Here is a 72,089-nt window from a genome sequence, read left to right on the forward strand (position 1 = left end):
ATTATCGTTTTCTTATCATTTTAGCTACTTGAATCTTATCACATTATCCTTCTTGTTTGTTAACCTATATCACGATCTAAACTACTCCGGACCGGGCTTTCGCAAAGAGTTGTTAGGATTGGATTCGGCCTACTTGTCTTCAAATCCTAAAAATACAAATCTTTACTTGATTTTTTGGTTAAATCCGATTTCACCGGAAAACAGCTATGTCTGTACTTTGATATGAAAAAAAACAGGTTCTTCCTAACTTCTGACTAATCAATGCTTGGCTAACTAATCAATGATTAATTCCCGACAAGAAAATCAAGCAGATTTAATGCTTAGCCATTATCATCTAGATTCAGTTAAACATTTGTACTTACTTGTAAATTACACCACAGTGACAAATAAAGAAAAATTGTTGAAGATGAATCCCACAATTACAAAGAACTTAATGAATTCTACTGATTTTTCCTCTATAACTTGTATAAAAAAGGGATTGTTGGCAATAATAATTTAAAATTGTAGAAAATCAAAATTGGTTAGTATTTGATATTTTAATTTATGTCTAGTTAGGATTTATAATTAAAATTAGTATAGAAATAAGTTTTTTTGTTTTGAGTTAAAATAAGTTTTTTAGTATTATAAATAGAAATGCTACTAGCTATTTTCATAACAAGAGATAATAAGAGATACAATATTTTCCTTCAGGGATCTTGTCCAAATATGAAACTCTTTTTGGACATGCTTTAATTTCGAACAGTACCAAAAGTTTGGGATCTGTTTGACTAACGTGATTTATATTGGATTGTGACAGCAATTACTTTAAATGATTCATGGATCTAACATAAGATTTGAAATTTAACCCCGTCATCATACAAAGTTTTGCTCTTTAGACCATGCATTTTTTCTGTAATGAAAAATTTATTCTTTGAAGAATATAATCTATCCCCCGCCCCCTCGCCCCTCCTTCTAATGCCCTTCTCCCATAAAACACAAAAAGAAGAAGAAAAATAAAATAAAATAAGGAAAAAGAGGTCCTTCTGTTGGAAATATTAACAATATCAATCAAAAAAAGAAACAAAAGGAGAATTAACTTATCGGATGAACGTTGCGTCATGGCAAATTACTGCTTTGAAAGCGATTTCGGACCGACTACGGTGCAAATCGTTTAGCTCGGTCGCTCCCCAAGGTTCCACATCACTTCTAAACACTTGCACTAGCGGTTGGAAGTTTGAAGTTTGCACAAACTGAATTGCCCAGAAATTGAGAGGAAAAGAAGAACTTTTAAGAAAAAGAAGAGATGATTTTTCTGTGTGTATTATGTTCACCAATGACACAATTTATATAGGAGATGATAAGAATTTTTATAAAGAGGAGACTTAATGGAGATTAATGAACATTAATAGAATTAATGGAACTAAAGGATCATTATTACATATGTTACAAAATTCATTTGGTAGAATTAATGGAATTAATGGATTGTTATTCCATATGTTACAGAATTCATTTGGAAGGAATGAATATGCTCATATTCTTGTAACGTATCTATATTCTTTGCATTACACAAAAGGATAAAAAGTGGGATTAATTCCATCACCTTCGATGTTTCTCAGGAGCAGAGGCGAAGCTATGATTTTAAATTTATGGTTCTGAATTCTAGAAAACGTAATTGGGCTTTAATAAGTATATATATATATATATTAAGTGAATTTTTAAACACAAATATAGAATTTGAACCGTAGTATTATTCTTAAGAGAGTTTTGAACTTCCAAAGACTGCATATCAGGGGGTCATTATGTTGATCTCCATCAAAAACTCTCTAACAAGAAAATTCCAGTAATCAGAGAAAATATCTTTCCACCGGAAATTAAGAATTTACAACCTTCATACGTTTCTGTATCTTAATTAGAGCAGCCCCTTGATTCAATACCGGAATGACATTTGTCTTTTTTTTGGTAACTTTTTGGCTCATGTTAACGCACTCAAAATCCCCATTCTGAATCAACTTGCAGTAATTCTCCTTGTCTAAACACTTATGCAACATTAAAGATTGCTCATATCTAGCAAAACTCAAATGCTGGACTACAAGAACTTTACTGCTATTCCGACATAATCTCAACCAGGAATAGGGTTAGTGCTTTGGTTACGGTCGGCCGAGTTCACTAACTTTAGTCCAAACCTCGTACTATTTACATTAAAAAAATTATTGAAGATGCACAAATCATTAATTTAGTACCCAATAATTTTAAAGGACCAAAATCTTGAATCTATAAATTTCAAATTCTAACTCCGTCTCTCAGTCTAACAATTAAGTATCAGCATTACCAAAGAAAAAACGAAAAACAGAAGTTGAAATGGTTGGAAAAGAGAGTTTGGACTGATTTTTTTTTTTTAAAATAAAAAACCAATATTGTCTTTGATTGAACCTATTCAATGCATACAAGAGGCCTCAAGGGCCTAAATTTAGTATACAAAATTGTCAAAAACCTCTTTACCTAATGTACACTATTGCACTGTACACTTCCAAGAACTGAGTATAAAAGAATTGCTAACTCTATAAGGCCATAAACCAATTTTGGTATATAGGGCTCTCAGCCTGTTATGTAACTTTTATCCATTGAGCGACGGCTCTTCCAATTGGCACAATCAGATCACTAAGGCTGACTTTCGTTCCTGGTATAGGGAATTTCAGTCATTCCAGCAAAGGAGCATGACCAGACATCTCTTTATTATGTAAAGTTTGGCCCTTTGCTCTCTATGGACTCCTCCGAGGCCTCTGCTTGAGATCAGCTTCGTCTTGGAACTTCGCATGTTGTTGCTGCTGCTGCTCATCTTCTTCATTATGTTTAACTTAACTAATCGCAACGAAAATCAAGAAATAAAATTAGGCTCTTTGAAGGAATTCTTGTGTACAAAAACAGAGGCTTTTGATTCTTTGAATTTTGATGTTGTTGTGCAGAGAATATGTTGAAGAGACTAAGTTTTTGAATGGGGAAATTGCAAGTCCAAGAAGAGGCTCTTATAGGCTGTTTAAAGTGTGGTCCTAACTTGTATTGGTCGAGTCAAGAACCAAATGTGGGTCCCACTATCCACACAGCAACACCAGAAATAAAGTAATATTAACATCCATATTATTTGTCCCCCACACCTTTAATTCTAAATAAGTAAATACATAATGAGAGAGTATTTTAAGTTTTTCTATTATTTGTATGTTACATCATGTCTGATCAATGTTTTAGACGACAAAATCAGAATCCGTCTAGAGTCGTGCTTGTTTGAGACATTTTCTTGAGACGATTATGATAGAAAATTGTTTACAGCTTGTTTGGAGGGTTGCTATGTGTCGTTTCATAAAGTATATTATATTGTATTGTATTGTATTACATGTACTATGATGAATATAATGTTTGATATCGTTTTTTCTCGTTTTATAATGCCACATAAGCAAAAATATGCCTCCAATAATACAAAGAAAAATGTAAGAGTTAATTATTTTTTAAAGAAGGTAAGATAGAAGATAAAATAGGATTATTAAATGATAAGTTAGGGTAAGTTGAAAAGAAAAAAAAAAGGATTATTAAATGATAAGTAAGGATAAGTTGAAAAGAAAAAAAATTATAACTACGGGATCACACCAAATTTGTGGTTACACAATGAAACTTTTCATCGTTATGTAATGACGGATTTTATAAAACGATTTCATAAAATTTAAGTAATAACCATAACAAATATTATATTCAAAGTAACAATACAATACAATAGGTGACAATCCTCCAAACAAATTTTATATGAGAACAATGCATTGAGAGGTAATTAAACATTCACTTTGCTACTTGGTGTTTTCTGACTTGAATTTTGTTATTTATATGTATTATACACCTAGATATTAGATTAAAATGTTTACAATTTTAAATTCGTAATTTACATATAATGTAATGTGCTAATAAAGTGTCCATTGGTCTCTATTTAAAAAAAAAAATATTTTAAAAATATATAAGGCTTACATCCAGGGAATATTTCAATAACGCCCTGTCCCAACCATCTTGTGTCCCTGCATTTTAAGACCCTTGTCGAGCAACGAATATGACCAAACGAAAAAAGAAAAAGATCCTAAGGAAATTGCAACTCTTTTACTTACATTGGTAGTGTTTAGAGGTGTAAATTGCCTGCATGTCGCGGTCCAGATAAAAATGTGACGGCATAATGAGTCGGCATAATAAATGAATTATAAGGCCTTCCACACGCCAGCGATGAGATGAAACCCGCCCTCATCAGGGGTTCCCGTGCCACCACAATGGCATGGGATCGAAAGAGTGACCGGAACTTGTCTCTGACCGAATAAGGTAGCATTAATGATGGTCACGAGTAGGGGTGTCAAATGGACGGGTTGAGTTGAAATTGGCCCAATTACAATGGGTTAAGGTAATAAATGGGTTGGTCTAACATTGGCCCAAAAGTTACTTGGGCTAACATTGGCCCAAAAGTTACTTGGGCCATGACCCAGCCAAGTTGATCCAGTTTTTTTTTTTTTTTTGAAGGGTTTATTTTCTAGAAAAACATTTTTTGCGAATAATATTTTCGAGAAAAACATTTTTAATGAAAAATATTTCTCTTCATATCAAACACACCACAAAATTATAAGATACATGATACAAGAAAAGTGTATACATAAAAAAAATAAAGTAAATTTTAAGCAATAAATCAAAATTTAAGTAAATCATAAAACAGGCTAGAATTGGACTAATATTGGACTAAGTTGGAGATCACTTTAAAATGGATTATGTTGTGTTGTGCTAAAATCAGCCTAATATAAATTATCTTGAGCCCAACACATAAAATTTTGAGCGAATTGGACGGGCCATCATCTTTTGAGCCATATTTGACCTGCCTAGTCACGAGTCTGTCTGAACAAGCTAAGATGGGTGTCAAAGTACTTTGGACTCGAGGGAGCAGAGCCAAAATGGCTAAGGAGATCGAGCAAAAAAGAGAAAGGGCCAGGCAACTGCTCGCTGTGTCAAAGAGACACCGCAAGGTATAGAATGGTGAAAGAAATTCTATCTTATATAAAAGGTTTCAAGTTTGAGATTCGACGGATTCAAAATTTTATGTTTATAGGTTCTAAATCATAAATTTTTTGCTTAGTGGATTCTAGATAAACTATTTAATCATATTAAGTAAATTTTCTAACACAAATAAAGGTTTGAGCAAAAAAAACTATTATTACTGAAAGTGATATATCTAACATATAACTTCAATTTATGCTTGAAGCGGAAAAATAAAAGGAAGATTCCACTTCCACATTGGATGATTGATGATAAGACGATAATATGTTGGCGTTAACTCATAACGTGATTTTCTTTCTTAATTTTTATTCTTTTTTCATGAAATATAAACTTAAAACAATAGTATTAATAATAATTAGTGGGATCCTCCTAAAGTCTGATTAAGCAGCAGAGGATTATTTAGTTGAATCCACTAAAGAACGCACACGTATGACGTAACCACAATTACAAAGTTTGATGACTCTAGTTGTCTCATCTTTCTTGCTTTCTGACTAATACAAACACTGACACTTGCATCTTTCTTTCCATAATGATGTGGATTATCATTAAAACTCTTAACACTGGTGGCCTAATTAAGCTCCATGATGTTGAACGACTCCAATATATATTGCTCTCTTTTTTTCAAAACACTTGACACACTTCAAGTCAACATGCACAATGTTGAAGTGTCAACTTTTTTCAATGTCAACTCTTTTCAAAGAATAAGTTGCGTATACATTATTGATTTTAAATGTAAAAGAAATAAAGAGGATATATCCAGACTTCTCTATAACGGTCATTCTTTACAATAACATTTCACTATAATAATCTTTTTTTTTTAAACAAATTTTCATGTTATGTGATGTTATATATTTACTATAACAACAATTTCGCTATAATACCAAAAAATATTTGTACGCACGACACTACTATAAAGAGGTTTGACTGCAGTTGAATGAATGCATGTCACACTACGTTTACTCGCACAAAATACAAAGCACATAAAGAAGCCGAGTGATTTGCATGAACAATAAAATAGGTGAAGTAATTAGTTTGGAATAATAATGGTAGTAATAAAAACCAGTTAATATGGATTAATGAATAAGAGAATCTGAAAGGTTCTCTCGTCGACCAAGACCATTATTATAAGAGCTAGGGGTGTACATGAACCGAATTGGTTCGGTTTTTTTAAACACCAAACCAAACTAATTACATCGGGTTTTTTAATTTATACACCAAACCAAACTAATAAAATTCGGGTTTTTTAACCACGGATTTTCTCGGGTTTTTCGGATTTTTTTTTTGGAATAGTCTTGATATAAAATATATAACTTTTACTTCAAATATTTCTTTAGTCCTAGTAAGATACAATTATATAATTAAGGTGTTTCATAAGAAAATAGCACAAAATGCGAGAAGAGTGATGACATTGTACTAAAATATTCAACAAAAGATAATAAAATTGGTTAAAATAAATATTGCTAATTAATAAGCCATAAAGAAAATGACCATAATCTAAAAATACTAAGTCATGCTAAAATAAGTACGGCTAATAAGTATTAATTACATGACAAGAAAAAAAACTTAAGTTATGTATTTTCACTCTCTAAACCAATTATACAAAACTAAAGAATAGATATCCAACATTATTTTCTTTCCTAGTAGTAAATTGAATTTCTTTTGTTAGTATTAGTGTTGAATTGGTTTTGGTGGACTTTATATGAGTTATTAACATCCATAAAATATAAAAGTTATTGACATTCAAAATTCTAAGTTCAAACTTGAATAATATGATAATAGATAAAAAAAAAAAAACTACCAAATAATTAAGAAATATTTATAAATTACATTACAAATAAATATTTTTATGTATAAAATATTTTAAAAATTGAATACATGTAATGTCGGGTTGGTTTGGTTCGGTTTGACTTTTTTTAGCTAAAACCAAACCAAACCAATTATGATCGGGTTTTTTTTTTCAACACCAAACCACTAATCGAGTTTTTTTCTCGATTTGACTCGGTTTATCGGTTTGGTGCGGTTTATCGGTTTACTTTGTACACCCCTAATAAGAGCACGTAAAAGAAGTGTCTCACAATGTTATTTGGGCCTACACTTACAATCAAGTGCAAAGCTCTATCTACATAGGTTTGATTAACCAGATGCAGAGGCGGATCTAGGATTTGAAAGTAGCGGGTGCCATAATTTTCTTCAACAGACATCTTGTTAGGAACGTGTATCTAGGTCGGGTCCATCTCTTTTTAGTTTATTCGGGTCAACTTAATAGGCTTTTTATTTATTTACAAATATGAAAATTACACCTCAAAAATTAAAAAATGAACATATTTAGCATCTTAAACAAGAAATCACACTCATTAACAACAGAAGTAAAATCAACATTTTCACCAAGGGACTTGCATCTCTTATGTATATTAAAAAATGAATTTGCACAAGTAAAAACAACATCTTCAATAAGGGAATTACATCAATCAAAATAAGAAAAATAATAGAAAAACTCTTCAATAGGTAAATACTCTCAATAAGTAAATGTAGAATTAGATAAACTACAAGTTCTCAAAAATAAATCATAAATTTCATGTTTTTTTCTAAGCAGTACTTACGAAATTTCCATCACAATTTAAGTAGTAAAGTGATTTAGATTGAATTTAACAATTATAGAATAGCATAAATTTTTATAATACACTCCCTCCGTCCATTTTTATTTGTCCATTATACTAAAAATATATGTCCACTTTTACTTGTAAGTTATATAGTTTGAAAAACCAAAACATAATTTATCATTTTATACCTATTGTAAACAATTCATTTCTCATTTTATTTATTGCTTATTAAGAGTGTCCCAAGTCAAATATAGACTAGTAAACATGGACGGAGAGAGTAATAAACAAAAGAAATTATAAATAAATAAAAAATTGAATTTTGATCTCAATCCAAAATTCCCATTGAAACCCAAGTTTTTCGAATTAAATACTCACAGATTTGAGATTAAGAGAAATGCTTAATTTAAGGGATTTTGAAGTTTCTATTTGTGTGTTCTCTCTAGAGATCACAGATAAAATAATAGAAAAGAGGAAAGGCAATATAAATAATAAAAAGATAACTAGAAAATTGGGAGGGCCGAAAATGGTACAAAGGAAGTAAAAAGCGCAAAGAAAAATGGGAGTCGGAAAATGTTCAAGATAGATTCAAACTTGTCTACCAGCCGTGGCACCTTTGTCTAATTTACTGGGGGTGGCAGGATCAAGACTTTAACCTAATTTAAGCAGATTACAACATAAGTATATAAAAAAATTATTTATCGAGGGGGTGCCATGCCACCCCCAACCTATAGGGTGGATCCGCCCCTGACCAGATATATACACCGAGAAGCTCTAGAAACTAACACAGACGTTCTAATATATCGTCTACATACACTAACACAAATATATATATATATATATATATATATATTGAATTGTGACACCAATTGCTTCAAATGATTTATAGCACTAAATGTTAATCTATGTTATAAAAGTTAACGCTGTCATTATGTAAAGAGCTTTAGATTATGTAACTTCTTCTTAATCATACTTCTCTTCATCTGTATATTCATATTTAAGTATGTTAATTTTAGTCAGTTAAAAAAATTCATAACATAGAAAGAGAAGAATAGATGGAAAGAAAAAAGAATAGATGACAAGGAGAAATAAGTCTCTTTTATGTGGTTTAAAATCTTAGAAATCAAAAGATCAACAAAGTTATGTAGAAAAAAGGACGCTCTGATACTATATATAAGTTTATGAACACTTAGATCACAAAAATAGATACATTTGATTTTGGGAATAGTACATGGATGTCTACTAAAGACAAACTATTTACACACCTATACCCCTTTACTTTGATGTCACCCAAAATAATTATCTGAAATGCTCCCATTCTCTTTTTCGGGCTAACGTCATGCTGATATCAGCGTGATATCACACGTCAGTTGACCCTTTTGTGTTTTGTGTTTTGTTTTTTTGTTTTATTTTGAGAAAGCTTCAGCCAGAGTACTTTTAACTTCCTTTCTTTATTATTTTTTTGTCTTGTTCTTTTTCTTTTTGTCTTTTTAATTTTCTTTTAAAAATTAAAATAAGACATAAAATAAATTTAGAAGTTAATTATATTTAGACTAATTAAATAACTAGAACTACAACAAGAAGTAATTAAGAAAAAAAATACAAAAAACACTAATTTATCTATTAAAACCCTAAATTGATTTAAAAATGCGTATGTATATATATATATATATATATATATATATATATATTGCAAATGAAAAAAATATTTCTAAAATATATTTTTATTTTTTTCTCTTTTTATTTTTTGGTATGTCAATATAAAGATAATTGTATAAATATATTTTTATTTTTTTCTATATCAATTATCAAAAAGCAAACTTATTCTAGCATAAAGTATACCAAATCAGTAGCAGTTGAAGTATACTGTTGCAATATACTATGATACCCACATGATATATATTATATACTAACGGGGTATCATAGAAGATTAGCTTATTCCTTCTAAAAGTACTATTCAGTCCTCTATAATATCCACATGGTATATCATAAAGCGATAGGGTATCATAGAGGAATGTCAGTTCATTAATTATATATATATAAAAAAAAAGGGACATTCAGTCCTCTATGATACCCACATGGTATATATCATATACCGACGAAGTCAGGAGCGGATCCACCCTCTGGGGTGGGGGTGGCATGCCACCCCCTAAATTAATAATTTTTTTGTGTACTTATGTTGTAATTTGCTTAAATTAGGTTAAATATTTGATCCCGCCACCCCAGTCGTAAATTAGACAAAGGTGCCATGGCTGGTAGACACAAGTTTGAATCTATCTTAAATATTTTTCGAATCTTGTTTTTCTTTGTGCTTTTTACTTCCTTTGTACTAGTAATTCCCTTTTCGGCTCTCCTAATTTTCTATTTATCTTTTTATTATTTATATTGTCTTTCCTCCTTTTTATTATTTTATTTGTGATCTCTAGCGAGAACACACAAATAAAAACTTCAAAATCCCTTAAATTAAGTGTTTCTCTTAATCTTAAATCCGTGTGTATTTAAATTGAAAAACTTGGGTCTCAATGGAATTTTGGATTGACATCAAAATTCAATTTTTTTTTTATAATTTCTTTTGTTTATTACTCCCTCCGTCCATGTTTACTTGTCTATATTTGATTTGAGACACTCTTAATAAGCAATAAATAAAATGAGAAATGAATTGGAGTACTTAATAATAAGGGTAAAATAGGTATAAAATGGTAAATTATGTCTTGATTTTTCAAACTATATAACTTACAAGTAAAAGTGGACATACATTTTTAGTATAATGGACAAATAAAATGGACGGAGGGAGTGTATTATAAAAATTTATGCTATTCTATAATTGTTAAATTCAATACTACTTAAATTGTGATCGAAATTTCATAAGCACTGCTTAGAAAAAATAAGAAATTTATGATTTATTTTTGAAAACTTGTTTATCTAATTCCAATTTACTTATGGGGTGTATTTACCTATTGAAGAATTTTTCTATTGTTTTTCTTATTTTGATTGGTATAATTCCCTTATTAAAGATGTTATTTTACTTGTGCAAATTTATTTTTTAATATACATAAGAGATGCAAGTCCCTTGGTGAAAATGTTGATTTTAATTATGTTGTTAATGGGTGTAATTCTTTGTTTAAGATGCTAATTATGTTCGTTTCTTGATTTTTGAGATGTAATTTCATATTTGCAAATAAAAAAAAAACCTATTAAGTTTAATCGAATAAATTAAAAAGAGATGGACCCGATCTCAATACACGTTCCTAACAAGATGTACATTGAAAAAATTGTGGCACTCGCCGCCTTCAAATCCTAGATCCGCCTCTGGACGAAGTATCATCGAAGATTGGATCATTCCTTCAAAAATACTACTTAGTCCTCTATGATACGCACATGGTATATCATATATATACTGACTGGATATCATAGAGTACTAGTACTTCATTTCTTCAAGTAACACACTCAGTCCTCTATGATACCGGCTTGGTATATATATTATATATTGGCAGGGTATTATAGATGATAGATTTATTCCAGCATTACTCAGTCCTTTATGATGTCCACACAATATATATCATATACTGACAGGGTATCATAGAAGACTAAGTAGTAATGCTCTTTTGGAGTGATCATCAGCTAGCCGTGCCTATGCTTTGTTATGAGAAAAAAAAAAGGTTCTTCCTAACTTCTACTAACTAATCAATGCTTGGCTAACTAATCAATGATTAATTCTCGAATAGAAAATCAAGCAGATTTAATGCTCAGCCATTATCATCTAGATTTCAAGTAAAGATTTTTGTATCTTATTTGTAAATCACACCAACAGTGACAAAGAAAGATGAATTATTTGAAGATGAATCTCACAATAGAAAAGAACATACTGGATTCTACTGATCTTCTTTTCTCTAGTAACTTGTATAAAATAAATCTGGGCCAAATATATGATCTTTCTCGCTATTAAATATTTACTATTTTCCACTGAAAAATATTCAGTGTTATTCTCACTGAATGTCGGGAAAAACATAAATAGTAGTGTTTTCACAGAAAAAATAGGAAATTTTCCAGCATTTCATTGGGAACCTGTTTCCCCCGTGAGGTTTCCCGGTGAGTTGGTTCGGTGGGAATAAAGCGGGAAAGCCATCTTTTATAACACAAATTTCCCATCGAATGTCTATTTCTAGTACGGTGTCTGGACATGCTTTAATCTTCAACAGTACCAAAAGTTTGGGATTAGTTTGGCTAACTTGATTTATATTGGATTGTGACAACAATTAGTTCAAATGACTCGTGGGTCTACATAAGATTTGAAAGTTAACATTGTCATCATAAAAAGTTTTGCTCTTTAGACCATGCATTTTTTCTGTAATCAAAACTTTATTCTTTAAAGAACATAATTAATCCCCCCTCCCCGCCCCTTTAACGCCTTTCTCCCATAAAACAGAAGAAGAAAAATAAAACAGCACAACAGTAACACGAGGTTTCAATCTATGTTTCTTAGGGGCATGGTTCTCAATTAAATTTACTGATGAGCAACAGGAGTGCCAATTATCATTGCTACATGGTACTAAAATTGTCATCTTAAAATTTTATTCTCCTTGAAAATCAATCTCTTCATGCATTCAAAATTAGCAGTAATATTATTCTTAACAGAGTTTTGGAACTTCAAAAGACTCTGCATATCAAGGGACATTATGTTGAATGAGGCGGATGCAGTCTTATAAAATCAGGTTCATCTCAATCCAATACTTTCGATATGGAGTATAAATTTATTCATAAAAATTCACTAAGATTATAGTAACAATTAGTAAGTGATCTGAACCATAACTTTTAAAATATAACAGGTTCAATGCTAATAACTTCTAAAGTTGAACATATAGAATTTAAATCTTGAATTCGCTATGTCCTCCGTATCATAGATTGTCTAAGACGAACTTGAAAGGAGGAGGTGCAAAATTCCAATAATTAGAGAAGACACCTTTCCACCGGAAATTAAAAAATCACATCCTGCACAAGTGTTGGAACTCAATTTGAACCTCTTGATTCAATACCCCGATGATATTGTTAATTTTGTTGAATCAGCTTCCAAAAAATCTCCTTGTCTAAACAATTGTGTAGCATTAAAGATTGATCACATCTAGCAAGACTCAAAAGTTGGACTGAAAAACTTGACTGCTGGTTTGGTACCCTCTCAAAAATTAAGTATCAGCATTATGAAAGACCAAAAATTAAACGGAAGTTAAAGTTGGGAAAAGAGTTTGGAAAAACTTAATCAAAACCAATATTTTCTTTGATTGAACCTAGTCAATGTATATAAAAGGCCTCCAGGGCCCAAATTTGAGTATACAAATTTCAAAAAACTTCTTTACCTAATATACACTTCTGCTCTGTACACTTCCAAGAAGTGAGGATAAAAACGAAGAATAAAAAAGATAGGGACAATTGATAACCCAATATATAAAGGCCATAAGCCAATTATGTTAAAGGGCTCTTAGCCTGTTATCGCTAAAGTAATTTTTATCTGTTGAGTGATGGCTCTTCCACTCGGCATTGTTGGATCACTAAGGCTGACTTTCATCCCTGCTCGAAATTTGGTGTAGGGAATTTCAGTCATTCCAACAAAGAAGCATGACGACACATCTCCTGATTATGTAAAACTTTGCCCTTTGCTCTCTAAGGACTCCTCCGAGCCCTCTGCTTGAGATCAACTTCCTCTTTGAACTTCTCATGTTGTTGCTGCTGCTCATCATCTTCATTATGTTTAGCTTAATTAATCGCGACGAAAATCAAGAAACAAAAATAGGCTCTTTGAAGGAATTCTTGTATACAAAAGAAGAGTGATGGTTGTGTTCTAGATTCTTGATTCTTTGAATTTTGATGTTGTTGTGAAGAGTATGTATTGAAGAGACAAGTTTCTGAATGGGGAAAGTGCAAGTCCAAGAAGAGGCTCTTATAGGCTGTTTAAAGTGTGGTCCTAACTTGTACTGGTCGAGTCAAGAACCAAATACCGGTCCCACTTTCTAATGGCAACTCCCCCTTACCCCTCTGCCCCACCCCCCCCCCCCCTCTCCCCCCCGCCCCCAAAAAAAAACGGGTAATACGAACAACCATATTCTTTGTCCTCTCTATCTTCAACCTAATAAGTACGTATTGGGAGAGTATTTTTCTATTAATATGTATGTAACATCATGATTGATATAAATATATATTGAGAGAATATTTTTTCTATTATTTTGTATGTTACATCTTGTCTGATCAATGTTTTGGAAGACAAAATCAGAATCTGTTTAGACTAGTGCAAGCTTGAATATTTTTGTCGAGACGGTTATGTGAGAAAATTGTTTATGAACAATGCATTAATTTGCTGACTTTAATTTTATATATTTATGTGTATTGTTATACACCTAGATATTTAGATTAAATTTGTACAATTTTAAATTCGTAATTTACATGTAGTGTAATGTAATTCTCATAAACTGTCCACTGGTATTTATTTTTAAATATACTATTAATAAAATAAAGATTACATCCACGAATTTTTCAATAATGCTTTGTCCCAATGATAAGCCATCTTGTATCCCTACATTTTAAAACCCCTATCGAGCAACGATTATTACCAAACAAAAAAAGAAAAAGATATTAAGCAAATTGTGACTGTTTTTGTTTACATTGTAGTGTTTAGAGGTGTAAAATTGCTTGCATGTAGCAACAACCAAATTGCACGACGAAGTTACAGCGGAAGAAATATCTAAATCAAAATTTCCCACACTATTTGAACCAAGAGAAGACAATAACCACTAGCACAAATGGAAATTCGGGAAGCAACTATACCAGCAATAAAATAGCAAAGCAAGCAAAAATAAATTGAATGCAAAAGACACTAAATTTACGTGGTAAAACCCCTTCAAGGTGAAGAGAAAACATCCACGGGACCTTTGGCCCACAAAAGCTCTACTATAATCAACAAGAGTTACAACAATGTTCTCCAAATGGATACAACATCAATGCCAAACACGGAGAAACAATACATAAAAGATAGAACCAAAACTAGTGAAGAAAGGAGAGAAATCACCCCCCAAAACGAGCTACTGTTCGTACTCAAAAACTGGAGCTATAGATCACAAAATTCAATCTCGACCGCTGAAATCGAAGAACCAGATGTTGAGAACCCCAGTTCAAATTTGAGAAGGATCGAGCGGTTAACGAATCGAGAAACACTGTTTGAAGAGAACTGCTATAGCAGAAAATTTCTGGACGAAAATCTGCACTTCCCTCTTACTTTTTCTCTCTATATGGTCACTATGAATTCACTCTTGTGTTTTTAAATACGACCTAAGTTAATCCTATATATAGTGGATTTTAGGACAAAAGTGGGTTGGTCCAAATTGGATTGGGTTTTATTAATTCAAATCCGCATAGAAAGGGAAAACCCAAAAACTCAACAATTCTCCCCCTCCTGACTATGTGGGGGAGACCGCCATCCCGGCAATCATGTAACACTCTTCAAACTTTCCTCTTGGCAAAGATTGAGTCAAAGCCATTATCATCGGTGTGAATCTTTTCAAGTTCAAGCAACTTAGAATCCAACACATCTCTAATCCAATGGTATCTCATGTCAATATGTTTCAACCTACCATGAAATGTAGATTTCTTGCCAAGATGAATAGCATTTTGACTGTCGCAATAAAGCACATACCACTCTTGAGGAAAGTCAAGTTTCTCCATAAATCTCTTTATCCAGAGCAACTCTTTACAAGTTTCAACGATAGCAATAAGCTCAGCTTTTGTAGTTGATAGAACAATACATTTTTGCAACCTAGATTGCCAAGACATAGCTCCCTCTGCATAAGTAATCAAGTAGCCCGAAGTAGATTTGCGAGTATCAATATCACCAGCCATATCTGAATCAGTGTAACCACAAAGAATAGGCTTCCCTGTCCTAAAGAACAAACTTAGACTAGAAGTGCCACAAAAATATCTCATAACCAACTCACTTCACAACATTCCAATGCTTTCTTCCTGGATTAGAAAGAAAACGGCTAACAATACCAACAACATGAGAAATATCTGGTCTTGTACAAATCATCGCTTACATCAGACTGCCAACAGCTGAAGCGTAAGGAACTTTCTTCATACCTTTCTTCTCATCATCACTAGAAGGACACCGCTTTGTGCTCAATTTGAAGTGCATAGCTAAAGGTGTACTGACAACCTTAGTTTTGTCCATGTTGAACCTGCGAAGTACTTTCTGAATGTACTTCTCTTGTGATAACGACAACCTCTTGGCATTTTTATCACGAACAATCTGCATACCAAGAATCTACCTTGTTGGTCCCAAGTCTTTCATAGCAAAAGACTTATTCAACTCTTGCTTCAACTTCTGAATTCTGCAAAGCATTCTGACCAACAACAAACATGTCATCGACATAAAGCAATAGAATCATAAAGTCACCATCAAAAAATTTTTGCACAACAACACAATGATCTGAAAAAGTCTTCTTGAAGCCTTTTTAACTCATAAAAGAACCAAACTTCCTGTACCACCGCCTGGTAGCTTGTTTTAAACCATACAAGCTTTTCTTCAATTTGCAAACATAATACTCTTTACCTTTGACCTCAAAACCTTCTGGCTGCTCCATATAAATTTCTTCATCTAAGTCACCATGGAGAAAAGCAGTCTTAACATCCATTTGCTCAACCTCTAAATCTAGACTTGCAGCCAAGCCTAGAACAACCAGAATGGATGACATCTTCACAACTGGAGAAAAGATTTCAGCAAAATCAACTCCCTTCTTCTGATTAAATCCCTTGACAACCAATCTAGCCTTGTATCGTGGAACTGGGTTACCATCTTCATGTTTCATCCTAAAAACCCACCTATTTTTCAAAGTTTTTATGTCTCTAGAAAGCTTAACTAGATCAAATATATGATTATCACGCAAGGATTTAATCTCATCTTACATAGCATCAAACCACCTTTCTTTTTCTTCACTATCCATGGCCTCATCAAAACTTTCAAGTTCTCCCCCATCAGTCAAGAGTACAAACTCATTAGGAGAATAACGAGATCAAGGTACTTTATCTCTAGTAGATCTTCTGAGAGAACTCTCTGGACCATCAATACCCACATCATCTTCCACTGGAGCATCAACAATATCAGACTAGTCATTTTGAACATGATCACTATCTTTAACTTGATCTTCATTAGTTTGAAGATTGTTACAGGCTATGCGTCCACAAAACACAGTATATGGAGGGACCTGGTTGTATACCAGTTCCCTTATACAGTGCAGTACGAGAATCAACACAACATTTTTACGTGGAAAACTCCTTACTCAAGGGATTAAAAACCGCGATGTACCCCAGTAGGATTTCAACTCCACTAGCCGAGCAACTTCATATTACAACCGGATTTAAGCTAGGAATTAACTCTCATAATCCCTCATCCTTACAATAGCCCAATCGTAACCTTCACCTTGACTACTCTTAGCCAAATAAACTAATACACCTAGACTAATTCTAGCCTAGTGTACCACTCAAATGCACCTTTTGATAATTCAACACCATGACTAACTCTAGCCACCCACATACTAATACACCTAAACTAAATTTAGCGTAGTGTACCACTCAAGAGCTTGTGGAAGCAACCTTGAGAATTTAGAACACTTACAACTAGCTTCCGTTTATAGAAGAGTAGGTTTACAATGTAGCATAAAAGAATAAAGACTCAACTACCTAAGGACCTAATGTTACACCCCGGAAAATGTTCGTTCGCGCACAGTGGATCGACTGGCGAAGGACAATTTCGAGTATCGAACTAGTGATGTCTTAATGATATTTAGGAGAAGAATTATAATTCCCCTTATGTTGGTAATGAAGTGCCAAGTAAGTTTCAAGAAGGACCCATAAGCCAAATATGGGCATAAGCCATCCAAAAAGGGCGAGTTAAGGAAACACTTTCGGAGGATCTGGTTTGTAGGGGTCAAAACTCCATTTTTAAGTCGGCATTTGGGAAAAACACCACAGTATGAAAGTTGTAGATAATTGAAAGATCGTTCCAACCATAGGTCGTGAGCCCTCACATCATATCGGGATCAAAAGTTATGGCCATTTTACGACAGACAGTTCATCACGTTCTGGCATGACATGCGACTCGCACTTGGTGTCGCATGTTCGACATGCGACTCGCACTTGGTGTCGCATGTTGTGCCAGTCCAGAATCTTCTGGACAATTATATATAGACCCAATTTCATTTCTAACTCATTTTTTTCCACCATTTTAGTCCTAAAACCTCTGGAACCCTCTCCAAACTTTCATCCACAAGAAAAATCAAGGGAAACCAAGATTAACAACATCAAATCCATGAATCAAAGTGTATGAAACCCAAGTAAGGTTCATCTTCCTCAAGGAAATCCAAAGAGGGAAAGTAGGGTTTTGGTGCTATAAGGGAAAACTCCACTCAAGGCTTGTCCAACCATCATCCAAGGTAAGTTTCATGACTATTATATGTTGTTTAAGATATTGGAAGGTTAAGGTACTCGACTTGTAGAGAAGCATAACAAATGGGTCATTCAAGAGTGAATAGTGTCATGTTTGGTTAGTAGTGGAATTGAATCATGGATTATAGGGTGTTGTGAGTATGAATAGGTTATAAATGACTTGTAAACCCTGAGATAAATGTGATACGTGGGAAAATACGATATCGAACCTATAACCATAAATGTGATGAAATTGGAGGGAAATGGTGGATTTTGCTAAATGCACATAGATGATGATTGTTGATTGTGATGTTGTGAGTAGCATTGGGAATGTTGGGAGTTGATATAGAACATGGGAAAAGTAGTATAAACAAAGGAAGTGCTGCCCAATTTTTCCTAGAAATAACGACGCATTCTCATAGTTATTTAGCTAATGTACCTCGCATTATTTAATGAAGGTGACGACGTAACATCGGAGGTGAACGAGAGACCGATAGCTTAGCTAAACGACAAAGGTATGTGAGGCTAGTCCTTCCTTCTAATGGCATGAATCTCTTAGCTTGAATTCCTATTCCTTTCATGAGCTCTCACCTTCTAAGAAGTTAGAGGCTTATGCCTATGAATGTCTATGTGGGTTAAGCTATTCGATGTGAGGATGTTATTCCTTGCCTACACTCACCTTAGGTACTAGTCCTTTCAAGGTGAGGCACAATGTCCATAATGGCTCCATAACGTAACCGGGGGATCACGACCTTACGTCACCCCGATATGGTAAAGTTTATCATGAGTCTTATATACGCATTAGGATAAGATAAGTAATTTATGATGAGCATATTATTATGAGTATTTTGCATTGAGCATGTCATGAGCATTTTACACCGTGCCTAGTTGGCCGGGCAGTCACCGCCAAGGCGGGCAGCTATACGGAGACACCATGACCTTCGGGCATGGGCAGACACCACTAGTGGGCGGCATGAGATGGTACCCCGGACGCGGGAGGCCTGGACGCGGGCTAATGTTGTTGATTATCACACCGTTCCGATATGGACGGGCAGCTTGCATATTATGCATATATGAGATTATGATGAGTATAAGTAAGACAACACGCAATACTTCTTTTATGATTGCCATTCAGATTCAGATGTTTCATATTGATGTTCACATTATATTATCACTGTCTTTCTTCATTGTTTATGCCTCTCATACTCAGTACAATGTTCGTACTGACGTCCTTTTTCTTTGGACGCTGTGTTCATGCCCACAGGTAGGCAGGGAGGAGACGTTGCTCCAGATTCCTAGAGTTGCCAGCCGATTAAAAGCCCTCCATTGCTCCGGAGGTGCCTATGACAATCTTTTGTGTACAGTTGTATATGTGTCAGTTCATAGAGGCTCGTAGATACTCGATGTGGGTTGTATGGTCTCAGGGAATGGTCATTTTGCATGCATGTACACATATGTATTATTTTGCTAGCCTATAGGGCTCAAGTATATACAGTACTTTTGTTTCCCAATGAAAATGTTTTTCTTATAAATTAACTATGAAGTGGATAATCGATTGACAAAGAGGCTAAGGAGTAGTAACACGAGTGGTGCTCGGTGGTTAGCACGGGTACCCGTCCCGGCCCTTAGCCGGGTCGTGACACCTAAAGTATCTTCAGTTCTGGATCTGGTCCTTCGGGTTGTTGAGGCTTTGTTCTTGGGGAACACCAGGAGAGGTGGAGACTTGCACTTAGGATGGAGCAATTTGATTTGTGCAAGAATGCTTCTTCATTTGAGCATGGTGTTGTATATGTAGAGGGAAGGGGGTGAGGAGGTGATAGCCCATACTGGTCCTCTGCTGTTGTACTGCTACAATGTCAGCAACTTTACATCTGTAGAGTTGACTTTTCAACACTCCAGGGACATGGTCTCTCATCTGGAGGAACCTGGTCCTTTATCTGTGAGAAGGTGGCAGCCCATACTGGTCCTCTACTGCTGTATTGTTGTTGCACTGCTGTAATGCTATAGTGTCGGCAACTTTACAGCTTTAGAGTTGACTTTTCAATGCTTCAGGGACCTGGTCTCTTATCTGGAAGAATCGGGTCTCTCATCTGTTCTTGAACAGGCTGCAACAACTCTGCTGCAATGTTAGTCTCTTTACAGTTGTACAGTTGACCAAGCAATAGTTGGGGACCTGATCTCATCTGGTCCCTCTGAATCTGTATCTGGTCCTTCATATATGAACAACTATAACGACCCGTTTGGTCGTTATAGTGTTTTGACCCGTTGACCCTTCCCCAAGTTCCGTTAGTATGATCTATGACTTAATGAATTCATTGAGTTGGTTTCCGCAAGTTTTGAGTGTAAATTGAGTCATTGAGGGAGAAACTAGTTAAGTTAGCGAGTTAGAGTTGTTCTTGTTTAAATACATGGTTTGTTGCTTACTTAGCATCATATTGTTAGACTTTGACTGTTATGAGGCGCTTCGAAAATAGAAAACGCGTGTGGAGTAGTTTGTGGCTCCTGTTCTGCATTCGAGGTAGGTTTTGGCTTACTTTAGTTAGACTTTGATTAGTGAAACGTATGTATTGTGTAGAATTGACGGAAGAAAGCATGATTAGGTATTTGGACATGGTGTTTTGGTTGGATATTAGCTTGGTTGGTATGACTTCTGATTTTGTGGACTCGTCGTCATTACATTATATACTGAAATATGAGGTGTAGTTGTATTCATACTATGGTGATTCGGGATGGATTTCTATTAGGTTGATTGTTGTTGATGGTGGCTTGTTGCCCTATTATTGTGATTAGTTTTATTGCCTAAATTGTCGTGTTGTACTCAGTTCTCTCTTATTGTGACATATATTATCAGAGAAAGGAAGGATAATGAGTTTAGGATTGAATTGTGATATAAACTTATGACAGTACGTAGATGAAAACTTGATGTATTATTTACTGTTGATGATAATATATAGAAAAGTGGAGCTTCTTGCTGATACAAGACTTAGTTGTGAGGCGTATTTGCTACATATGGAAGTAAAGAGGGACATAGACTATTATGTTGGTTGAGATGGTCTGTATGATTCATTTCATGGCTGAATTGATCCAAGTCTTGATATGACTTATGGCTTTGCGACTTGTACCTACACTGTTGCTTTATTGGTTTGCATTGATTTACCACGTTTACACTCATTTATGCATTCATACCCTTATACATGGTGAAAATGGTTCGGAAATGATTTATGAAAGAATTGTGGCATGATGTCTTGTGTTTGACATTGATATTGCTAATTGTTCATAGTCCATACATAATAATGAACTGGAATACGTTGAGACATACATTGTGATGTGAAATTAGTGAAGAAGTTAATATAATCTTCTTGTTGAACTTGTGCTACTATTTGATACATGTTACTTTGATGAATTGATCATTGAGAGTGATGTGACAGTGTTACTATACTTATGAAAAGGCACATTTGACCGGGGTGAGGATGTGGCCTAATTGTGAGCTCGTGGTTCGAGGTCCGTTCCGGAACGAGAGGTACTTGATATGGCCCGCGTCGGAGGTTCTTTTCGGAGCGGAGGTTTATGCTCGGGTCCGAGGAGTATTCCAAAACGAGCGGTACATGGACACTATGGGTCCCCTGCAGGTCATGACTACTGAGCAAATGCAATCAGTTAGCATGTATGTACAGTTCGAGTGACTGGCCAGTGCACTGCATTACATTGCACATCATTACATTTTATTCTGCGTTATTATATGCTCGTTTGGTTCTGATTTTGGTATGGATGTTGAATGCCTATTGTGATAATAAATATGACCATTGACTAAGTTAAATTATAGATTAGTGACTCTACCTAGAGATGGAACTTGGACTCGTGATTATTAGGTGAGATTATGGAGACTTGACAGACTTGTGGTTTAGAAGCTTCATCTTAGGCTGTGACTCTGTTATGGGATGTTTTGTGACTTGGATTTGAGTATTAAGTGCCTATCTGTTTATCTTGTTGATTTTATACTTATATGCGTGAACTAATCTTAGTCAGCCTATGATGCTCACCAGTATATTGTGTTTGTACTGGTACTACCTTGCTGCACCCTTTTTGAGTGCAGATATTGTTTCAGAGATTTCATCCAGACTACATCTCTGGCTTGAAGCTAGTTGTCTTGATCGGATCCGAGGGTGAGCTTCTACCCATGTCATGCCACCTGAAGATCTCTCTTTCCGGATATCTACTTTTATTCTAGACATTATCTATTATTATATTTGAGATATACTTCATTCTTTAGACATTGTTAGTTAGAGTCCTTATACGATGACCTTTAGATCTTGGGAGTGTAATAGTTAAGACTTCCGCAATTATATTATCTATTAATTATGAATTATTTTATTTATTTATTCATTCACATTATCATTGATTGTTTGAGTATAAATGATTTAAGAAATTGAAACTGGCTAATGATTAATCGGTTAAAAGGTAAGGGTTCGCCTACTAGTGATAATAAGGTAGGTGCCTGCACGATCGGTAATTAGGGTCGTGACAACATATCCTACTGAGAACCTGATCTCATCTGGTCCCTCTGGTCCTTCATATATGAATATCCTATAGCTTGTGTAGTGAGACTGATTGCATCTGTTTCTTCAAGGAGCATGTCAACATAGCAGCACATGAGATATTTGGTTCCTTAAAGTTTGTCAAATCATCAAAACATAAGGTATCGTAACTCATCAAAGATTTTCTTCAGGTGCAATAGTCACAGGAACTGGATCAACATCAACTAAGCTCTCACTGCTATGAGAATCAACCTTCTCAGCTTTGTCAAAATCTTCAATTGCCTGGTCTTCAAAGAGCACAATATCACGACTTCTAACAAGTTTCTTCTCAACTGGATCATAGAAACGATAGCCAAATTCGTCATGACCATAACGAATGAAGATTTATTGTCTAGTTTTAACTTTCAGCTTTGACCTCTCATCCTTAGGAACATGCATAAAAAGCCTTACACCTAAAGACTCTCAGATGAGCATAAGAGACATCCTTACCAAACCAAACTTTGTCAGGGACATCACCATCCAAAGCAACTGATAGGTACTGTCATATTCCATGTTTTGATGATTGTCTAACTACGAAGAACCAGAATGAGACCCGGTCCTCCAGTTACTCTCTTCATACAGTAGACAGCAACAATGGTCCTCCAATTGCTCTCTCCATATAGTCAACAACCACAGCTGTAAAGCAACAACTGTTCACTGCGCAGTAGTCTAGTATAAAAGCAATATGTTACAAGGTTTTTTAGGGTGTCTTGAAAAACCTAAATTCATAACAAAAGCTTAGCCGTCACAAGGTTATTCACGTACCATCCAAGACAAAGCTACAACAGATTAAAGGGCTCGCTCATTTCAAAGGAAGATACTTCAAGTTCTCAAGTTGTTGAGTTTTGTCATTTGTGCTAAAACTGTAAACCTGCTCTTCTCTTTAAAGAAAACTGTGTGTAGGTGTCTTAAATCTCAAAGTTTCTTCCACAAGCTCTTGAGTGGTACACTAGGCTAGATTTAGTCTAAGTGTATTAGTATGTAGGTGGCTAGAGTTAGTCACTGATTGAATTCTCAAAGGGATCCTTTGAGTAGTACATTAGGCTAGAGTGAGTCCAGGTGTATTAGTTTCCTGGGCTAGAGTTAGTCAAGCAGAAGTGCTTGCAATCAAAGTATTGCAAATGTTGAGGGACTATGGGAGTTAGTTCATAGGTTACGATAGAGTTGTAACCTGAAGTTGCTCGTGTAGTGGAATTGAAATCCTACTGGTGTAGGTCGTGGTTTTTAATCCCTTGAGAAAGGAGTTTTCCACGGTAAAATCTTGCCTTTTGTACTTACTGTATTGCATAAGGGAACCGGTACTCAACCAGGTCTCTTCATATTGTGTTTGATGGCCACATAACTTGTCTCAGCAACAGAAGGAGATATATTGATAACATAAGCAGCAATATTAAGTACTTTTGTCCAAAATGAATCTGGAAACTTAGCATTTGAAAGCAAACATCTAACCCTCTCAAGTACAGTTCTGTTCATCCTCTGTGCTAAACCATTTAATTGAGGAGTCTTTGGAGTAGTTTTCTGATGCCAAATACCTTGCTGTCTGCAATGATTATCAAAAGGACCAATGTATTCCCCACCATTGTCTGAGAGGATGCATTTTAGTTTCTTCTCTGTCTGTCTCTCAATCAAGGCCTGAAAAGTTTTGAACATATCAAGTACTTAATCCTTAGACTTCAAAGGAAATACCCAAAGTTTGCAAGAATGATCATTAATAAAAGTCACAAAGTAAAGTGCACCACCACGTGAGCTTATTTTAAAAGGACCACACAAACCAGAATGTACAAACTCCAACAAATCAAGCTTTCTTGAAGGTGAATGACTCTGAAAAGAAACCCTTTTCTGTTTTCCGGTTAAGCAATGAACGCATTTCTTTAACTTTGCTTGTTTCACTCCAGAAAGCAAATTCTACTTAGCCAAATTATCAATTCCTTTCTCGCTCATATGACTCAACCTTCTATGCCATAACTCTAATGCAGTATCATTCTCCACCAAATTTACTGAGTCACTACAAGTGAAACCCTGAAATAAGTACAAGTCAGATATCTTGTTACCTCGAGCCACAGCCATTGAACCTCTAAGAAGCTTCCACTGGCCACTACCAACAGTTTGATCATAACCCTCATCATCAAGCTTTTCTACAGAAACTAAATTCAAACAAACATCTGGAGCATGCTTGACATTGTTAAGAACCAACCTCAAACCATTCTTACTTTTCAAGCAAACTGTGCCAATGCCAAATACCTCAACCTCAATATCATTGCCCATTCGTAACATTCCAAAATTACCTGGAGTATAAGAAGAAAATAATTCCTTCTTTGGCGTGACATGAGAAGTGCCACCTGAATCCATAAACCAGGTAGACTCATCACAAACAAGATTAATATCATTTTTACTACAAGCAACAAGAAAGATCATTTTCAGCAATAACAGCAACACGATTTTCATTATCGCCTTCTTTCGTTTGCTTTTTCTGATCTCTCTTAAATTTGTAGCAAATTTTATTGATGTGCCCTTTCAAGTGACAATAGTCACATGTAAGATTCTTGTACCTGGAGGATCTTGACTTGCTTCTACTTTTGTCTTTGTCATTTTGACCTCTAAAATTGCTTTTCCCATTGTCTTCAGTAACCAAAACATCTGAGTGTTAATTTGAAGAAGACAAAGCTTGATATCTTCTTCTTATCTCTTCATTCAAAATACCACTCTTAGCATATTCCATAGTTACGCCATCACTGAGAGCAGATTTAGTCAAAGAAACTCAAAGAGTTTCCCAAGAGTCTGGCTGAGTATTAAGAAGCCAAAGTCCCTGTATTTCTTCATCAAACTTAACACCCATTCCGGACAGCTAATCAAGGACACACTGAAAATCATTTATATGATCAGAAATAGGAATGCCCTCTTTGTATCTAATATTCGTCAATTGTTTCAATAGGAACAACTTTGCCAGTCTTCGAAGCATAAAGTGTCTCGAGCTTTTCCCTCGAGCTTTTCCCGTAAGCTTTTAGCATTTGTCTCATTCACAATATGATTTCGAACATTATCTTCAACCTATTGCCTAATATAGCCACAAACCTGTAAGTGCTCAGATTCCCAATCCTCATCTTCAATAGACTCGGGTTCTTAGAAACAAACATAGGTAAATGCAATTTCTTGACAAATAGAAAATCTTTTATCTTGTTTTTTCAAATATGGTAATTACTGCCATTTAAACAAACCATCTTGCTCATATCTGCCTCCATCATTCAAATAGACAATCAACACAAACAAAAATAACCATAAACTCTAATACCACTTTGTTGGGAAGAAAACAAGTAACAACCAAATTGCATGACAGGGTAACAACGGAAGAAATACCTAAGTCAAAACTTCCCACACTATTTTCCAAGAGAAGACAATAAACACTAGCACAAATGAAAATCCGGGCAGCAACTATACCAACAATAAAATAGCAAAGCAAGCAAAAATAAATCAAATGCAAGAGACACCAAATTTACGTGGTAAAACCCCTTCAAGGTGGAGAGGAAATATCCACGAGACCTCCAGCCCACAAAAGCTCCACTATAATCAACACGAGTTACAATAATGTTCTCCAAATGGCTATAACATCAACACCAAACATGGAGAAACATTACATAAAAGATCCCTAAAAACGAGCTACTGTTCGTACTCGAAAACTGAAGCTACATACCGCAAAATTCAATCTCCACCGTTGAAATCGAAGAACTAGATGTTGAGAACGCCCAGTTCAAATTTGAAAAGGATCCAGCGGTCGGGTAATGCTATTTGAAGCGGACGACTGTAGCAGAAAATTTCTGGACGAAAATCTGCACTTCCCTCTCACTTTTTCTCTCTACATGGCTGCTATAAATTCAGTCTTGTGTTTTTTAAATAAGACATAAGTTGATCCTAGATATAGTGGATTTTAAATAAGACCAAAGTTGATCCTATATATAGTGGATTTTAGGACAAAGGTGGCCTGATCCAAATTGAATTGAATTTTATTAAGGGAAAATGAATTAATAATACTACTTAAGACTCTATATTACAAAACATAAATATACTTTTTCTTATTTACAAAACATACCAACAAAATTACAAAGTATACCAAATAGAATACCAGATTTGAACTTAATGAGATACCCACGATTTTGGGCATTTTTTAAGAAAAGGAATCTGATTTTAAATGTGGACTTAATTATAGGATAATTACCAATCAACTTCTTCTCCTTTTTTAAAATATTCTTCTCTCTCTCCCTCTCTCCCTCTCTCCCTCTATGATAGACACCATTTCTAGACCTAAAATTCATCTTCTCTCATAATATAAATTTTCAAACTAATATTACAATTTTTTTTATTACTGACATGTGTATTAATTGTATATAAAAATTGATTTGTATCATTTTGAGATATGTGCGATCATTATGTGTTTGAAATCTGTATAAATGTTGAAAACTAGTATATGTATGAAATGTGTATGGAATCTGCTATATACTATCATTTTTTAGATATATGTGGCATAGTGTGTATGGAATGCGAATAATTTGATATAAATTAATCTAAAAAATGTTGAAAATTATACGGGTATGGAATGTGGTTTGTATCAATCAAAAGACTTAATATACAATATATACTTTCTCATAATCTATACATACTTTGATTAGATTTTATACAATTTATATGTACTTTATCATAATCAAAATATACATACAACTTTTATACATGTTTCATACATAAAAATTATAATGAATTTATACATTTATACATATTGCATACAAAAATCTGCACAAATTTATTTTCTGGTGTATGAACTTTGTATGGAATCTGGTTTGTATCAATTACAAATTTATTATACATAATTTCTCAAAATTTATACATACTTTGATTAAATTTTATACAATTTATATGCACTTTATCATAATCAAAATACACATAATTCTAATGCATATTTCATATACAAAAATTATAACAAATTATACAGTTATACATAGTGCATATAAAAATTATACATATATGTTTTCTGATGTATATAAAAACTACCGATTAGTATTGACTTTTTGAATAAAAGTTGAAGAAAATTAGAGAACAATATCTCTTAATTTTGAATGGGGAGATAAAAGTGGATGAAATAAAGGAGCATGGAGAAAATCAGGTAACAATATATTTTAATTTTGATTGGAGAGAGAATTGGATAAAATAATGAAAGCAATCTCCTTACCTTATTTAATGTGTTTTATTTAATTCTTTTTAATTTAACTTATTTGTACAGATTTTGTAACAAATCTATTGATATATTTTGTAAACTGAAAAGTATCGTTATATTCCGTAAATATAACCTCTTAATATGTACATATATGTTTTTTTGCCTTTTTATTAATCCAAATCTACATAGGAAGGGAATTGTCAGAGTCTAGCTACAAATGTGCCGGCATAATGAATAGGCAAAAATAAATGACTAAGGTAGCATTAAAGATAGTTCCTAAACCTTAAAATCTATACCAACAAAGAGTATATAGAATGGTAAATGCAAGGCCCGTAAATTCGTACCTTCATTAAGCTAATTCGGGGCTTAAGATATTGCCGCGGAATCAAGTTTGGGAATGTGAGACCTACAAGAGAAGAATGAAAATAAAAAAGTTTATCTACCTTATTTAAATTTTCAAGTTTGAGATCTGAAAATTAAAAGCGGATTCAAAATTTAATTTTAATTTATGATTTCTGGATTAATTCCTTTTCAAATGGATTTTGGATAGATTATTATTCATACGAAGTTAATTTCTCAACACAAATAAAAAAGTTGAACAAAAGTTATTGAGTGATTCGAACATGTAACTTCAACGGTAGATTTATCCCCACTGAAAATATAAAGTTTTTCCAATAGAAACATCAAAACCTCATATAGTATAGTAGGCTTTGCACCGCGCAAATTTGAATAAACCTAAATACCTAATGCTTAAGCGGAAAAATAAAAGGAAGATTTCCACTTACACAACAGTTCGTTGATGATTGATGATAAGAGGATAATATGGCGTTAACTCATAATGCCATTTTTTTGCTTAAATTTTGTTCTCCTTTCATAAATTATTTAGTTAAAACAATAGTAGTATTAATTAGTGGAATCCTCCTAAAGCCTGATTAGGCATGCAGTTGAGGGATTATTTAGTTGGATCCACTAAAGCATGCGTAACCACATTTTCAAAGTTTGATGACTCTAGTTGTATAATCTTTCTTGCTTTTTGACTAATGCAAACACTGACACTTGCATCTTTCTATCCAAAAAATGATGTCGATAATCATTAAAAATCTAACACTGATGTCCAAAAAGTTAAAGTCCCATGATATTAAGCTGACTCCAATAGTTATTACTCGCTTCGTTCCAAAAACACTCGATACACTTAAACATGCACAATGTTTAGTGTCAACTTTTTTCAAAGAATTAATTACATTGAATGCGTAAAAAGTGTAAAATTAATGATTTTAAATGTAAAAGAAACTAAAAAATTTCAGTCAGACCTCTCTATAATAGTCATACTTTATAATAACATTTTAATAATAAAATGATTTTACTATAACGGACAATTTTTTTTTTATGAACTGATTTTCATTTTATGGGGTATTATATGCTAATAATAACAATAATTTTACTATACCAATCAAAAAATATTTGGACAAACGACGCTATTATAAAAAGATATGATTGCAGTTATGAATGGATGCATGACATACTATGTTTACTAACACAAAATACAAAGCACATAAAAAGGTCAAATGATTTGCTTGAACAATAAAATAGGCCAATTAACTATTTTGGAATGATAACACTAGTGGTAATGAAAACCAGTTAATATACATCAATGAATAAGAGTATTTGAAAGGATCTGTTGTCAAGAGTCCGGAACCAAAATGCCCAAAAAAAAAATCATTTTGAATCAAAATACCCCAACAAAAAAAAAGTTATAAAACTACCTTTAGCGCAGTATTTTGCTGCGCTATAGAAGCAGTTAAAAAAAATCTATAATGCAGTAAAATACTGCGTTATAGAAACAGTACAAAAAAAAAATTTGGCCAACTTTATTTTTTGCAACACTTTAGTGTTTTTTTCCATACTTTGACCAATGATTAGTCGTGTGTCAAGACTCCGAAACGTCAATATTTTATATAGAACCTGATATTTTTTTCTGCGTACAATAATGTAGGCTCAATACATCAAGGATACGTAAACGTTCGGATCATCATTTTAGGGGTTGAAAAGGTGCCCCAAGTAAGTTTTGTTTGTAAACTTTAGGTTTAAGTGTTCTATATACATAGACGTCCATTTTTGTTTGAAGACTTGTTGTCATTAGCTTAAAGTTTTTTTATTTTTAGGGTTTAGATTTAAGTGTGTTATTTTTTAAAGCGTAACTTTATTTCGAATATACGCGGTTTTTTGCGCTCGGACGTCCGATTTACGCGATTTTTTTTCCGCAACGTATTCGAAAGAAAGTTACACATTAAAAAATAACACACTTAAGGAACTTAGTGTTTTTTTCCATAAAAAGATCGCAACATCTTATTTTAATGAATCTTTTCTTCGCAGCGCTTAGTGTTTTTTCCATACTTTGACCAACGATTAGTCGTGTGTCAAGACTCCGAAACGTCAATATTTTATATAGAACCTGATTTATTTATTTTTTGCGTACTGTAGGCTCAATACATCAAGGATACGTAAACGTTCAGATCGTCATTTTAGGGGTTGAAAAGGCACCAGAAGTAAGTTTTTTTTTTTTTAAACTAAAGGCCACCGTGAAGGTGGAATTTTATTAATAAAGAAAATATATACACATCAATCCAGAAGAGATTGATCCAGCTAAAAAACAAAGAACAGAAAGTACAAAAAAGATCAATCCAATAAGATTGATCCTAAAATGAAAGAAAACACAAAAAATCTAGTGACTTATGGCCAGTAGAAGTAGACATGAACAGATTACACCAACTAGAATCCAAGAGCCTTGGCTTGATAACTTCTATCACACCTCAAAGTCTCACAGGTGGAAAGCTTCAAGTCATCTGAATCATTCTTCAGGCAATCTTGAAAGTAGTTGTATATTGTTGTATATATCACCTTCTGCATGAAAACCAGGTCACTATACTACTTGATCCATAGCTAGTACAATCTACTACTTAGATCATGAGCATCACGCCATTTATATTGAGGAATGAGCATGCCAAGCACACTGATACCACCCTAATACATATGCTGCAATTACTCACAATCTGTTGAAAACACTGTACTCATCAATGGTTTAAAGTTCTGGTGTCAAAGACTAATCTGGTGCTTTGTCTTGAAGAGTTTTTATTCTCAAGTTAGGAATTCCTCTTTTTTTCCATATTCAGAATCCTCTTAGCTTGACTTGGTAATTCCTGAAAATTATGAAACTGAACTGCACCTGCAAAATCAAAAATCAAGTTAGTTAAAAAATCTGCAAGTCCATTTCCTTCTCTATGTATATGCTCCACAGTCACTCTTTGATCTTCCATCATCCTCTTGATATCATCCACCAACATTGAGATGATCCAAGGGATCTTCCATTCAGCATTTATAATCTTCTTCATGGTCATGGAATCAGTCTCTTTAATCAATGGAAACAGTTGCTTTTCCACACGGTACATCAGTCCCATTCTAATAGCCTCAGCCTCAGCAACAATATTTGATCCATCTGTCAGAATTTTAGCAGCTGCATACACCAAATCTCCCTCTTCATTTCTGATACAAAAAGCAGCAAAACTTGGTCCTGAATTTCCTTTAGCAGCTACATTAGTATTACACTTGTAGAATCCAGATACAGGTCTCATCCATTTAATAATTCTGCATATAACAGTTTGCTTATATCCTTCAAAGAATTGAATAATCTGATGACATCTAGTTAGAATATTTAGTCCAGGAAACTGAACTTTACATAACATATAAATGTTCAGATTTATGTCATATAGCACTCTATTCAGATTCATATTACCACCATGTAGCCTATTGTTTCTCCACTTTCATATTTGCCACACAATGAAAGCAGGCACTGCTTTGTATATTGTCTTCATTTTGAAATGACATTTTGCTTCCCACCAACTTCTTATGGCATGTTTCACCTGAATACAATTCATGCTCAATCCAGCCCCTATATTAAATAATCTCCATACCTTAGTAGCCAAATCTCCATAGATGGTTAATAGTCTCAATCTGAGCAGTATGACAGCAACAACACTTTGAGACTATAGGAATGCCAATACTTGCCACCACTTCATCAATTGGCACTTTAAACTTCCACAATCTCCATATGAAGAATGAAATTTTAAAAGGCACACCTTTGATCCACATATTCTGAAATGGCACTGTTACATTAGCTTTTTGTCTCAATAACTCCCATGCACTACTTACTGTAAACCTTCCTGTACTTGTCATCATCCACCAAGGTCTGTCCCATTCATTTGATGCATATTTAATATCAATTTCCTGTATTATATGCTGCACAATATCTTCAGGAAATAGCTGCATGAGTTTGTTGATATTCCATCCTCCATTTAACATAAGCTCAGAAACATCTTCAGCATGATCATTGATTTGCCAGGACTGGGGAACCACATAGCTGAGAGCACCTAACTTAGTCCAATTGTCAAACCAGATGTTTGAACTTCCAATCTTTGGCTCCCACCAGATTTCCTGCTCTATACTTTCCCTTGCTTCCAACATCATCGTTCGGACTTGTGACTCTCCCTTCCATTGAACCACCTGAGGAATTTGCTTCTTACAGTATTTGTTCCATATGAAATTAGCCCAAAGAGAAATAGTGGTTCTAAACTTCTACCAGAGTTTAGCACATAAGGCTTTGGACATGTCATAAATAGACTTGAAACCCAAACTTCTTTCATGTTTGGGAATGCTCATGTTAAGCCAAGATGACCAGTGTCTGCATCTTCCTTCCTCCTTATTATTCCAAAAGAACCTGGCAAAGATCCTGTGTAGTTCTTTTATAACACATTTAGGAGGCCTTATAGCAGATAGAACATGAATTGGGATACTGATAAGTTGGTATTTTACCAACTTATCTCTTCTTTAATCTTATATTTTTGCTATATTTGCTTAAGAAAATAGTGTATTTAATATCATTTACATCTATTTTACAGGTCTTATGTGATTTAGAAGTGATCAGAAGAAACCAAGTGAAAATTTAGTCAAAAAGAGGCCAAATGGGACAGTTTTGCAAAAACGGGACAGAACTGCAAAAAACGGGCAGAACTGCAAAAAACGGGCAGAACTGCAAAAACTGAAAGTTGGGGCATATTTTGTCATTGTTTTGACTTGGAAAAATCTGGGCATAAAGAGAGGCTTAGGGCAACAAAACATGATCATCTTTGGCACAATACACAAGTTCTTGGAGGCTAGGGTTCATCACCAACACCTTGGAAGAGAAGATTTGGAAGCACCCAATGAGAAATTCTTTACCCATTTCTTCTACTCTTGCTTTGTATTGAATATTTATGTGTGTAGTATTTCATTTCAATACTTGAACCTTGTTTATGGAAGTATATATTGTTTAAGTTTGGATTGAATCTCTTGTTTTGCTTATGTGTTGAATGATTTTATTCCTAATGAAGTGGGTTATTGTTTCTTTAATTAATCTCATTTTGAATGATTCTTAAGGGAGTAGCTAACCCTAAGACTTGCCCATTTATTTCGATTTAAACTTGGAAGAGGCAAACTCGGGATTGGGAAAGATTAATTAACAAAAATTTGGGGTGTTAACCCTCATCTAATGAAAATCGACCTAGGGATAGGCGACACCACTTGTAGCCATATTCGGGTGTTCTTAATGCTCCTAATTGCTTTAGGGATATTCAATTAGGTAGTCTAGTTAGTCTTCGGAAGAAGCTAATTTAGAGTCATTATCCGAGGCTAAGTAATATAAACTCACTATTATTTGTAAATCATGAAGTACATTGGATCGTTACTTGAGCGTAGTTTCCCTTGTATCCATGCTTGTGACCATTGATCATTTTACTTGCTTTCTAGGTTAGTTTACATTTTTGCATTAGTTATAATTTTATCTCAAACAAAACCAAAATATTATCTATCGTTTGGCTTTAGCTATTATTGGTGAAAATTCCTACTTTTCCTAATCGCCTACATATTGTTCTCTGTGGGATTCGACCCCGACTCATAGTTGGGTAATTATATTTGCATACGACCATGCCCATTCTAATTAATATGGTGGATTTGGACGTTATCAGATACTTTGAAGGACACTTGTAATCAACACTGTTTTTCCTCCATAAGACAGTAACTTGCCTTTCCAAGTTTGCAACTTGTCTTTGACTTTCTTCAATAACTCAGTATAATCCACTTTCCTTTTCCTGGAATGAGTAATTGGTACTCCAAGATATGTAAAAGGAAATTGTCCTCTCACAAATCCTGTTACTGCTGCAACTTGCTGACTTAACTCATCTGATACTTTGCTGAACATATAAAAAGAACTTTTCCTCTTGTTTATCAGCTGTCCAGATATTTTCTCATATTCCTGAAGAGTATCCATGATCATCTGTAAAGATTGGTTGTCTGCTGAAGAAAAAATGATTGTGTCATCTGCATATACCAGATGATTCAGCTCAGCACTCTACTTTGGCATCCCATATCCAACAAAACCAGGCTGATCAAACAAAGAGTTTAATGCTCTTGAAAGAACTTCTGCAGCTATAATGAAAAGAGCAGGAGAGAGTGGATCCCCCTGCTTGACACCCCTTGTAGAGTCAAAGAAACCATGTGCCTGACCATTTAGAAGTACAAAATACCAATTATTTGCCAACAGCCTCCATATAAGGTCAATGAAAATTGAAGAGAATCCCATCTTTTCCATCACTTTACAGAGGTATAACCATGAGACCCTATCATATGCTTTTGTCATATCCAACTTAATCACAACATTTGCTGGTTTTCTTCTCTTCCTTATATCAGTTACAATTTCCTGTGTCAACAATACATTCTCAATTATATTCCTGCCCTTAACAAAACCTGATTGATTTAGAGAAATCACCCTTGTGAGTAACTTGTCCACTCTGTCATGAACTACTCTTGATATGACCTTATTAATAAAGTTGCTAAGACTTATAGGTCTCATATCAGAGAATGACTCAACAACATTCTTCTTTGGCAGCAAAACTAGATTCGTGTGAGTGATTGACTTGGGAAGAGTCTGTCCTTCAAAAAAAAGCTTTAACAACACTAAATACATCAGCCTTGATCACCTCCCAACACTTCTGATAAAAGATCCCAGAAAATCCATCAGGGCCACAGGTACTGTCCCCATTATTCTATACTTCCTCCATAGTAGGTTGTTCAGCAAGTAGTATATTATCCTCCTCTCTAATCAGTTCAGGAATATGATTAAGAATTGGAGAATCTTCACTAACCTCCTCATGAGTAAATTGCTTATGGAAAAAATTAATAGCTTCAGCAGCAATTCTATCAGCATCCTCTAGCCAATTTCCAGTAGCATCTTTAATCCTCTTAATCTGGATTATTTTCCTTCTTCCTTTTACCAGACTATGGAAATATCTTGTATTCTTATCACCTTCTGAGAAACAGTCCATCCCAGCTTTTTGCCTCCAGAATTCTTACTCATAGTGAAGATACAATTTAAGTTCTGCTTGTGCCCTTTGCATAACCATTCTATTTTCTTCAGATGGATTCTCCTCAAACAAATTCTCTTTAATCTTAACTATATCCTCTCTGATTACTAGTTGTTTAAAAATGTCCCCAAAAGTAGCCTTACTCCATGTACTTAAAGCAGCTTTCAATTTCTTCATCTTGAGTTTAAAGGACAGAAACACATCATCAGATAAGACTGCTTCCCATTGCTGCTTAACAAAGTCAAGAAAAGTATCATGTTCCACCCAGAATTTGAGAAATCTGAATGGTTTGATAAAATTGTCCACTTGATCTCCACAAGATACAAGTAATGGTGTATGATCAAAACCAATCCTTGACAAATGCTCCACTTCTAGCTGTCCAAACCAATTCTGAAATGTATCATTATGCACAATCCTGTCCAATCTCTTAAAAATACAGTCATTCGCAGCCCTACCATTCCACCAGGTAAAAGGACTCCCTTTGAAAGGCATCTCATGCAACTCACAAGAATTCAGACAAAAGGCAAAATCTTCATATTCTTGTGGCAATACTGGTAAACCTCCTATTTTTTCTTCTTCATTCATTATAACATTGAAATCTCCACCAATCAGCCAAGGAGATGTCATGTTACTAGCCAAGAAGTATAAACTATCCCACAACTGCATTCTCTCTATTTCTGAACATTTAGCATAAACCATTGTAACCACCATATCTCTATTCAAATCTTGAAAATTCAGCTTTACAGTAATGGATTGTTCAGTATCCAACAGAACCTCAACATCTACATTGTGTTGCACAAAAAACCAGATTTTACCATTACAGTTGAAATTAGCATAAGACATTTCAAGTCTCCTTCTATATTTCTGAATCTGTCTCTGATGCTGAAAAGGTTCCATCAGAGCTACCAAAAAGAACTTGTGATGCTTATTTAACATTTTAACTCTATGAAATTCTTGTTGGGACTTCACTGATCTTATGTTCCAGAATAAGGATTTAACAATCATTTAACAGATTTCTTAGAGTTATTCCTTGTTGAGTACCTCACTGTTTGTGGAACATTAGAATTTTGCTTTCTTCCTTTTCTTGGCCCTTTGCTTTGTGATTTTGGAGATAATCCTGCTTCTACACACATCTGTTGTAGATTCATATCAATAGCAGCACCATCAGCATCTTCCTTCTTATTGTTGACCAAAGTCAACTTATCATTTTTATCCTGTAGCTTGTGAGAAACTACATCATGCAAAGCCTTATTAGGTGATATCCTTACAACAACACTCAGCGGTTGAACCTCCCTAACATCAGGAATAATGGCCAAAGCTAAATTCCTTTGTTCTGCATCAGCAACTTTCTCAGGATAATATCTAACCAACTGCAAGTTACAATTAGAATTGTGTACCTCCTCATTAGAAATCTCCTCATGTAATTCTTTATGAGGAGAAGCTTTCTTCTGTTTAGCTACTACATTAGAATTATTCTTCAGAGTTAAAGCCTGAGCAGAAACCTCCTGATCCATGGAACCAGTCTTACTTGGAAAGCAACTAATAACCTTTTTATCATCATTCTCCAAACAAATTGAGAACTTTCCAATCTCACCTTGCATCTTCTCATTAGAAACTTCATTCAAATTCAGATCACCTACTTGAGTACATTCAGACATCTGATTTTCCAGAGAAACTTCAGAAGCCTCTTTTACATCATGATACCTGTTAATTACATCAAAACTCTGATGAAAATCTTCATCTTCATCCCTAACACCCCTATCTTTCTCTCCTAGTTGCTGATCATCTGTATCTGCAAGTGCTAGTATACTGATCAAGTTATTCACCCCATCCCCCGGATCATGTATAACTTCCAAAACACCTTTGTTTTGGTCAACTTCATCTTTGCCCACATATTAATTAAAGGGTTCTGACACTCCTTCTCCAACATTAAGATCTTCATCAATTCTTCCATGCACCATTACAGACTCTTGAACATCTTGAGATAATTCATTATCCTCCTGTTCTTGACAGTCATGAGCCTTCTTTGAACCATAATCCACTTTAACCTCCTGAGATTCTGCTTTGCCATCCAGCTGTGGATTATTAATCTCTTTTTGAACAAGATCACCATTAACCTGCTGTGTTTTGTCAATAGCTACTACAGTTTGATTATCAGCTTCATTATTATGCACTTTAGCATTTCATTCTCATAAAATTTACCCTCCTCTAGAGAATTGGTTCTATTCTTAGCCTGATGTTTGTCCTGAGACAAAATTGTAGCTTCTACACCATCATGCACATTATTATGATCCTTCCTGTCATCTACAGATGCAACTGCAACCCTTTGTTCTACAAAAACATCCTCTTCATTACTTTTATTCTCATTGCTCAACTTATTAACTTCAGTATCCTCTACTCCTTGGTTCAATACCTCAAATTTGTTTGACACCTTAATTTCTTTGTTTCCATCATCCTTCCCAGTTGGAATCACTTTGTTCTTGTGCTGCCCTTTGTTTCCAGGATAAGTTACCACAGTACCACTGGATAACACTTTTGGTAAATATTGTTGCATTGGTTTTTTCCACCCCCTATATCCTCTATATCTTCTTTGTTGGACCTGCCCTTGTTTACTTGTTCCAGGTTCTTTTGCTACAACTAAAGCCTTTCCTTTGTTCTGAACCACTTCTTCTTTGTCTGCCACCTCATTTTCTAACAGTTCTGGATGAAGCACCCAACAATCTTCATTGGAATGACTTTGCAAAAAACACTTTGTGCAATACTTTGGTAGGTAGTTATACTGAATATTAACTTTAATAGACATGATATCCTTTGTAACATCATCTTCAATCTCCATCCACATAGACTTAGGCAGATTTGCTTCAAATCTGCAAGCAAATCTACATGCACTTTCACTCTTGCACTATTAGGCCTAGTTTTGTTGATAGTAGCAGCATCTAGTTGAATTGGCTTGCCCACAGCTGATGCTAATGTAAACAAAGATTCCTTGACAAAAAAAGTAGGAAGAAGGTTTGGAAACGAAATCCAAGCCATAGCAATTGAAGTCTCCTTTCCAATACTGAACTTAGAATCATATATCAATGGTCGCAATTGATAAGAATGACCACCTTTGATTTCAACCAAAAGAAAATTTTTGATGCGATAGTAATAAAATCTTCCCTTAAATCACATCTTATTAAAACATGTCTATCTCTCAAAAAGCCTACACGACAATTACCCTTTACTCCACACTGTTGAGGTATAATAGTTCTCAACTCATCTAACTCAGGCCATCCATACGAAAACTTACCAACAATGGCATTTTGTAGGTTTTCAATCCTCTCCATTCGTAAGACTTCAGAGGATGACCATCTTACAACGTGTTTACCATCAATAATCTCAACCTTCTTCATTGGAATGGATTCACACGTTTGCATGGGATTTTCAACAGTGTCATGCATTAGGGTATGGAGATATTTCTGTTCTGTGTTCGTAGGGATTGTTGTTTTTGGTTGTTGAGGATTGCTAGACAAGGAGAGAGGAGGGAAATATTGAGAAGAGAGAGGCTGACCAACCACCAGACGCGGTGGCTAGCCAGTGGCCGGAGTGGCCATAGAACTTTTAGGGTTTTCAAATTAGGGTTTGCATGGGAGGAGAGAGAAGAGAGCGTTGCTATAGCTACCCGAAGTAAGTTTTGTTTAAGGTTTAAGTGTTTTATTTTTTAAGGTTTTGATTTAAGCGTGTTATTTTTTAATCAAGACATAACTTTATTTTGAATATAAATATAATTCTAAAAAATATAGGGAGAAAAATTAGTTGTAAAGTGGTCAAACTTTAGATGGTCATAACTTTGCGTTCGGATGTCCGTTTTACGCGTTTTTTTTTAACTTGTGTATTTTTTCGAGATCTATGCGGGCAAACTCCCGCAAGTCGGTTTGACCGAGCCGATTTTTAAAAAAACACCTTTTATCCCATTTAATTTTAATTTTCTCCCAAATTGGCGTGAAATTTTCAGTTTTATTTACTTATAAGATGATGATACGCAATAGATTTCAACGTAAAAATACCGAGGTAATGTAGCTGTGAATGCAAATTACACTTCTGCGGTTTCAATATTTGAAAATAAAGCTGACTAATTTTCTCGACATATAAAGTTGACTAAAATAACCTTACAGTCAAACACTAAATTTTTTCAAACAAAACTTACTTCGGGCACCTTTTCAACTCCTAAAATGACAATCCGAACGTATACGTATCCTTGATGTATTGAGCCTACATTATTGTACGCAGAAAAAAATATCAGGTTCTATATAAAATATTGGCGTTTCGGAGTCTTGACACACGACTAATCGTTGGTCAAAGTATGAAAAAACACATTAAGTGTTGCAAAAAAAAATTGCCATTTTTTTTTGTACTGTTTCTATAATGCAGTATTTTATTGCGTTATAGAATTTTTTTTTTTAACAGCTTCTATAATGCAATAAAATACTACGCTAAAGCAGTTAACGGCTCCGTCTCCGTGAACTGCTTTAGCGCAGTAAATTACTGAGCTAAAGGTAGTTTTGTAACATTTTTTTTATTGAGGTATTTTGGTTCAAAGTGATTTTTTTGGGGGGCATTTTGGTTTCGGACTCCTCTCGTCAACCAAGACCTTTTTTTGGTCTACCTATCCTCTCTTTTGCTTTTGATGTCACCTTACAACACAAGAAATATAAGGGCCTGTTTGGAAAGCCACTAGGTAATTGGAATTGAATGTAATTACACAGTTTGACCTATTTATTTGATCAAGGAATTACTTGGCTAGGTAGGAATGAGTGTAATTGAGAGGGTGTAATTACACTACAATATATTTTTCTTTTTTTATTATTTATCTTTCATTTCCTTTCTTCTCATTCCCAACCTTTACTTCTTGTGGTTCCATGTTATTGCTCGTATTATTTTTTATTTTTTATTTTATTCTTTTAGCATAACTGTGTTATTATTCTAATATTTGAAACTACACCTCTTAATATTAGAAAGAATGAAGCATTAACAAACTTAGCATATAATGATTAGTATTATTAAAGTAGAATTTCGTTGTGAATGATGTTATAAACTTATATTTTCCCTTTCTTTTGAATTATATTTACTTATTTTACGTTGGAACTTACTTATGTTATGTTGGAATTTGACATAATAGTATAATGTTAAACTTTTTCTTTTGGATTTTTGAATTTAGATTATATTTTTTATTTTAATTTATTTGCTTTAGTATTAGTGACTTGTTATTTCACATTTCATGTTGTTTATTTTTCACTTACAGTTGATAGATTTTTTATATTTTGGTGAAACATTTGAATAATGTTATGGCATTATATTTATAATTTTTTTTGTCAACATCCAATCCATGATGTTCTCACAAAAAAGTATGCTTTTAATTTTTATAATTAATTAAATTTAAAATATTATTAATACAAAAAATATATATATCAATTATTTTTTACATATTAGTTACAAATATATGATTATTAATTTATATATTTTCGAGAAATGATGTGTTGTTAAATAACTAATTTAATATCATTTATAAAGTCACATATTTTTTAAATATTAATTTTGAATTTTTGATAGTTAAATTTTATTTTAAAATTAAATTAACTGTGTAATTACATTTGTGCAACTAAACAGCACGCTTGTAATTATACTGTAATTACGTTAGGACAAACAAACAGATCATTATAATTATAATACTGTGTAATTACTACCCTAGTAATTACACCAATTCCAATTACCTGGTGGTTTTCCAAACAGAGAGTAACGAAAAGAAATAGTTTATTCATGTATAGAATTTTAATAAAAATGTACATCACTTGGAGCAATGCCATTAAGTGCAAGGAATATGCGAAGCATGAGAAATGTATGCAAGAAATTATTCAGCCAAAATCATTATCGCTATTTTTTTGGAAGTGTCAAATTTATGAAGATCTCTGGGATTTCTGAAATCTTGGCATCTGTTATATTGAATTTACCCGATAGTCCCCATTTTGGGAACGTCCAGTGCCAAAGTCACTGAATGGGTAAGTCGCCAATTCCTGGACTATGTAATGTACTTTATCTGCTGGGTTACGGGCAGGCATTTTACCAGAGGTTTCTAATCTACCCTTGTGTGATTCCTGTTGAAGCATATACTCTGGGGGTGGGTGCAGGGCGGGCGATTTTAAAGCGGACTCCCCATTCATTAGATAGAGAAGATCATCAAGATTTCACAATCCGCTGCCGAATTTATTCAATATGATTTCACAAGATCTAGTTTCGTTTAAGTAACAGATTCTAACCAACTAAAAGGATCTTCTGATCAATCCAGAGATCATTTGGATTCCATTAGTAATGAGGATTCGGAATATCACACATTGATTAATCAAAGAGATATTCAACAACGAAAAGAAAGATTAATTCTTTGGGATTCTTCCTTTCTTCAAACGGAACGAAAAGAGATAGAATCAGGCCGATTCCCGAAAGGCAGTTACATATAATTTTAATTTTAATTTTATTTTATTTGTGGTCATTTGGTTTTTAGAATTTGCCATATTAGAAAATATAAAAGACATGCCCTCTGTTTTTAAAATCTCCGGCCCATATATTTGCTACGCCTAATAAGTAATTATCTTAGTTATTAATTATCATATATGTAATTGAAAGATATAAGTTGGAAGGATATGAGCGAAGAATCGTCACCAGAATTGATCCAGAAAACACCGGGGCGAATTATTAATTACCGTATTGGTGAGTCTTGATGAAATATTAATATTGTATGTATAAAAATTAATATTTGACTAACATAATATATAGGATTGACCATCCTTCGTCCTAATGTGGATGGAGCTCTGCCCTTGATTGTAAATGTTGGGCCAAATAACATTGTGTGGCTGTTACGAATAGGCCCGAACCAATATTTGTAAATGGGTCAGTGGAACAGGATCTAAGGTGATAAATAGTGTCTTGTGATAGCAATCGGGGTTATACAAAATATTTGTTGAAGAATGTATGTTCCTCTCATTTCCTTTCACTGAATCTAAGCTTCTCGTCCCCATTCTTTGTTACTGTTTTATTTCTTACTTTTCCAATTATAATTTCCTATTTTAGTTGCTTAAATACAATCATCTTCACTATTGTTGAGTATTTGTAGTAGTGTTTACTACAGAGACACTTGTTTTGACGTGCTCTTGCAATAATAGCTAAAAGTGAAGAAATGATTGAGAAACGATCCGTATCTTGACGACCAAAAGTAAAGGGTAAAACAACAAGAAAGAAATATTTGTTTTTTGTATGAATTCAAATCAGTCAATTAATCAAACCATCAACATCAAATTTTGCTTTTTGGGAGTTGTCATCATTCAGTTTATCATGCTTAGGCCTTATAAGTATTGATCAATGTGGTGCGGCGGAAAATGAAGAAAACTTTCTTATGCAACATCATAGTAGGTTTAATTGTTCTGGAAAAATCACAGCAATATAGCAAATAAGAAAGCAATTTTGTTGAATCAGTTTATCATGCTTAGGCCTTATAAGTATTGCTCAATGTGGTGCGGCGGAAAATGAAGAAAACTTTCTTATGCAACATCATAGTAGGTTTAATTGTTCTGGAAAAATCACAGCAATATAGCAAATAAGAAAGCAATTTTGTTGAAGATAAATCATAAGTTTAAAAAGAAAATGATGCATTTTACTAAATTTCTTTTATTAGAAAATAGAATCACCATTTGCTTCCTTATATTTTCCTTGAAAAAAATGTTGTGTCCTAAACACTTTTAAGTTGTGCTTAAAAATATTAAAACTTTGGGAGTAGTTTGACTAACTTGATATATATTGGATTGTGACATCAATTGCTTCAAATGATTTATGGCCCTACATTTTAATCTATGTTATAAAAATTAATGTTGTCATTATGAAAAGATTGCTCTTTAATTATGAAAATTCTCCGTAATTATACTTTTCTTCATCGGCTTAATCATATTTAGGTATGTTATAAATTTTAATCTCCAAGGAACATTCATAACACAGAAAGAGAAGAATAGATGGAAAATAAAAAAATAAAAAAAAATAAAAAAAAAGAGAAAGATGCCGCTCTGATAAGTCTAGACTTACAAATCACATAAACATAAACACTTAATTTTTTATCGAACCTAAATTTTAACACATTTTTATCCTTTAAATAATATTTCATATTCTAATTTTTGGCAGTGCCTTTCAATAGCCATTACGATAACCTAAATTCTTTAAAAGAATAACAAACTCATGATTCCCGTTATCCATTGCTTCAATTATTTGATCTCTAATCATTACCATCATATATTTTATTCTTATTCTTAAAAAAAAAAAAACTTCAAAAGAAATATTTAAAGAGTACAATATGGTCCAAATTAAGCTCAAAACCTTAATTTTCTTGTCTCCAACATTTGGATAGAGCTCCTCTCCATTTCCCATCTCTTTATTTTTCCCAAGTTCTATCTTAGATTAGAGACACATGACATGAGTTAGAATAAATGACTAAGATTTAATTGACTAAAACAAGGCCCTAACCATAGTTTATATAATTAATAACTTATCCATAAATATATTAAAATATTTTCTCTCTCTTCGTATTTTAATTTTCCATCTTTTTTCAATCATGACAACTCTTTAATGGTAATATTTTTCAGAATATAGATAACTCTTTTAGAAATATACAATTATCAATTGAATAATGAGGTCTATATTATGTGAATTAGGAAGCATCATAATTGAAAAAATAGAAATATCACCAATTGAATAATGGGTCTATTAGGGAAAAAAAATTAAGTGGCCAAAAATAATCGGGTAAATCAGAAAAGATATTTTACTGGGTAGGAAAAGTAAACTAGGAAGAGAGAAAAATATTCTAATATATTTATGGATTAGTTATTAATTATATAATCATGGTTAAGGCCTTGTTTTAGTCAATTGAATCTTAGTCATTAAATCTAATACATGTCATGTGTCTCTGATTCAAGATAAAACTTGAGAAAAATGAAGAGAAGAGAAATGGAGATGAGCCCAATCCCAAACATTTGTCCAAACTCCTCTTTAGATGCCAACAAGCAAAAGGTGGGCTTGGCCCATTAACTACACCTTAAATTGCCACTAAGGCCCAACTAATTATCATATCATCCTATGTAATGTAATGAGAGTTTGGCCCACAACTTTATCTATAAATTAAGGAAGAATGACCTAATAATACTACTTAAGACCATATGTTACAAAACATAAGGATATTTTTTCTTATTTACAAAATCTACCAACAAAATTACAAAGTATATCAGATTTGGCTTAATGGGATACCCACGATTTTGGGCTTTTATTTTAAGGAAGAGAATCTAATTTTAAATGTGGGCTTAATTTTAGGATAGTTGTCAATCACCTCCTTCTTCTTTTCAAAAAGAATTCTCTCTTTCTCTCTCCCTCTCCCTCTATGATAGACATCATTTCCAGACCTAAAATTCATCTTCTCTCCTAGTATGATACAATTTCTGCTTCATCGACGAACAATTTTCCATCAATTTTAACGTTTTTTGCTTGATAGCAATTCTTTGCATTTTCAACTCACGATTTTCAAACCACCTTTCACCGTTGTTACTGTTCATCATTATTTTTGTATATTAACACTTTTTTGTGGTCCTACATTGTTAAACTTTAATTGTGCTTTGGCTTTTGTTTGTGGAAATAATGAATAGAAAATCTTATGAATTTAAGCAACTAGATATTGGCAGTGATGATATGTTTAATGCAAAAAAGAAAAGAAAAAATCTTTAATGCAGCATGTAAAAAAATTGAAATGGGTGTATGAGATGAGTGTTGTAATTGTGTGTATAAATTACTTATCCATTAATAATCGAAAGATTATGATTACTGACATGTGTATTAGTTGTATATAATAATTGGTTTGTATCGTTTTGAGATATATTTGATCATTGTGTGTTTGAAATCTGTATAAATTATATACAATGTAGTCTTTAAAAATGTTGAAAACTAATATATGTATGAAATGTGTATGGAATCTGCTAAATATCATTTTTGAGATATATGCGGCATAGTGTGTATGAAATGCGAATAAACTCGATATGAATTAATCTTAAGAATGTTGAAAACTGATATGTATATGAAATGTATATGAAATCTGGTTTGTATCAATTAGAAAATTTATTATACATATATACTTTCTCATAATCTATACATTTTTTGATCAGATTTTATATAATTTATATGTACTTTATCATAATCAAAAGATACATACAACTTTTATACATATTTCATACATAAAAATTATAACGAATTTATACAGTTATACATATTGCATACAAAAATTTATACATATTTATTTTCTGGTGCATGAACTTTGTATGGAATCTGGTTTGTATCAATTACAAATTTATTATACATATTTTCTCAAAATTTATACATACTTTAATTTGATCAGATTTTATACAATTTATATGTACTTTATTATAATCAAAGTATACATACAATTTTTATACATATTTCATATAAAAACAATTATAACGAATTTATACAGTTATACATATTGCATACAAAAATTATACATATATATGTTTTTTAGTGTGAATTTTGAATGAGAGAATTACCGATTATAATTGATTTTTTGAGTAAAAGTTGGTGAAAATTAGGGAACAATATCTCTTAAGTTTGAATGAGGAGAGAAAAATGGATGAAATAAGGAGCAAAAGTTGGAGAAAATCAAGGAACAATATCTCTTAATTTTGAATGGGAGAGAAAAGTGATACTATAAGGGAAGCAGTTTCCTTACCTTATTTACTGTGTTTTATTTGCTTCTTTTTAATTTACCTGATTCGTATAGATTTTGTAAGAAATCTATTGATATATTTTGTAAATTGAAAAGTATCGTCATGTTTTGTAAATATACCCTCTTACTATGTACATGTACATTTTTTGCCCATAAATTAGTGGGGAAAGATCACGGATGCCCCCTCAAATAATAAAAAAAAAATTACCCCTAGAAAAAATTAAAAAAATTTACTCAAGATGCCCCCCCCCCCCCCCCCCCAGTTATGATACCATCATGGCACATAAATATACTGAGATGGTATCATAGAAGATGCTTCAGTCCTTCTCTTAGTCTTCCATGATACCATCATGGTATATAAATATGCTGAGATGGTATCATGGAGATGCTTCAGTCCTTCTCTTAGTCCTCTATGATACCATCATGGTATATAAATATACCGAGATGGTATTATGAATTATCATGTTCATTAATTAAAAACGACACACTCTTGTTAAAAAAAAACCTCTATGATGTCATCGTCTTATATACATATACCGTGATGGTATCATGAAGAACTGCTTCAGTCCTTCAATGAGACACTCCTCATGACCATGATATCATCATGGTATATAAATATACTGAGATAGTATCATGGAGGACTGTTTCAGTCCTTCTCTTAGTCCTTCATGATACCATTGTGATATATAAATACACTGCGATGGTATCACAGAGAGAAAGGGGTTTGATCGAGGGGTATGCGGGGTAAATACTTTTAGCCGGTGGGGGTAGAAGCAAAAATAATTTGGGTGGGGCCAATTAGTGATGTTTTCCCTAAATTAATTGTCTGCTTCGATAGGTAACCCGTTAAAATTGAGTAAATAACTCTAAAATTCAATTGGAAATTTTGGGTCGTTATATTTGACCAACTTTTAAGCTCATCCAAACACCCCTCTTGGTCTCCCCCTTGTGCAGAAAAGATAAAATTAAGCACTGATGATGGTGCGCATTCTAGAGATACTGCTTTTGAAGGGATATTTAGTGATGATAAGAGAAAGCGGCTATCAGGATACTTAGGTAAGATGAAATTACCTCCGAGCATTACTGCAGAATTGTTGAGCATCAAGCAAGGATTAAATGTCGCAAACCAAATGAATTATGAAGTAGTAGGAGTAGAAAGAAATTACTTAATTGATGTCAAGTTTATCAATGAAGAGGACGTACAATATCATTTGCTTCAACCAATTATTGAATGTAGACATTTGTTGAAGGCCAACAAGGCTACAGTTAGACATGTTTAAAGGCAGACAAAGTAGTATACCGATTTTCAAACAAATGAAGGACACAATCATTAAGAGATTTTGATACTCTAGAATAATGCACTTAGGGCTTGTTTGTACGAGGATAAGGGATAAATAATCCTGGAATTAAATTCGAGTTGAGTTTATTCCACGTTTGGTTGAGATAAAATCACGGTATAACTAATCCTGGGATTAATTATCCCGGAATTGTAGTGTTATTTTATCCATGTGAGAGGGCGGGATAACTAATCCCGGGATAACCAATTTCAGGATAACTTGTTTCCAACCAAACGACCCCTTAAGGATATAAAGTTTCTTCTCCTACAAAACTTAAACCGTGTTGCTTATGAACGATTTCAAATTTTATTTAATTTATTTTGCAATATACCAAAAAAGAAAAGAAAAAGGTGCAGCGGGCCAATAAATTCTTAGTCTAATTATTTGATTTTCTTATATTTTTCTAGACTAGAAATATTTAGTTAGTTTTTTATTATTTCAGAACAAAAACAAGGATATCAAAAGATAATGAAAGAGATTAATTCCGTCATTATTCTCATTGATGGAATTGGTAAATATACCATAGTTACAATGTCCTATTAGGATACAAAATATACTAACCTAAATTAGAAGATTTACAAAATATTCTATGACTACATATTTACATCATTTATCATACCCCCGCAGTCGAAACGGGAGGTTGACGAACGCTGAGACTGTCCCGAAAATCCTCAAATAAGACCTGTGGCAGTCCTTTAGTGAAAATATCGGCGAGCTAATATCGGGACGGAACATGAAGGACACGTACTTGGCCGCGCGCCACCTTCTCACGAACAAAATGGATATCCATCTCAATGTGCTTGGTGCGCTGATGCTGGACTGGATTCCCTGACAAGTAAATAGCACTGACATTATCGCAATACACCAAAGTAGCCTTAGGGATCGGACAATGTAGCTCCAAGAGTAGGTTACGTAGCCAGTATGATTCAGAGACAACATTAGCAACCCCCCTATATTCTGCTTCCGCACTGGAGCGGGAAAGAGTAGGTTGGCGTTTGGATGACCAAGATATCAAATTGTCTCCCAAAAACACGCAATAACCCGACGTTGAACGTCGTGTGTCGGGACATCCCCCCCAGTCAGCATCAGTATACGAAACCAAATCAGTAACCGAAGATGGATAGAGATGCAAACCATGATCAAGAGTATCCTGAATATACCGAATAATCCGTTTAAGAGCAAGCATATGCGTATCTCGTGGAGCATGCATATGAAGACAAATCTGCTGCACGACATAAGAAATATCCGGTCTGGTGAAGGTAAGATACTGAAGAGCACCTGCAAGACTCCGGAAATGAGTGGGATCTGCATAAAGATCGCCAGAAGCGGCACTGACCTTCGGTTTAGTGTCAACCGGAGTGGAAGAAGGCTTACACGAGGACATGCCTGCACGCTCAATAATCTCCGTAGCATAACTTCGTTGTGAAAGAAACATACCACCCTTGTGACGGGTCACCGCAATGCCAAGAAAATAATTCAAAGGACCTAGGTCCTTCATTGCAAATTCTGAGCCAAGAAGGTCCATAATCGAACAACGGAGAGTATCTGAAGAAGCAGTAAGAATAATATCATCCACATATAGTAAAAGGTAAGCCAAGTCGGGACCTTTGCTGTAGATGAACAATGAGTTGTCGGACCTGCTATTAACAAAACCAATGGAATAAACAAAGTCAACAAATCTTTTATACCAAGCTCTCGGTGCTTGTTTAAGCCCGTATAAGGACTTGCGCAACAAGCACACATAATCGGGATGAGATGGGTCTCGAAAACCCATTGGCTGATGCATATATACTGTCTCCTTGAGTTCGCCATGAAGAAATGCATTTTTGACATCCAACTGATAAATGGGCCAATGCTTAGAGAGAGCTAGACTTAAAACAGTGCGAATCGTAGCTGGCTTTACGACCGGACTGAAAGTCTCACCACAATCAATGCCAACCTGCTGTGTTTTGCCATCACCTACAAGACGGGCTTTATGCCTCTCAAAATCACCATTAGACTTTTCTTTATGAGTAAAAATCCACATAGACCGAATAACATTCACATTAGGTGGACGGGGTACCAACTCCCACGTCTTATTTTTAATAAGAGCATCATATTCATCATTCATGGCCAATTTCCAATTCAGGTCACGTAGCGCATCCAACGGATTACGAGGTATGGGGAACCTGGTAACTGCCGTATGTAGATTAAATGGGTGCTTGGGCTTAAAGATCCCGCGCTGACTACGAGTGACCATGCGCGTTTGGGTAGGGGGCTGCTGGATAGGAGGAGTAGTGGTGGAGTTCGGTGGGCTGTTGGCAAGCTGGCTGGGCATATGTGCCGGCTGGTCTAGCGTCGAGGACGGGAGACGCTGCTGCCCAGCCGAAGGTGGCGTGGGCAGCTGGCCTAGAGCAGGCGGAAAACTACTGGGCAGCGGGGGAGGGGGACACGGCTGCAGTGAAGAGGGGCTAGTGGCGAGATGACGGATCACGTAAGGTGAAAAACCATCATCAAGGAAGTTATACGAGGTGGGAGTGGAAGTGTGGATTTTAGAGAACGGAAATTGAGTCTCATCAAACAACACGTGACGACAAATAATGATTTTATTTGAGGATAAATCAAAGCATTTGTAGCCACGATGGCTTGGTGGATATCCCAAAAAGACACATGGAGTTGACCGAGGTTGCAACTTGTGAATATTAGTAGACGGAAAGAGGGGATAACATAAACACCCAAAGACCCGGAGATGAGAATAAGATGGTTTCCGTTGATAAAGGACCTCTAAAGGGGATTTGTAACCCAACAACTTGCTTGGTAGAATATTAAGGAGATAAGTTGCCATTTGTAATGCATGATGCCAAAACGATGGAGGAATGGAGGCATGAGCAAGAAGAGTGCGGATGACATTATTGACAGAACGAATTTTTCTTTCGGCTTTCCCATTTTGAGAGGATGTATGAGGACATGAAAGACGGAAAGACATCCCATTGGACACACAAAATTTTCCGAATTGACCATTATCATATTCTTTCCCATTATCGCATTGGACATTTTTGATAGGACGTTCAAATTGAGTAAGGATATGGGACTTAAACTCTATGAATTTTGAGTAAACCTCAGATTTTCTAGCCAAAGGGAAAGTCCACAAAAAATTAGTAAAATCATCCAAGAATAAAACATAATAACGATGCCCCATAGAGCTCAAAATAGGAGACGTCCACAAATCACTATGAATAATGTCAAATGGAAATAAAGTTTCGGAAATAGAACTAGCAAAAAGGCAACTTAACATGTTTACCAAGAACGCAAGAATGACAAATACTAGATGAACTAGAACTATTACATTCAATGCTCTTATTGCGCCTAAGAAAATCCAAAATAGAAGCTCCCGGGTGGCCCAAACGATCATGCCAACACGTAGAAGACAAGGCAGCAAAAGTTGATGGAGAATGGAAGTGGTGTTTGAGGGTGGACAATAGATAAAGAGCACCCCTACTATTACATCTCATGATGGCCATCCCCGTCCGGAAATCCTTCACAGAAAACCCATAAGGATCAAATTCAACACTCACAGAGTTATCAGTAGTAAATTTACGAACCGATATTAAATTCTTTATGAGTTTTGGAGCAAGAAGGACATTATTTAATAACAATGGAGGGTTCGGGGGAGGCAATTTAGCACGACCACAACCTCGAATTGGAATTGACTTACCATCACCAACAACAATGCCAGTATTATGATCGCTCAAATTAAAATAAGACGAGAGAGTACCTTTTGTGGATGTCATATGGGATGTGGCGCCGGTATCCATATACCAATTTGGATCGGGTTGGCTCAACGTCATCGTGTGCATGGCCGATTCAATATCAGTCGGAGTCCACGGCGTCGTTGGGCCTGCTGCTGTGGTCGCGAGCCCAATATTCCAGGTTGGGCCATCGACCTGCCACCAGAAGAAGGTGGCTGCGGCTGCCACTGCTGCTGTGGTCGAGCCCACTGCTGGGTGGGATACGGGCAAGGGGGAGCCCATTGCGGCATCCACCCCCATGGCCACGGTGAAGGGGACTGCTGCCACTGCTGTAGTGGTGAAGAGGACTGCTGCCACTGCTGCTGCATGGGGGCCTGCTGCCGGTCACGACCACCATGGCGACGGTGTGCACTTCCGCCTCCAGAACCACGACCACCGCTGTTATTTTTCCCGCCGCTAGAGCCACGATTTTTGTGGTTATTTTTGCCCCTATGATGGTGAGCACGACCAGAATTTTCCATAGGAGTGGAGTCATCAAACTCACGTTGGGAATTAGCCACCATAGCCGAGGGCGAGTCATCATGCATTTCAGCCAACGCCTTTTCCTCAAGGCACAGACTTGACCGAGCTTCGGAGAATGATGGAAGAGGCTTACTTTGCCGGATGTAGGTTCCCACATTCTTGTACGCTTCGGTGAGGCCAGCCACCATTTGAAGAACGAGGCGGTTGTCGGTCACCGGAGCCCCCACACTCTTGAGTTGATCGGCCAAGGTCTTGAGTCGTTGACAATACGCCGAAGCGTTTGGAAAATCCCGCAACTTGACATGAGAGAAATCATGTTCCAATGCAACGGCACGGGAGTTTTTGTTGTCTTGAAAAAGATTACGGAGGCGATCCCAAGCCTCCTTCGCCGATAGATCTTCCGTCATTATTCTCATTGATGGAATTGGTAAATATACCATAGTTACAATGTCCTATTAGGATACAAAATATACTAACCTAAATTAGAAGATTTACAAAATATTCTATGACTACATATTTACATCATTTATCAGATAAGAACCAAAATCCTTTCATATCCAACTCACTAACATATTCCATTTTGGTATAAAAATATTTCAAATTTCTTTTCCAAGCCATCCATTTTTTTCGAATATGTAATCATACTTTTAGTCATCTGCATAATTAAATTTAGGGATATCAGCTTTAGTCTCGTGGAAACATTCATAGCACAGATAGATAAGAATAAATGAAAAAAGAAAGGATGCATGACAAGTAAAAAGAAGTTTCTATGTGGTTTAAAAAAAAAAAAAAAAGATCAACAAGTTAGGTAAACAAAAATGATGCTCTGATACCACGTATAAGTCTATGCACTACAAATCACATAAATGCATACACTTAATTTTTTATCGGACCTTAATTTTACATTATTAACCTTTAAATGTTTTTTAGATTATAATGTTTGACTTTTTATTTTTTATTTTTAGTATATTTTTATTTTTTAAAGTATTAATAAGTGAAGATTGGAATGAACAACAAAGAGTGTTTCTGAAATTTATCCTGAGTCCATTCTTAAATGTCTCCTTCCATTTCATGCTTAAATGTTCTGCCTTGTATATTTTCATATCAATACGTGTCCAAATGTAAATAACATGTGGCTTTAGGCTTTGCCCTTTCTTATAACTTCTTCCTTTCCATTTGAGACCAATATTTCAGGTTTCAGTTTTATCCTCATTTCTCTATTGTTCTTATTTCACTTTCTCTCTTTCAGGTGAGTTGTTGTTCTCCTTCCTTTTTTGTTTTGCTAAGAATTTTGTTTTAATCTCGTGGTTTCATTTGTTTTCTATATATATGATTGTCATCATCTTTTAGTAATCTTTGAGGATTTTTTTTTGGCTTAATAGTTTGCCCAATTTTTCTCTTTTACCATTTTATATGTAACTGGAATATTTTGTGGTGCATGTTTGCTAATTTTACCTCAACATGAAATTTTAGGTATGATCTGCTATGATTTTTAGCAAGTTGTATTAGTTTGGTCATGTCATTTCTCTCTTCTTCTTTTATTTATTTATTTATTTATTTATTTATTCTGCCTTTTGGATTTCTTCAGTGATTGTTGCTCATGTGATTTCTCTTTGTTTTTTTTTCTTTCTTTCTGATGATTTATTGTTCTTGTTGGAATCCATTGATGTTAATATGAAAAAGATAGAGGTTGGACTCCATGGATGTTGATGTGAAAAAGATGAAGTTTAGTTTTGGTTCGATTTGATTGAGGTTTTGCTTTCGATTTAGTGAGTTTTTGTTCTAGAATGTTTGACCATTTGCTAGCCTAGTGGAAAATGAAGATGGCCAAGGTTGATTGAGCTGAAATGAACTGGGCCATCAGATGAGCAACATAAATTGGCCCAATATGATCAAATGCCCAACAAGTATTGAAGAATAGCTATTTTTGTAAATATGTTGAAATTCATTTAGACGTAGCAAATAGAATTTAGCCACTCGGCAGAGTTAGTTAGAAAAGATGCTCTTTCAGGTGTATAAATAAGGGTACACTGTACAGCAAAATGATCAGATCAATTCAACTAAGAAAATTTTCTTTATTTCATTTTATATTTCTTCAGTTCTTACGCTTCTTTCTTTAATTTAATTTGTTGCTCGGTTTTTGTTTTGGTTTTGGTTATGTCATTTCTTCTTAAATTTTTCTTAGACTGTTCAGTTTCTCACTATTAACAAGCTAACGTATGAACACCTTCTTTGCTTTTTCCTCTATTTTCCCAGCAATGCATGTGTTCTGATCTTGTTTTAAAATAGATTTTTGCGCAAAAAAAGGAGAAAATAATCAAATATTTAACAAATGAAATTTTGAGAAAAATAAAAGGAAAAAATCACCAATTTAACAAATACTGCAATTATAAGTGGAAGTAAGTTTAGGATTGATGACAGGTTCTCATTTCTTCTTATTTGACAAGATCAATGAACTTCTTCACATGCAACAAATTTTGTGTTGTCAGGAAGTTGGCTTTGATTGAGAATTCAAGTTTACATTGTAAGTATATTAATAAGCTTCCAATTGCCTCCTCCTCCTCCTTCTCCTCCTTCTCCTTCTTCTGCGTCTCCTTCTCCTTCTCCTTCTCCTTCTCCTTCTCCTTCTTCTGCATATAAAGAAAAATTGTGGTGTATGTTTGGAAAAATGAAAAAAAAATGCCAAAGTTAATTGAATATGGTGGCTACAGAGCTAATATGGTGGGCTTTGGAATCCATGTGCTTCGAACAGATGGTTCATGGTCATCATTTCCCTTCTAATCATGTCAAATATGGCTGGTGTGACTTACTAATTCAGCCTTAATAGCAGTGAGATAAAATCCTCATTAGGCTATGGCCAAACATCCTTAATAAGTTTCTTTAAAGGCTTAAGTGTTAATGTTAGAATGGTATCAGGTTATATTAATAAAGTCATTCCACCATGGGTGGTTCTTTCATGGAAACAATCATGAACTTCTTTGGTTACCTCATGATATAAATATCAGTCACTGGACACAAACTAAACCTGATGTTTAGCAAATGTGATTTTACATTTGTAATGGTGCAAGTTCTCAAACATTTGTGTCAAGAATTTCCCAGAAAGCAGGGGAATTGTTCTTGGACTTTTGAAGGGATTTATTGGCCTAAACGAGGCAATTATCACACAATTGTACCTTCCATATTGTGACATGATTACAATCTTTCATCTAATGGTTGCGCAATTTCTTTGTACACTACATTTGGGATCCACTTAGTTTGAAATATAATGGTTGCGCAATTTCAATATCACAGGCTATCGAAAGTAAAATTTGCTCTACGTGGTGAAAAAGAGTTAGTACTTCCAACTATAAGAGGTAAGTTCTGCACTTTTTTCCTGATGTTATGTGTTTAGTTAGTTTTTTCTTGAGCTGAGGGTCTATCGGAAACAACCTCTCTACCTACTGGGTATGTTGTTGTTGTTGTTATGTGTTTAGTTATAATGCAAAATGGATCTACTTCATATTTTATTTTATAGTGTATGGATGTTTGTACTGTAGGAATAAATTAAATTTTGACAATACAAAACAAAAAAGGAAAATTAAAAATGCTTCCTAATCAGATGTCTAACAAATAAAGGGAAGATGGATGACTAACAAATTGAGCAGATGAAGGTGCAAGCTTATCTTTGTGGAAACAACAGTCAGAAAAATCTTAGGCGTCATGTTTCCTATAAAGAAACACCACCCAAAAAAGGGCACTTATAGAACGACGTCGAGTAGAATATGCTGCGAGAATGCGTACTCTCTCCGAAAATTCTACTGCTAAACATTCTAATCACTTATCCTTCTCCGGAACCTCAAAGCAATGTACTGATTCTCAAATATCCTAATTGATTTCATGACATATGAATTAATAACATCTTTTATATATATATAAAACATTAAATAGTAATTTGCAGGAAAATTAAGTTCTTCTTGCAACTTATTTTTGACTTTGTCTTATAACTAGACGTTCCAACTTTCAAATGTAGCCACAAAACAAAGGTGATCAAAATTACACCTAGCCTTTACCCTTTCCATGCATCTTTCAAGAATAATAAACAACGACAGTATAGGCCTTTCCAATTTGCAGTTTATTATTAAATGGAGTTATGTGTGAAACGTAATGCATATTTGATTTTTTTTAACTAACTTTAGAGGGTGTTACCATATTCTTAAAAGGGATTGTTTGCATTCCTTGAGGGTGATATGGATTAATATTTTCTGTATAAATAATGCAAATAAGAAAGGCTCTTAATACTGCCAAGTGTCCCTTACTTTCACCTGGCGTGGGTGACTTTGCATATTCAGAGTTGTATTAGAAGTTAGTAAAAATGCATTGAGACTCTTTTTTGCTGAGAACTACTTTGGTAGTTTGTTGAAGTGTGTTGTAGCTCCTTCTTGCTCACAAAAGTGGTAGGAGTGTGTTGTAATTCTTGGTTTTCTTAAGACTTAAAATTAATCTATATGTGCCTGTCATAACTGATTTATGTCTTTTTGGTCTCATTGCTTGCCTTTGGTCTAGGTAATGTGTTGAAAGAAAAGGAAGACTGTTAAATCATCTACTTGGTCCATTTAAAGCTTGCATCTTATAAGAAAACCATAAAAAATGTCTATAACAATAAATCTCCTTCCTCTGCTCTTTTGATGAAGCATTCTTTGGCCTTGACTCTTGTAAAAGCATCCAGAGATGAAATAAAGGCTTCCTTTAAAAGTGGGAGAGAAACATATCATGTCATCGGGTATCATGTTTGAGATCAACTAATGTACTAATGTCACTTTTTTCTTCAACTCTTTCAATGTAGTTGTGCATGTTGAATAAATATTAAAGTATCAGAAAGTCTGTAAAGTTTATAACTTATAGCTTACCAGATTGTACGATTTCGAGACACACGACAGTTGCATAAAATATATAAAAAATAAATTCTTAGCATAAAGCATCTCGGATTGTTGCTTGTGTGTCCTGCAACTTCCTCCGCTTTCTTCAAACCGAAATTCAAAATTAATGTATTACTACTAAATTGTCATGTAAGCAGATGATCAATTCTGTTATTAACCAGAGTAAACACTTTTTTAATTCCATTTGTTCTTATAATTTTATGAAATCATTAACTTCATCTGTCCCAGGGTCATGGCTGAAATAAAGTGGAAACCTGTTGGTACTGTTTAAAGTATGGGTGTACTGCCTCAATTTCAATTTCTTTGGTTAGAAGCTCAAGTGAGCTTTAAAAGGTATGTTAAATTCTTTTTTAATTAGCTTAAGTTTTTTTTTTTTTGGGGTAAAATGCTGCTACATTACCTGTTGTACTCTTGATTCAAAATTCTAGATTTTCTAGCTCATTAGTTTCTGCTATTACTTTACCGATATGAAGATAACCGAAGGTTACCTTCAATTATTCTTTAATTCTGTTTTACTTTCTAGAGGCAGTCTAGGATCTTCCGTATCTAGTTATTGCTTTTCCTTTTGCTTGATGAGCAGAAAATTATGGATTGTATTTTGAATTTCATTTTTGAATAGTTAATTGCTATACCTTTTTTTTTTCACCAACTACTATACTACTTGAGAAATACTGCACTGTCGGATGTATAATTTTTTTTACACTTTCAAGTAAAATGACGTGATATTGAAGGTTACCCATTCTTTCCACCATTTTTTTCCTTTTCCTATAATGAAGCGTACAGTTGTGGGGTCCAGTCCCCTATCCCATATTTTAAGGAAGGAAGATTTTTCTTCCTTTGACAAAATCACATTGGTAGCAATTGTGGAATTGGCCAACAAGCCATGTAAGCGCTTATCTCATCATAGTCGTGATGTAAGCGCTTACCTCATCATAGGAAATTCATTCCTATAAATAGGCAGCTGATGGTTCATTTGTAACACACCAAAAATCTCAGACAATACATCTGAGTGAGAGCAAAGTGAGGTATTCCATAGACTGTAAGAAAATAGTCTGTGAAGAAAAATAGAGTGTGAGTGATATTGTAGTGAGGTGGGAAAATCAAAAGAGTGTTATTTTTTTTGAGGGTGTAGTGGTCTTAGGAGTATTTGTACTCGTTACTACACAGAATTCCTTACTATAGTGATATCAGCTGCTCCTCTTGGCCGTGGTTTTTCCCTTATTCAGAAGGGTTTCCACGTAAAATCTTGGTGTCATTATTGCTGCATTTTATTCTTGCTGATTTAACCATAATTTAGTGTTTCGCGTTTATCACTAATACCATGAATATTATTTTTGCGGGTCTATTTTATTCCCAACAAGTGGTATCAGAGCTAAGGTTCTGTCTGAGTATGCTCTGTGGTTGCATCACAGTCTGAACTTCCACATCAGAAAAGAATTACTTTGGTCTTCGAATAAAATAGTATTTGTATTTGTGATAAACGATGGAAGCCAACATTAGTAGAATGATTACTTTGAGTGGCGTAAATTATGCCATTTGGAAGGGCAAAATGGAAGATTTGCTCTATGTCAAGAATTTTCATCAACCTGTCTTTGAAAATAAAAAGCCTGATAATAAATCAGATGAAGAGTGGAATTTGTTGCATCAGCAGGTTTGCGGCTTTATTAGACAGTGGGTTGACGATAATGTGTTGAACCATATTTCTAGAGAGACACATGCTCGGACCCTATGGGAGCATCTTGAAAGTTTGTATGCTCGAAAAACTGGTAACAACCAGATGTTTCTGATAAAGCAAATGCTGGGTTTAAAATACCACGATGGTTCCGCAATGACAGATCATCTGAATATTTTTCAGGGGATCATGAACCAATTATCTGCTATGGGCATTAATTTTTGATGAAGAAATTCAAGGCTTGTTTCTACTTGGTTCCCTACCAGATTCTTGGGAAATTATTAGAACTTCACTATCAAATTCTGCTACGGATGGTGTGATCTCTATGGATCTTGCCAAGAGCAGTCTTTTAAATGAAGAGATGAGAAGAAAATCTCAAGGTTCCTCCTCATCAGATGTCTTGGTGACTGACACTAGGGGGAGAGGCAAGAATCGTGGTTCTCAAAATAGAGAACATCATAGAAGCAAATTCAGAAGCAGACTTAAAGATATTGAGTGCTATCATTGCGGGAAGAAAGGGCACACAAAGAAGTTCTGCCGGATTTTGAAAAAAAAAAAGAATAGAGAAAAGGAGGAAAAGAAAGAAGATGGCAATCGTGTTGCCGCTGTCACTACAGAAGATCTTGTTACTGTCCTTGATGTGGATCTGATAAATATTGCTTGTGATGAGTCAAGCTGGGTTGTGGACAGTGGTGCCGCATCTCATGTGACTTCAAGGAAAGAACTTTTCTCATCCTATACTCCGGGTGACTTTGGAACTTTGAGTATGGGTAATGAGACTGTATCTAGGGTGGCTGGTGTTGGAACGATTTGTTTGAAAACTAGTATTGGAACTAAACTAGTTTTAAACAATGTAAAGCATGCACCTGATGTTCGTTTGCACTTGATCTCTGTTGGTGTTTTGGATGATGAGGGATATGTCAGTACCAATGGTGCTGGAAAATGGAAGCTTACTAAAGGTTCCATGATTGTGGCTCGTGGCGAAAAACGTCGTGGTCTATACTGGACTACGACCTCTACGTGTGTTGATATGGTGAATGCAGTTGAGAGCAATACCTCTTCAACGTTATGGCATAAGAGGCTTAGCCACATTAGCGAGAAAGGACTAAATGTTCTAGTCAAAAAAAAAATTATTGTCAAATTTCGAAAGTGCTTAATTAGAAAAGTGTGAGGACTGCTTGGCTGGAAAACAAAATAGAGTTTCTTTCAAGTCTCATCCTCCTTCAAGAAAGACAGAGTTGCTTGAGTTGGTGCATTCAGATTTATGTGGTCCAATGAAGACAAGGACCTTGGGTGGTGCACTTTATTTTGCTACCTTTATTGATGATTGCTCAAGGAAACTTTGGGTCTACGTCTTAAAGACTAAAGACCAAGTGTTGGGTGTCTTTAAGCAGTTTCAGGCCTCAGTTGAAAGAGAAACTGGAAAGAAGCTGAAGTGTATTCGTACTGATAACGGTGGCGAATATTGTGGACCGTTTGACGAATACTGCAAGCAACAGGGTATCAGACACCAGAAGACTCCTCCTAAGATTCCTCAGCTTAATGGTTTAGCAGAGAGGATGAACAGGACCTTGATGGAAAGAGTCAGATGTTTGCTTTCTGAAGCAAAGTTGCCAAATTCCTTTTGGGGTGAGGCTTTATTGACCGCCGCACATGTTATTAATCTATCCCTTGCGGTTGCTTTGCAAAGTGATGTTCCAAATAGAGTTTGGTATGACAAGGATGTTTCCTATGACCACTTGAAAGTGTTTGGTTGCAAAGCTTTTGTACATGTGCCTAAAGATGAGAGGTCAAAATTAACTGCCAAGACAAGGCAATGCATCTTCATCGGTTATGGCCTTGATGAGTTTGGTTACAGGCTATATGATCCAATTAAGAAGAAGGTCGTGAGAAGCTGTGATGTTATCTTCGTGGAGGATCAAACCATTGAAGATATTAACAAAGTAGAGAAGATAAAATCTTCAAGTTCTGAAGGTTTAGTTAATCTTGATCAAGTCCCTCATACAAATGTTGATGAAGTTGGTGGGCTCGATGACGATAGTGATGCCCAGAATCATGTTCCAGATCAGCATGTTGATGATGATAATGATGCTGCTATTGATGAGGTAGATGCTCCTACTCATGAAGTCGTGGATGAGTCAGATATTCCACTTAGAAGGTCTACTAGACAGCATGTTCCTTCTTCCTGTTATTCACCTAATGAGTATGTATTACTCACTGATGGCGGAGAACCTGAATGTTATGAGGAGGCCATGAAAGATGAGCACAAGGATCAATGGATTGAAGCCATGCAAGATGAGATGAAATCTCTGCGTGAGAACCATACTTATGAGTTGGTGAAATTGCCTAAGGGCATGAGAGATTTGAAGAACAAGTGGGTGTTCAAAGTTAAAGCCGAAGAACATAGCTTGAAGCCCAGATACAAAGCTAGATTGGTTGTTAAGGGATTTGGTCAAAGGAAAGGTATTGACTTTGACGAAATCTTTTCTCTTGTCATGAAAATGTCCTCCATTTGGACAGTTCTTGGTTTGACTGCTAGTCTTGATTTGGAGATTGAGCAGATGGATGTGAAGACTGCTTTTCTTCATGGTGACTTAGAAGAGGAGATTTATATGGAACAACCTGAGGGCTTCAAGGAAAAAGGTAAAGAAAATCTTGTATGCAAAATCAAGAAGAGTCTATATGGATTGAAGCAAGCTCCCAGACAGTGATACAAGAAGTTTGAGTCTGTTATGGGGGAGCAAGGCTACAAGAAGACTTCTTCAGATCACTGTGTGTTTGTACAAAGATTTTCTGATGATGACTTTATCATCCTTCTGCTATAAATGGATGATATGTTGATTGTAGGCAAAAATGCTTCCAGGATTGACGAGTTGAAGAAACAGTTGAGTAAGTCTTTTGCAATGAAAGACTTAGGTCATGCTAAGTAGATTTTGGGCATGAGAATTACTCGTTCGAGAGATGAAAAGAAGCTTTATTTGTCGCAGAAAAAGTACATAGAACGTGTACTAGAGCGCTTCAATATGAAGAGTGCTAAGTGAGTTAGCACACCTCTTCATGGTCTTCTGAAATTGAGCAAAAAGATGTGTCCTACAACAACAAAGGAAAAAGAGAGAATGGCTAAGATTCCTTATTCCTCTGCCGTCGGAAGTTTAATGTATGCAATGGTATGCACTCGACCAGATATTGCTCATGCAGTCGGTGTTGTTAGCAAATTTCTCGAAAATCCAGGGAAAGAGCATTGGGAAGCTTGTGAAGTGGATACTCAGGCATCTAAGAGGAAGCTCATATGAATGCTTGTGTTTTGGAGGATCAAATCCAATTTTGAAGGGCTATACAGATTCTGATATGGCAGGTGACCTTGATAACAGAAAATCCACTACTGGATATTTGTTTACTTTTTCAGGGGGAGCTATATCATGACAGTCGAAGTTGCAGAAGTGTATCGCACTGTCTACAACGGAAGCGGAGTATATTGCGGCTACTGAAGCTGGCAAAGAGATGATATGGCTCAAGAGATTCCTTCAAGAACTTGGATTGCAGCAAATGGAGTATGTTGTCTATTGTGACAGTCAGAGTGCAATAGACTTGAGCAAGAACTCCATGTACCATGCGAGAACAAAACACATCGATGTCAGATATCATTGGATTCATGAGCAATTGGAAAGCGAATTGTTCCAAGTCAAGAAGATTTACACGAATGAAAATCCTGCAGATATGCTGACCAAGGCGGTACCGAGAGACAAGTTCAAATCGTGTAAAGAACTTGTCGGCATGCACTCAAATTAGAAGCCAGTGTACCCTCCTTCAGGTGAATGAGACTGGAGGGGGAGATTTGTGGGGTCCAGTCCCCTATCCCATATTTTAAGGAAGGAAGATTTTTCTTCCTTTGACAAAATCACATTGGTAGCAATTGTGGAATTGGCCAACAAGCCATGTAAGCGCTTATCTCATCATAGTCGTGATGTAAGCGCTTACCTCATCATAGGAAATTCATTCCTATAAATAGGCAGCTGATGGTTCATTTGTAACACACCAAAAATCTCAGACAATACATCTGAGTGAGAGCAAAGTGAGGTATTCCATAGACTGTAAGAAAATAGTCTGTGAAGAAAAATAGAGTGTGAGTGATATTGTAGTGAGGTGGGAAAATCAAAAGAGTGTTATTTTTTTTGAGGGTGTAGTGGTCTTAGGAGTATTTGTACTCGTTACTACACAAAATTCCTTACTATAGTGATATCAGCTGCTCCTCTTGGCCGTGGTTTTTCCCTTATTCAGAAGGGTTTCCACGTAAAATCTTGGTGTCATTATTGCTGCATTTTATTCTTGCTGATTTAACCATAATTTAGTGTTTCGCGTTTATCACTAATACCATGAATATTATTTTTACGGGTCTATTTTATTCCCAACAACAGTTACCGTCTCTCTCCTGTAAATCCTCCTTCTAACTCCTAACTTGGGCTCTTCTTCAAACCTTTCTTCTAAGCATATGCCTTTTTCTTTCTTGAAAGCGTAAACAGTCCATAAACTCTCCAATTCAGGAAATCTTCATTTCCTAAGGGGATGATATTGATTATATCAGAATCCATTGAAGCTACTTTAGTCCTAGACATGGCATACGTTATTAACTATTGAATAGTGACGAAGATAACATAATGACTATAATCATTGGATTTGCAGAAAATAGTTACTATAGGTCTAAAAAACATATAGATAAATCTGTCCAACATGACAATCTAAAATCTAAATGAAGATCTTATTAAACCACCACGACTTTTGATTTGTAATTAGATGATGACAATTTATTAGCACTTTTAATTTAATGTGTTGATGAACTTATAGCACTTACAATTTTGATGCAGATTTATGATATCTGCAATTAAGGATGCTTCTCAACGAAAAGGAAAAAATTAAAATTTCTTTATAAAGCAGTCACAGAGAAAATAAAGGAAACTTAGAAATTAATTTAACTCAAAAAGGACACATACTTGATTAACGCTAGGGAAAAGGAAATAAAAAAATATGATTAAGATTATAACTAGGACTCTACTTGTCTTTCATATTTTTCTCTAAATTTTAATTATAAAATTTACCATCAGTATCCTTTAATTTACCTGATGGTGTAAAAAAATTTGTACACCGACAGTGCACAAAACTTAAATTCATATTTGTAATTCTGTTTTTCAAAGGTTCACTGTCAGTCCATCTGGATCAATTCAGAATAGTTTTGGAGGAAATACAGTGTTTACTAATTGTAGTGATGACGTTTCTAATGTTGGGGGCGGAACAATTATTGCCCAAGTGCCGGGCAACTAAAAATATTGGATTGAGTGTACACAAGTTCACATCTTTTGAGACAGTTTTAAATTTGATGATAACTATATCTTGAGCCTCCCAGATTGCAAGGTCAAGTGGGAGAATTGCTCGTGTGTTGCCTATGGTGACAGAGGACTTGGATATCAATTTTGAATGTGTTGAACACATGCGTCAAGTCGCCAACTATAGCTGCTACAATCTAGATTTTACCCACTTGAAGAATCAAATCTTGTATTAGTTGGACTGCCAACGTGAACAATCCTTCTAATCTGGACTGCTTTGACAAGCTTAACAATGTAGTAATATATTTTTGTTTCACAAATAAATGTACGTATTATGAAGCATATTATGTTAATATTAGTTGTAGCGATCTAGTAGCTCAGTTGGTTGGCTACCTGAACTTTCACCTTGTTGGTGAGGGTTCAAATCCCCACGTTGTGATTCCTTCCCCATTTCCCCTTCCTCTATCCTCTATGTAATAAAAAAAAATGTTAATATTAGTTGATGGTACTGCTTTCATTCTTTGTACTCCTACTAAACAATTAAAACAAATCGGAAATTGTCTTTCCGAAAGTCGGATCTCTTTTGCACCACAATATTGCAAATATGCCATGCTCAGCACGGGCACGGGAATTTAGTATTACTATTATATAGAAGAGCCATAATGGGCGTTCAAGGGTAAAAAAGTAATTTTACTAAATAAAAACAAAGTGTTGTGTCATTGTCCACTCAATTTCTAATTTCATTAGCTAGATTGCAAGTACTTATCACGCCCTAAAACCCACCCTGGACAACAAGCATCCGATGCTATGAACAACACCGGAAGCACCTTATAAAATTAATAAATATGTATTCTCTTTGACTAGTCTTTTAATAGTTGTTTAAAACAATCATTTATGGCTAACTGAAAGCATACTTGTACTTTAAAACAAATCAGCGGAAGTTTGATAGAAGTACTTAGTCATAAACCTAGCAAAATGCCCAACAAGTCATACGAGACTTCGAAAATCTACCCACAATTCTGACAATTATCTATGGAGCTTCTAAGAAACATAAACAATATTCTAACTTCGGGACGCAGCCCGTACTTAAACCATAAAACTAGATAGATGGGGTGTCCCACGAACAAGAGTGTGGGCTCACCAATAAGTCTGGAAAGCAACAAGTTCTCTTACTTCGTACACGTATCACGAACCTGCTCTTATTCGTTACCTAATATACCATCAAAACAACAATGGTATGCCTAAGTACTGGGTACTCAGTGAGTGTCTCGAGTACAAATAAGTAATATAACAAAATAATACAATAATGATTAGTGAAAAAAGGTCCTATAGAATAATTTGAATATCAAAGACAAGATCAATCGTACAACTCAAAATCATCAATAGAAAACCATCGAGACAAGTATATATCTTTTCCGATTCAGTATACCATTTATTACCATTTGAGTCTTTTAATCATGAATTCAAGATCATCAATAAGCCACTCACAGGCGACCAAGTTCATTATCATCAATAAGCCACTCACAGGCAACAAAGATATGAAACAAGCCCCCCACAAGCTTCCAAGATATGAAACAAGCCACCTACAGGTAAATCAATCAATCGATACTCTGGGCTAGGAAACTACGGAGGCTAATCGTCCTCTGAACTGGCACAACAATAGATACACCGGGCTATATGCCTCGGAGTTCAATCATCCTTTGGACTGACACAGAAATAGATGCACCGGGCTATACACCTCAGAGGTCAATCGTCCCCTAGACTGACATAGCAATAGATATACCGGGCTATACACCTCGGAGGTCAATCACCCTTTGTACTGACACAACGAAACTTGTATCGATATGTTAGGATTCATAACGGCTAATCATCCTCTGGACTAGCACAGCTTGCCCATACAAGCCCAAACACAAACAAGATATAAATTATAACGTATTGGTCGAATCATCAATCATGGCATAGAAGGCGAATCACAAGTCATATCATGATAGCCAAATTATTCCTCATGGATTATGTTCATATTCCCATTATAGGGGTATATCAATTCATTTCAGTTTTAGAAAAACAGACTCACTTCTTTAAGCAAGTTTCACGTTCAACACAATCCATTTATAGAGCATTCACATGAGATAATCAAGCTTTCCAAATATCAAGTTTAAACATCCCTTAAGGGTAATTCGGGTACAAGTACCAAAGCTTTATATCTCAATCTTTAATCATCCCTTAGAGAGGAAAACAACCATGAATATGTATATATATAATATAGTACAAACAAAGTTTAATGTGGGCTTGTCCCTCACACACACAAACCACAACCAAAGTCACACAATTCATTTCAAAGAGTGTATTAAAAAAGAGACATATAAATCACCTTTATAGTCAAAAAGGATTTTTAAAAAGAGACATACATCAAAATAAGGTTTTCAAAAGAGACATACCTCAAATGCCTCTAAAATCTAGCAAAATGGAATTCCCAAGTTTCAACAATCAATCTACAATGGATTTAGATGAGAAAGATTAAAGCTTTATTCGTTTTTACGAACTGTTTTTTACATTTCGAAAACTAGGGCTTTTCTAAGCCTACAAACGTGTTCTTGAACCTTATGTGAATCATTAGTGGATTCCAATCGCGTAGTAAAATCTATACTAGCCTAAAAGTCAAATTAGGGAAACCGAATTTCATACCTTTTAGACGAAGTTCTACACACCCCTTCTTCTCCTCTCTAGAGTTTTTAGGAATTTAGGGTTTGGAGAGATGAACTAAGGTTAATTTGATATTAGATTGATGAAGTAATGATGGGAATTGATCAAGAACTTACCTTATATGTTTTGAGGAAATCTTAGGATTGTTTTCTCTCAAAAAGGGTAACGACCCGTTTAGTCTTACCATAAATCCAGAAAGATTCCCAACTTTGACATCCTGGACTTGTTCGGTTCATTAAGTATTCCCGGTGAACATCTACCCTAACTGGACCCGTTGTGCGGGTAGGAATTAAAATATCAAAATTCGGGACTTGGAACCAGTCAGGCCGCCCCAGTGACCACAAGCCCCCTAAAGCGTAGGTGGTTAGAGTTGCATCAGACTATGGAAGCGGTCTCGAGGACGCCGAAGCGGTGCCGCTGAAGTGCTAGATCGACCGCTGAAGCACTAGACGGCCAGTGATTGACCTATTTAAATCCCATTTGTTGACTTGACCTAGCATTTATTTTTCCAAGTTCCAGCCGCCATCTGGAGATATTTTCAGCTCCTTGAGACCAAAATGTTGGGAAGGTAATCTCCATAAATCCCTCCTTTGTTCTCTTTTAAATTCCCCTTTTCTTCTTACACCCGTTTATGATTATGGCAAGCTTTAAATAAAGGTTCTCTCTTCAAATTGTTATGAGAACCTTGGGGAATGGTAATAATGATTGTCCTAGAATAATTAGCAGCTCTAAGATGGCTTCCTTGCAAGAATTAGTTTAATAACTAATTCTAAACCCAAATCCTTGTTATTTCTCATGTGAATGATTGAGGTAAGTTGACTTAGGTAAACCTTATTTTTCCATAAAAGCGGTAAAATAACAATACTCAAGAATCTAGAATGATTAATTTAGAAATGACGATTTTACCCCTATGACCTGATTTCTTCAATTGTCGCTGTTATATCCTATTTTAACCGAAGTCAAAATAGTTTATAACATTCCGATAATTCCGGGGTTAATTAAAGTCAAGGAGTTGCCACCTAATTATTTATGGTGAATTAGGACGCTTAAAGTTCATTAAAGTAATTATCTAAAGTTAAACTCCGTTTAATGTCTACGAAACTTAAAATTCTAGGTAAGGGTTCAACTAATCTAGAGGGAAGGTATTAGCCATCCTCTAAGATCCATTAACAATGGTTAACCAACCGGACTTATATTAACTAATTAAGGCTAAAATGTAGATGTAACATTTTACAACATTTAAGAAAGTATCTTTGTGAGTATCGCTAAAGTTATAGATAGATATATAAGAATGCCGTTTAAAATAGGGCATGTAGGATTAATTTAAAAGGTTGGGTATGGGTGTAAAGATGCCTAAAATCCCGGTATCGAGAGGGAATTGATTTAATCAATTTAGAGAAACATTTGCATCAATTTTATTTAAAATCGTCTTGTAAATCAATTTCCTCATTTTTGAAAAATGGTGTTATCGACATCCTTTAATACTTATTGAAAATATTGACATTGGAAGAAATTAAAACGACGCTACTTATATCTAAATAGAACGCAGATTTAAAAAAAAAAATGTTTTGACTCAAAATGTACTATAGCATCAAAAATGACTTGAGGTGATCTATATTTTTTAAGCATCAAACCCATGAATTAAAATACCAAACCAATAAGGATTCTCATTCAGGAACAGGCAGAACCCCAAACTTATGCTACCTATAGTCACTTGGCTGTGTTAAGGGCTAATACTCCATTTGTAACGACTAGACTTTGCCCAAGAAGATAAAAAATTAATCCCACATATAAGCAGTTAGATGTTCAACCACAAACAAGTATCAGATATGAATAGTAAACGAAGTCCACCGTAATTTTTTGTCTAATGACAACTGAACACAATTTTCTGGGAATTCCATGGATTCTGATCTCGTGTGGTTGGCAGCGTCGTCGAGTCTCATAATGAAACTCTCCGGCTCCGGTGTTCATGCAAACAAAGAAAAGTAATATGAGAGGCAACACAATGTAACAGTAAACAGTATAGCAACCACAAACACGAAAGAATTGTAGAAAAACTTGCATTTAGATGCCTAATCTATGTATCTTGACAACTGACGCCACACCTAGGAATGACTGGACCAAATAAGAGGTTGATGCAAGGAGTAAAACTCAAATTCAGTCAAGATATCAAATCCCTCCAGTACTTGAGAGTATTCTTTTGTAGGTGCAGTGAACGGGGTGCGGGGTCTCGGATTTATGCTCGAACACGAACAAACCCGAATCCGCTTAAATTAACCAAAGCTTCCAAACTGAGAAATGAAAATAGAGTAATATGTTGGCTGTTCTTTTTTTTTTTTTTTTTTTTAGAGTGAGGCTATGGTTGTTCTCTGCTTTTTTTTAGAGTGAGGCTCTGGCGGTTCATCCCCCCCGAAAATGAAGAATAGGGTTCTATTTATAGAACCCTCAAATAATAGGGTTTTTCATTTTGACGATGTGGTACACTAATTTGAATTGAAATCAGTTCAATTTCGTTTCAAATCCGAATCTGTCCAGAGTAAAATCGAAAATGAAATTGAAGGAAAAGCCAACAAGGGTCAGCGCATTACCGCTGATTCTCTGTGAAGAAAAACAAAAACAATAACACCTTTGCCCGAAATGGGGAAGCAAGGTCTGGAAATAGCAAAAGGGGTTATGGCAGTCATCACAAATGGAAGGGAAAGAGGAGAGGCGTGGGATGCCATTGCTGTGGTCAAAGGGACGTCTGTTTAAAGTGAAGGTTTTCACCAAAATGGCGAGGTAAATCGTGTAGGCAGAGAAAGGGAGTGGAGCTTCATCACAAATATGGAAGATGGAAGAGAGGAAAGAGAGAGAGAAAGAGTAGAGAGAAGGTGCGGTGCGTGTTGAAGGATTTTTAGGTTTCAACTGATACAAAATAAACAGGCCGGTCGGGTCAAAATGGGCAATGGGCTGGGTTAAAGATGTGGGCTGATCTGATGACATTAAAAAGAAAACGTGGGCTGGGCCATTTATTTGGCATATTGTGGTAACTAATTAGCTCCTAGGTGATATAACTTGTGTAATATGCATCATGTGATTAGTAATTAACATGTGGAAAATAAAGACTTAATAAAGCATAATTAATTTAACAGTACAAAATCCGAAAATAAAATGATGACGAACCATTAAAAATTATGATAAAACAAGACTAGTAATATTGATAGTAAAATAGTGAGGATGAAAGTAATAAGAGGGTAACAATATTAATAGTAGTAGCAATAAAAAATAGTGGTAAAATAAAATATTTAGATTGTTAATAAATTCAGAAACCCAAGGAAATAAATTGGAATAATGGAAGGACGAAATTAGGTGTCAACAGATGCCCCTCTTCGACCGGAGACGATGTAAGAGTTTTCGGGTGAAGAAGTTGACATAGTAGCCGATTTTGTTCCGACCAACCAAGTATGATTTGGAAGAACTTGAGAAAATACGAGTTAGGAGAATTGGTGAAAAATATTATAGGGGTAGGAAGGACGGTTGGAAAACATTATGGGATGGTAGGAATTATGGCTGAACCCGTTTCGAATTGCCTATGAATTTCGGGTTTCGTGAGAATCAAGTTGTATGAAGTGTGAAAGAAGCGAGTCGATACTGACGCTACACTTTTTGCCCCGGTGTTGAATTATGGTAAGACCGGATATGTAAAAGGCTTACAAGATTGTGAAAGGAGTTGATTGAGTAGAGTTAGCGGTGGATACGAAAGAAAAATTTGGATAGCCTACGCATCACATGTTTGGGATCGTAGGCGGAATTGAGTTCGAGAGTAGATCCGTGACCTTTGCTCGTGAGTTTGATATTCCTCTTCAGCATATTTTCCCCAGTTCACTGCATAAGATAAAGTTCCACGTTGTGCTGTGTCTCTGTATGTAGATTGTACTTTCTGTCAAAACCGAAATTCATGTCAAAATCATTAACAGATCTGGGGTAAAGTTGAAAATGTAAAACTTATCATAATAAGTATGAGTGTGAGAATGAGGATGAAGCCGTGTGACTTATGTTGTCTCTGGTTGTCTTCAGGGACTTGAATGAATGTGTGACGCGTATGCCGAGGATGTAATAATATCTCCAGTTGTATTTGGAGATTTTAATGATAGTAATAAGGCCTCCGGCTGTCTTTCGGGATTTGATGATAAATAATGTCTGTGGAATTTAAGGTAAAGTCGTTAAAGTAGGTAGAGTGGATAATAAAGTAAAGTAATAAAATAGAGAGTAAAGTAAAAGTGTAGCTGTTTGGTTTATGCAGATGAGGCGGTATAGCCATATAATGTCTCCGGTTGTTTTCGGGACTTGATGGTAAATGATATGCCGATGAGGCCGTACAGCCAAACGATGTCTCCGGTTGTTTCGGGGACTCGATGATATCTGTGAAATTAAGGTAAAATTATTAAAGCGAATGATAAGGTAATTGATGAAGTAGAAAGTGAAATAAGAGTGCAGTCGTCTGGCTTATAAAAATAAGGCTGTATAGCCATATGATATCTCCAGTTATCTATGGAGACTTGATGAAAATTCCCGTAAAGTCCGGGGTAAAGTCGTTAAAGTAGGTAAAGTGAATGATGTCTCCGGTTGTCTTCGGAGACTTGATGAAAATTCCCGTAAAGTCCGGGGTAAAGTCGTTAAAGTAAAGTGAATGATGTCTTCGGTTGTCTTCGGAGACTTGATGAAAATTCTCGTAAAGTCCTGGGTAAAGTCGTTAAAGTAGGTAAAGTGAACGATATCTCCGGTTGTCTTCGGAGACTTAATGACAATTCCTGTAAAGTTCAGGATAAAGTCGTTAAAGTTGGTAAAGTAAATGATAATTGGTAGAGTAAAGTGATAGTGTAGCCGTTCGGCTAATGCAGAAGAGGCTGAATATTCGAATGATGCCTCCGGTTGTCTTCGGAGATTAATATTGATTCAACGTCTTCGGTGTAATCCTGATTTAATTCGCCTTCAATCTCGACAACCTACAAAACAGGTGTATTTGTTAATAAAGTCATAAAGTTATTGTGATAAAATAAAATTAAAGATAAATTTAGAAATAAAGCCGTTTGGCTTTTAAGGCGAGGCCATAATGAGCCAAATGATGCTTTTCGGCCATGATCGATAGACTTGACTGTTGGTCTCGCGGCCTTTTAATTCCTGCACTCAAAGAAAAATTCTTAGTTTGAGAGGGGGAAGTTGATTCGTGTTGACTCGAAGCTTGACGTTGTTGGCGCTCCATTCGTCTTGTTTGTTTGGATCTTGTGATCTCCGTTCAAGCCTCGGTAGATGAATAGTAGTGAAACAATTGAAAGAAAGTGTTTTATTTGAAAGACGTATATGTAAGTATATGTATAAGGAAAGATATATATGTAAGTATATGTATATAAGGAAAGATATATATGTAAATATATGTATGTAAGTTGTAAAATATTTCTGCCAACTTCAGATTGTGACACTTCTGAAACAATTGAAACGTCATTTGTCTATAATACTTCCTGTCTAATAGCCTTAATATTATCGAGGTCCAACTCTTCTCTTGTCTAATCTTTCAAAATATGCCCCAGCTCTAGACTCAAAAGGGTATACTAAACTTATGTTGTGGTGTGACCGAACCTTATATAGGTTGCCTACTTATCCCGGCAAGGGAATCAGGTCAGAACGTAGTTCGTAAAGTACATAGAAATGTTTTGAAATTTTCTGATAAAGGGACCGAACCCGATGCGGATTGCCTACGTATCCCGCCGAGGGAATCAGGTCAGCGTAGTT

General features: G+C 35.0%; 2 protein-coding genes across 2 annotated transcripts; both read right to left on the minus strand.

Annotated features, from left to right (window-relative positions):
• Nucleotides 1–1,767: 1,767 nt before the first annotated feature.
• On the minus strand, nucleotides 1,768–2,982 carry LOC132614245 (small polypeptide DEVIL 6-like). The gene has a single exon (XM_060328661.1). It carries the CDS (start codon nucleotides 2,822–2,824, stop codon nucleotides 2,672–2,674), a length of 153 nt encoding a protein of 50 aa, XP_060184644.1. The 5' UTR covers nucleotides 2,825–2,982; the 3' UTR covers nucleotides 1,768–2,671.
• Nucleotides 2,983–12,424: 9,442 nt separating this feature from the next.
• LOC132614409 (small polypeptide DEVIL 6-like) lies at nucleotides 12,425–13,560 on the minus strand. The gene has a single exon (XM_060328861.1). The coding sequence runs from the start codon at nucleotides 13,379–13,381 to the stop codon at nucleotides 13,232–13,234; it is 150 nt and encodes a 49-aa protein (XP_060184844.1). The 5' UTR covers nucleotides 13,382–13,560; the 3' UTR covers nucleotides 12,425–13,231.
• Nucleotides 13,561–72,089: the final 58,529 nt, after the last annotated feature.

The sequence above is a fragment of the Lycium barbarum genome, chromosome 10 (assembly GCF_019175385.1).
Source record: "Lycium barbarum isolate Lr01 chromosome 10, ASM1917538v2, whole genome shotgun sequence".
Taxonomy (NCBI): Eukaryota; Viridiplantae; Streptophyta; class Magnoliopsida; order Solanales; family Solanaceae; genus Lycium; species Lycium barbarum.

What these genes read in the sequence shown, in the direction of transcription:
- LOC132614245 (XM_060328661.1), bottom strand. Translation starts at nt 2,824, where the DNA reads ATGAAGAAGATGAGCAGCAGCAGCAACAACATGCGAAGTTCCAAGACG.
- LOC132614409 (XM_060328861.1), bottom strand. Translation starts at nt 13,381, where the DNA reads ATGAAGATGATGAGCAGCAGCAACAACATGAGAAGTTCAAAGAGGAAG.